This window comes from Scatophagus argus, chromosome 9, assembly GCF_020382885.2.
Source record: "Scatophagus argus isolate fScaArg1 chromosome 9, fScaArg1.pri, whole genome shotgun sequence".
Classification (NCBI taxonomy): Eukaryota; Metazoa; Chordata; class Actinopteri; family Scatophagidae; genus Scatophagus; species Scatophagus argus.
The window spans coordinates 6,349,490-6,421,263 of record NC_058501.1 but is presented as its reverse complement, the minus strand read 5'-3'; the positions used below and the strand labels follow the sequence as shown (position 1 = coordinate 6,421,263).

General features: G+C 40.0%; 3 protein-coding genes across 5 annotated transcripts in view; 2 read left to right on the top strand and 1 right to left on the bottom strand.

Annotated features, from left to right (window-relative positions):
- Positions 1–5,978, bottom strand: part of ebag9 (estrogen receptor binding site associated antigen 9) — a 6,596-nt gene extending 618 nt beyond the window's left edge. The window contains exons 1-7 of the mRNA XM_046399641.1: positions 5,646–5,978; positions 5,061–5,155; positions 4,543–4,624; positions 4,193–4,348; positions 2,721–2,831; positions 1,706–1,797; positions 1–1,237 (exon numbers count right to left, since the gene is read on the bottom strand). The exon at positions 1–1,237 is cut by the window's left edge and continues 618 nt beyond it. Coding sequence (XP_046255597.1) covers positions 1,120–1,237; positions 1,706–1,797; positions 2,721–2,831; positions 4,193–4,348; positions 4,543–4,624; positions 5,061–5,143 — 642 coding nt within the window. The 5' untranslated portion in view covers positions 5,144–5,155; positions 5,646–5,978 and the 3' untranslated portion in view covers positions 1–1,119. The remainder of the gene's footprint in view (positions 1,238–1,705; positions 1,798–2,720; positions 2,832–4,192; positions 4,349–4,542; positions 4,625–5,060; positions 5,156–5,645) is intronic.
- A 907-nt stretch (positions 5,979–6,885) lies between these two features.
- ttk (ttk protein kinase) lies at positions 6,886–17,059 on the top strand. Of its 3 annotated transcripts, none has more exons than XM_046400461.1 (25): positions 6,886–6,997; positions 7,618–7,705; positions 7,812–8,034; positions 8,186–8,292; positions 8,402–8,545; positions 8,713–8,788; positions 8,878–8,959; positions 9,057–9,163; positions 9,551–9,629; positions 10,056–10,155; positions 10,278–10,500; positions 10,972–11,078; positions 11,358–11,501; positions 11,998–12,170; positions 12,444–12,589; positions 12,672–12,798; positions 14,336–14,428; positions 14,546–14,703; positions 14,918–15,069; positions 15,182–15,306; positions 15,478–15,552; positions 15,649–15,825; positions 16,404–16,500; positions 16,585–16,670; positions 16,754–17,059. In XM_046400461.1, exons 2-25 carry the CDS (start codon positions 7,618–7,620, stop codon positions 16,820–16,822), a joined length of 2,958 nt encoding a protein of 985 aa, XP_046256417.1. In that variant the 5' UTR covers positions 6,886–6,997; the 3' UTR covers positions 16,823–17,059. The 3 variants fall into 3 exon arrangements, with proteins under 3 accessions (XP_046256417.1, XP_046256416.1, XP_046256415.1); XM_046400460.1 differs by having other exon boundaries at positions 6,887–6,997; positions 8,674–8,788; positions 9,057–9,154; XM_046400459.1 differs by having other exon boundaries at positions 6,888–6,997; positions 8,674–8,788.
- Positions 17,060–18,561: 1,502 nt separating this feature from the next.
- Positions 18,562–67,441, top strand: bckdhb (branched chain keto acid dehydrogenase E1 subunit beta). The gene is made up of 11 exons (XM_046399359.1): positions 18,562–18,797; positions 19,917–19,994; positions 20,507–20,575; positions 23,301–23,434; positions 26,018–26,173; positions 28,275–28,383; positions 31,765–31,862; positions 33,544–33,654; positions 53,899–53,985; positions 64,723–64,874; positions 66,994–67,441. The coding sequence occupies exons 1-10, from the start codon at positions 18,602–18,604 to the stop codon at positions 64,861–64,863; spliced, it is 1,179 nt and encodes a 392-aa protein (XP_046255315.1). The 5' UTR covers positions 18,562–18,601; the 3' UTR covers positions 64,864–64,874; positions 66,994–67,441.
- Positions 67,442–71,774: the final 4,333 nt, after the last annotated feature.

Genomic DNA, 71,774 nt, shown 5'->3' with positions numbered 1-71,774 from the left:
GGTTGACTATTGGCACTGGTACAAATATTTTCAACACCGACTGGTAAGTTCATTATAATGATACATGCCAGAATACTCAGTCAAAACCATTAGCCTTAGATTTTCAGATGAGAAAAGGAACCAAAATTTATTTATCCTCTTCTCTGCTGCCAACATAAACAGTCTGAGATTACTATGGTGATGACGATCCATGTTTTATAAAGACAATGAGTGTATCATATATTTAAGAGGAAAGTACCATTCCCTCCCTCAAAAAAAAATTACATAAATGCCATGATCACTGGACATTTTCAAAAGCTGCAGGAGAATGAATGGCAGATCAGTTGCTATGAGATTACCATAGGGACCCACAGCTATCATTTATAGTTAGGATAGAGTCTAGTCTATGGTCATTTACCCATCCATTGAAAGCCTTCTGCCTCCATTTTAATTTAGATTTCCAGTGTGGTAAGGGCTGCACAGCACAGGGAGATCATGTGAAATATCAAGTAACATTCATTAGTAAATTTAAAAAAATTCAGACAATGAAAATCATAAATATAAAAACACAAGAACCAAGCAAACCGAGAGATGTCACTGGTATACAGCGATGCTTAAAATTACTTACACTCCTTTGTCCTTCGAGGTTATGAACATGACAAAGAAAAGGAATGGCACCCCCTATTTCAGTTTTAAAAGGTAGCGCAGGTACCTGTTTATTTACAAATGTTCCTGGGAAAAAAACAAATCAGAACATTTTTTTAAACTACCTGACAGATTTAATCAGATTCTAAATGGCGCCTTCTAACGCTGCATCTAACGATAAACCTAAGATGAACTGGATCGTAGAAATACAGCTCAGCCTTGAAGACCAAAATGACCTTGCCACATGAACAGCAAGTACACCAGGTGCGTTATCTGCTCAAGAATGATGCATTTTTACACTGCTGCAGCTGGAAAACAGACTAAAATGGCTGCTGGTGGAAATAGGGTGGAGTGAGAGGACAGTTTGCTAACAGATAAGTAATGCAGGGTGATAATCCTGGTTGGCCTGATGATTTTAAAGACAGAGGAACAAATGATTTAGTGTCTTTGCCCCAGCCCTATCCCTTTGGCTCAAAATTGAGCATTCCTAAAATGTTACGAGAGCTTGACAGCAATCTTCTGCTCCTTCTTCATCATCCTTTGAGCCTCTTTCTCCATCTTCTTCCTTTGCTGCTCCATGGAGCGCTTTTCTCTTTCAGCCATCTTCTGCTGTCTGTTAAACAAAGCCAAGACAAACACAGGATGGCAAGCAATGTCAGTACAGCACACATCAATGGAAGCTGGGACAGCAGGGAGTGAGGAAAACAAAACCTTGCTCCTGTGTGTCGAAATAACACCCACACTGACATCTGCTGGCCATTATGTGAACTGACACAACGACCACAGAAAAAAGAACGTGAGCTGTCAGTATCATTTTTTTCTTTTCGTAATTAGGTAGGTGGCCAAGAGGCTTATTTTAAGTGTTCTTTATATCTTCATTTCAACAAAACCTACCTTCCCATAAGACTGATAGTAATATTGTCTACCAATTGATTTAAGTAGTAAAAAGGCAACCTTAAGCTAAACTGTTTTATAAACAGCCTGGTGCATTATTAATAGTGAAGTAAAAAATCTGGATAAACTGGTATTATAGCACATCTACTTATTGTACACAGGGACAGATCTATTCTTGAAATGTTACCTGAGGACCTCCTCCGCCTCCCAGGCAGCATCAGACTCGTCCTCCCAGGCATTGGTGTCCTCCTGCCAGTTATCCATTTCTCCTAGTTCAGCCTGGACAAAACAAAAAACCAAGACAGTTACTTTGGACGTTTCCTTTAGCGATAACAGAAACGGTATGGAAGACGCCAAATATTTCATACTGTTGCATTCCTACTTTCCAAATCAGTGGCCAGTTTATTTTCTAGTTGATTGCTCCTGAAGAGCAATGGTTGCAATCTAACCTGCATGCATCACAGAGGAGGAGTTAGTGAATGACCTTTGACAGCAAAGCTGTATGTCTAAACACATCTGACACAAGCTAGTATCTCATGAAAACTGAAGGATTTTGTTACATCTCTGCTCCATTAATGTGTATATTAATCACTTTTAAATGATTAATATTATATTAGAATTTTATTTGGCTCAGTAGGATGAATAAAAAGTTGTCGTTTGCTCACTTTATCATTTGACAATATGACTGATAATATCAGTGTGTTCTTACATTCAAGTCTTTAAGTTCAAGTTCTTCAAGTTTTTTAAAATTCAATTTAATGTCAATTCAATTCAGTTTATTTATATAGCGCCAATTCACAACAAAAGTCATCTCATGACACTTTCCAATTAGAGCAGGTCTAGACCAAACTCTTCAATTAAACTGTAATACAAAGAACCCAACATTCCTCCTTGAGCAAGCACTTGGCAACAGTGGAGAGGAAAAACTTCCTTTTAGAAGGCAGAAACCCCAGAGCAGAACTTAAACATTTTCTCCTTCAATCTGGACACACACTTTCAGGGTCCAGTTTCTATTTGTTTTTTTACATACATGTTTACATGTTTATTATGTGATGCGATTGTACAAAATGCATGACCACGTATTTGGACTGAGCTACATTTTATTTTATACTACCCTGTATTAGAAACTCTGCTTTGTCCTAAACCTCTCAAAACACAAAAATCTGTACAAAAGTGTGTTCCTCACACAACCTGCAACTTACTGAGGGTGGACTGAAGGCCATCATATCCTGTGAGGCTGCCAGTCTGCTGGAGAAACCTGCTGAGCCATCAGGCACCAAGTAGTTCAAAGGCTCCCTTTTCTTCAACAAGATCTGCAAACCAGAGAAACATTGGCTGAAACTTCAACTGAAGCACTGTGATGCATTATGATTCCACTATAGACACAGATTTACAAATTTTTATATTAAATTTTCACTACATTCAAGGAATTTACCCTGCAATTCCACATATCATTAACTACTAAGATTATTTTGTATACTAAGACTATTTTGTACATTAATCCAAGAGGAAATAGACATGACACTGCAGTTTGGCAGCTATACTAAAGCTTTAACAGCTTTACGTAGCCAACAGCTAAGAGCAGCGGCTCCCAACAGTATCTGAGGGGTTCTGTCTTTGTGCTTTCTTAATTCTACAAAACACATACTGATGAGCTTGGAAGCGAACAAGAAATAATGTGTAAATTAGAGTCTGTGTTTTCAAGATCAGGTGGACAGAACTCACCTGAAACAAAGGCTAACCCCACAAATAACATAAAAATCAATAGACTTAAGAAATAAATCATTACAGGTTTGTCACATTTTAAACAACAAATGCCACAATTCAGTTGATCACAAGATGCGTCATGAGCTGGCTGATATGATTATTTTCGGGACCGATACCGATCAGTGATCACAGCCCATTTGGATCTGTAACACTTTTGCAGTAAAAATTTATTTCCCAGTGTCTAAATTTAAACTATCCATTGAAATGTAACTAGGAACAATGTACTCAAGAACTGTAATTAAGTGCTGCGCTTTAGTAAAATTTTCAGGTATGTTCAATATTTAAATTTTCTGCTTCTTCACACTTCCATTCTACTACATTTGGGAGGCAAATATTAGACTGTTTACTCCACTACATTTATTTGATAACTTTCGGCTTTATTTACTTTGCAAATTCATATCAATCAGTGTTGACATTAAAGCAGTCAGTGCTATGGACAGGATACTGAGTGAGACCACAGAGTGGTGACTACAGACAGGGGGAGGGTGGTGCATCACAGCCAAAGTAGCGCATTCTAAAATAAATTTATGTTATGTTGTCTGCAATCAGAAAATAATAAAAAAAAGAAGGCCGATACTATTGAATATTGGATCGGTCAATCTGCAGTCAAGTTTACCACCTTGGCATAGAATTTTCTAAGAGAAAACCTGCATTGTTAGAAAGCTTATAATTTCCAATCATTGTGTTAAGGAAAACACATCAAGCAGTAGTGTCCATAAAAAAAACAGCAAAGAACCAAACTTGCTAAAATGTCAGAGAATCCCTTTAATTAAATATCTTACCATTTCTAATCTGCGATGTAAAGCCAGAGATACAAATGACAAATGTCACCAACAAACATTAAGTAGGTCATTCATTTTGTATTGGCTTGGTAACACTGGACCAGCTGCACTGTCTATGGACATACCTTTTGTGTTTTCCTGATGGTAGGAGCCATGTCTTTAAAGTAGTCAGGTTCTTCATCTACATCGTTGGCTGAAGGGGAAACATTTCCGTTGCCACCTTCAATCTTAATACTTGTAGGAGCCTCTTCATCCCAAGAGCTCCATTCTTCAACCTCTGGCTGTGTAGACAGGGCAACAAAATGTTTAAAGTCAATTTTAAATGCGTGAAATCCAAAGCAGATGTTTATTTATCTGTAGAAGCAAATACAGGCACGTTTAGTCCACTGATTACATCTGTTGTTTTACTTTTCAAGTACTGAACACTTGGATCTGAACTTCTTGGGCAGGTGTTGTTTACTGACGCAATACTAACCTGTTTTGGTACTGATGATGAAAAATCCACTGTTGTCGGAAGAGTTATTTGATCACCACTGAGCTTGCGGCCCCTACCACTCCTGCACAGGAATACAATAAAATAAGTTAAAAGGGACTAATTTAATGTTGTTAATAGCAGCAACTGATTGTCATGAAACACAAGATCTCTTCAGTGAGGAGAGACTGATTTGCTGCCAATTTAGCGTCACAGACACTCACACCTTACAACATGGATTGAGACCCCTTCTGAATCACTGTACTGTAGTGGTAAATCAGCATGCATGTGATCCTTCAAGCAATGACGTGCTTTGCCTTACAACAACATGTATCATGGGTGGCAGTGAGAAAGTAAAAGCTACTACAAACTCATTAATAAAACATCTGTTTAGTCGTGGATTAGATGTGTGCAACAAAGGTAACCTTTTCAATGTATTCATGTTTACCTATAAGCAAAGCTCTTGATGAAAGAGCAAAGTATGTATCAGGGGTAGTGAACATTGCTTTTTTTATACTCACCTGCATATTAACCTTTTCAAGAAAGAAAGTAAGCTGGCTAAACATGTGCAGATCTTGAACAGACGGAACTGAGTGATGGCCATGATGAAACTGAGCTGTTGGGGCAAAAACAACATTTTAGTGTTTAAATTTACAATGGCACACGTGTGTCTTGTTTTGCTCCATAGTATCAGCAAGTCTCCACTACATCAATATTTACGCAAGGTAACATAAAACTGAGAATAGTTGCTGGTGTTTATGAACGTTACGTATAAACAACAGGTCATTTTATCATAATCTGCATAGCCGTGACACTGGTCACCTAAATGCCACGTTACCCCACTTTTGAGTTAACATTTTGCATTTTAAATAGACTGTGTGCAAATTTTAATAACTTACGCAATGAACTTAGTTAAACACCATTAAACGCAATATCAATATTGTTTTGTTTGATAACGTTACGCAATTTTCACAAAAGAACAAAAAGATCGAAGAAGGCTGCATGTAAAATAGTTCTACCAACATTAACGTTAAATTAAAGCAACTAAATTATGTCTTCATATTAGATTATTGGACGTTTTAGCTGTCATACAAATAGGTACTCACCTTACAATATGTCAATACAGCGTATGTGAAGCAGCTGCTTTATTTCTGGGAGGCAGAAGAGACAAATTCATTTATTTGCTAACCGCTGCTTGCTAGCTTAGCCCACAGGAAAACATGACATTTATGAATCCTTTAATTGTCTTCGCAAGCCGGCACATTGGCAGTGACAAATTACATCGCTGTCATGTCAAAACCATGCATTTAACAGCCGTTCACTCCAGTGTTGTTTCATGGCAAAACTCCTAAATTGTGTCGTCTCTCATCTCAGTCCCGTGGCTGCCATCTTTGAGCTGGGAGGAACAGGAACAGGGAAGTACAGCGTGGTCCTGCTGCATTAAAAGACTGTCGGAAATTGAGGGAGCAATACTATTTATAATTTTCCTGTAGAGCAACTCAAGATTGTAGTCTAAGTCGTTTCCAAGCCATACATTGTATTTTCAGGTGTATTTATATATATATTGTCGTGTGATGTAACTCACACAAAACATGCAAGTGCATCAAAACAACAGAGGAACACATCTCAGCATTGGTCCCTCTTTTTTGGCAGACTGTTATACTAAGATCACTAAAATGATTCGAATTCATATATTGTTGAACTGTTTGTAATGCTTATGGCACTGTAATGGGTTGACAAGATGAGATCAACCATGATATACATATGTAGTGACTTGGGATCAGGATCTGCTTAGGTCAAGGTAGGTAAGATGCAGGAGAACTAACAGGAATGATTATGTGATTATTATTATTGTTATTATGTCTCATGAAAAAGAGACAGTAGAGAATATTCTAGCAATAAGGCAGAAAACATACAGAAAGACAAGTGATGAACATACTTTGGGAAAACAGGGTAGATGGTGACCAGTTTGAAAGTGCATTAAGAGATTGGCAACAGTGTGAAAGGATGCCTTTTGTTTAGTGAGAACTACTGGATTTACTATGCAACACTCAAGAAAACTTCCACACTTGGAGCTTTTACAGAAAGGAAATGCTGGAGAAAAAGTGCAAGGTCTGTTGAGAAAAGGCTTTCAGGCCCACTCAGAGTCTAGAATCAGTAAGCTAATTTTATTCGTGAATGGGATAAGGGCTGTGGAAGAACCTTTCTTTCTTTTTTTAATCTAGAACGTGTGACAAGACAATTACGCTTTATTTTTAATCCAGTAGATGGCGATAATGCAGAATTTTTTTTAATGCAAACCTGAAGTAAAAAAAAAATAGACGAAGAATATACGTCATCACCACAAGCTGTCCAATCAACCAGCGACTTGGACGGAAGTGGCATATTTGAAAACTGGCAGTTGAAGTGGAGCTTTTCCCTGCCCCATAGAAAAGGAATTCTTGACAGCGTAAACACGGTGAGTTGACTTTGAATAGGAATATTGTGTTTTAATGTTATCGAAGATGCACGAATATATGTTTAACTTCTTGTAAGTTTATGCGATCTATAGGGGAACCAGTTTGCAAACTCTGTTTTCGTTAATACCGTTAACAACATGTCAGCTAACGTTACTCAGCTAACTGAGCTAACTCAAACTGTAAACACGAAAGAGTACGATCAGTTGTTTTTGAATGGATGAACCGTGTCCTGTAGTCTGTCTTTAATACGCCACTGAAACTATTTGTTGCCTTATAGCAAGTATAGATATCAAGTATCTCTAATGAAGTTAAATCAGTAACGTTGCTTTCGCTCACAGCATGAAGAAATGATCCACAGCTGATAGCCTATTACAATTTAACATTTGAGATTGTCTTAACATTACTCTGTTTACCACATCCTTGCTGTTATGCTAAATCTTACTTAAAACGTCACTGGCTCAAGTCATGTGTGTTAATAATGCGCATAGGCACACTGAATAGGGAATCATTAAATGGTCTTTCCTTTTTAACGGATTGTAGTGGGTCGGAGTGTGTTCATTCAGTAGTACTTGCGTAATCTTATCTGGACTAATGTGATGTTTCTACTCCTCAATTTCAGATGGAGGAAGAGGAGCATACAGACAGAAAGCAACAGCTTGCAATGCTTTATCAAAAACTAAACAAAATCAAAAAGTATCTTAATGAAGGTAATGACATGCTCAGTAGTTCTCACACTGTAACATCCATCTATATATATTAGTGTCATAGGTCCACGTGTCATAAAGTCATTACGATACCTTGCATTTGTTACAGATGACACGGACAATATTAACCAGGTTATCAGCTCCAATTCACCAGAATCATGCCTCTCATATTTGATGGACCTGGAGAAGAAGGGGGACCCTCACATGGATCATAAACACCTCACCAGACTTATTGACTTTTATACCAGAGTGTTCTCCAATATGCCACTGGGGAAACACTGCGAGAATGAGAGCTATGCTAGGATGTTGGTCAGATTTGCAGAGCTAAAAGTGTGAGTAGCCAAATGTGTATTCTGTGTTCATCAGTAAATAAGGTAGACTGGACTAAAAAAACAACAAAACAAAACATAAAATGTGTATTATATAAAAAATATATGTGCTTTTAAAATAAATGATATATTTTTCCCGTTTTTCTTTTATTAGCATTCAGGATGTCAATGAGGCAGAAGCCAATTTCAATGTGGCAAGATCTCACTGCCAGAGATTTGCCTTTGTTCACATTGCACAGGCACAGTTTGAACATTCTCAAGGTAGAGATATGAAGTTTTTGTCAGTCTTGTACTTAACATATTCAACATAAACATATTCTTATGATATGTTATCTGGGGTACTTCAGTATCTGCTATATTATCTTAACAGGCAACACAAAGAGAGGCATTTATATATTACAGAATGCTATTGAACTGGGTGCCAAACCAAGGGAACTGCTGGAGGCGGCCTTACAAAGCATGCAGACGGGGAAAACACAACTAATTTGTTCAGAGGATAAGGAAAATGTTCCATGTAAGTATTGATTTATGCTTTATCCCTTGATATTACAGAGTTGTAAAAAAAATTACTTGTATATTATCATATGATATAAGTAATGCCTCACTGTCTAATTTCTGACATTTTGCTGTGTTTTCTGCCAGCATTGTTGAACAGTAATCTGCACGATTCTGTCAAAAAAGGCTCGGCATTCCAAAAAGTAAGCCGAATATCAGACGGGACAGGTGACTTGCAGCTCTCCAGTATTTTTAGTTCAGGGTAAGAATAAAACGACGGCTTTTAGCAGTTAATGAGGCCTCTGTTTGATGGAATGTTAAGTTATGTTCGTGTTGATCTGTTGCCCACAGGACAGAGCCATTCAGTGGATCATCAGAAGACCAGCTGCCAGGCTGGAGGTCTGGATCTCACCGCAAGAGAGCAGTTGGCATTGTGAGAGAGTTTAATCCTTTTTGTTTTTTTTTACAATTCACTTGAGAGTGTTTTTTTTTATTTTTTCAAAACTGTGTTCTGACCTTTCGTATTCCAGCCAGGGAGAGTTCCCATAGTACCTTTCTCTATCCCTGAAAAGGATGGTGATGACTTTGAGGGGCCCTCAAAGAGAAGTGATGCATCAAGCCACAACAGTTTGTCCAGGTACTTTTCTATATATGCAAACATTTATTTCTAGAAGGCTTGTTCTCATGATGTCATCCTGCTGAGAAAAGCCAAGGTCCCTTGGGTGGACAGCAGGTCCTGTGTGTCACTTAAGAAAACAGTCATGGAGACCATACAAATGTTTGAGTTAAATCAAACAATTTTACACAGATTTTGTTAATAATACGTTTTCTTGACATCTTTTGAAATACTGCTTTTGTTTTGTGATGCAAACTGCTGAGAGACTACAGGGCACCCTGGGAATTGGCACCAGTGTAATGTGAGACGTTTTCTGATTTGTTAAAGCCGTGTTAGCTTCGCATGTAAATGCTTGAATGTGTGCTAACTGATTTCAAGTGTTGTTGATACTTAATTTGTTTTTCTAAGGCAAACATCTGGTTCAAATGTGAACCCAGGATTTGGGCTTTCATCCATGAAGAAAAATGCTGTTGATACAGAACTTCAGGTGAGTATAAACAAGCCACAGTAGTTAAGGTCTAGCAATGTCAGAATCAACAGTCAGTAATTTTGATTATTAGTAGTTCGTTAGGCAGAGGTGAAGGGCTTGGGTTAAATGGATAATTCAGACCAAAATCAAAAATACATGTTCTTCCTTTTACCTGTGATGCAGTTTATCCATCTAGATTGTTTTGGTGTGAGTTGCCATGTTTTGGACTTCAGCTGTAGAAATGTCAGCCTTCTCTCTCTGATACAGTGGAAGTAGATTGCACTTTTTTTGTGGTGTTCAAAGTGCCAAAGACACATTTGAGAAACTCTACAGTAGTATCTCATGATAGTGAAATGTGTAAAATACACATTTTTGATTTTGGGTCAAACTATCCCTTTAAAGAAGGAAGTGTAATATCCTCCAGTTATATCTCTGTGTTCTCAGCCACAAGCTCTCAGCCCAGAGAATTGCCCTTGGGAGGACCAGGCAGCTGTGGACTCCACCACCACAGTCCTGCACACAAGGGACACCTCAAGAATGGAAGGTACTTTACAAGCAGACAACATGCTGCATTGAGTATCCTGCAGTTTGTTCAGTAGTCAAAACTTTTTAGGGCTGTGTGAACTGTAATTACCATTTTGTTGACATTAAGTTTCTTCCTGGCAGATGTCACGTACAACTTCGACCAGGTCGTCAATACAAATTCCCCTGAGTCTTGCTGGACGTATCTCATGAACCTGGAAAAACGAGGCAACCCTCATACAGACATCAACCTCCTTAACAAGCTCAAGGACTGTTATTCGAAAGTCTTCTCCAGGTTGCCAATCAGGCAGTTCAGCAAAAATGCCAGCTATGCCAGAATACTGGTCAGATATGCAGAACTCAGAGGGTGAGTGTGGATGAAAACTCTGAATCTGTATTATAGTCTTGGACTTTGTGGTGTGTGTTGGGGGGTTGTTTAACTGTGGGTGTAGTTAGCATTGGGTAGTGCAGTAAGAAAAGATTGTGATAATATCCACAGCATTATCTTTATCAAAGTGCAATCATATTTACTGAAAAAATTATATTGTAAGCATTTGTAAGTCAAATGATTTTTTTGGTGTTTAACTCCTAGCTTATCCTACACTTATTAATTATATAGTCAATATATTATTTATGTATTGAAGGCCTCTATTTCTTAACATCCAGACATGACAGTGAACCCTAATATGTCACTGGCTAATATTATCACACTGCCGTAATGGACGGGAAACAAAAGTATCTGTGTGAATATATATATTCTCAATAAGCTTGGAATTTTAACATCAAAGCTTTATCAGATGACTTTTGAGTTTAACCTGGTTATGTTTTTCTTGTGAAGGATTGAAGATCCAGATGAAGCCCAAGACCACTTTATAGTTGCAAGGTCCAACTGTAAAGGCTTTGCCTTTGTCCACATTGCACATGCCCAGTTTGAAGTTTCACAAGGTAGTATTGCTTTGTCTGATATATGGAATAGACTAACACATACCAAATGCACACATTTTCTACCTTCTAAGTGCATATTTCATAGAATACATGTGGGTCTGTTTTGGGGTCTTAAGAATTCTAAAATGAATAGCAGGTGGTCGTTACAGATGTGTCACTGTTCTAATACTTTTACAACCTCTAACTTTGTGTAGTCAGCGAAGTGAATACTTGTTTAGCCAGGATGTCTCTAAAATATAGTGAAATTCAAATATTTTTTTTTCCTCTTTTCCTTTTAAGGTAATGTGATGAAAGCAACTTCAATTCTACACAAAGCCCAGGCATTAAATTCCAGGCCAGCAGAGCTCCTCGAGATGGCCATACGTAACCTGAAGGCTGGGGAGAAACGGCTTGTCTCCACCAGGGAGGAGGAGCACCACACAGGTACAGATTCACTGAGGCGCCTTTCACTGTTAGGGCCCCGACACGCCGAGCCAAGGGTTGGACATCGGCGAGTGTGAGCGCAGTCGTTAAATGGCTGTGGCATTTTGGCCAATTGAGCATGTTGAATCTGTGGTGGAGCCCATTGGTGAGAGAAATCACTCTGATTGGCTGCTCGTCTAAGCAAATCAGAGCACAAAAAGAGAAACAAAGGTAGCAAATGCCCGAGAAGGATCTCGTCAATTTCATCTTCACATAAATATTATCACAACCACGTCAATATGAAGTGAAGCAGTTTAAGGCCAGTTGACCAGTTTTCCGGTTTCTCATTTTTGTAAGTTGAATGCAGACTAGTGTCACTTCCCGGTATGGAGAGTTATTTTCTCACAAGCAGACCCATAATGCAGGTATTATTAGGTCTTCATCGGCTGTAGCCTTTGCAGTGTGTACAATGAAACCTTAGTGAAATTTTGTCCACTTTCTGTTGTTTTTCTTGTAGATTTGCAAACAGGTTTTCCACCAAGTGCATCCACTTATGCAGGAAACCAGGAACTTCACCTCCCTGCTCGGGTCCCTGTGAGCCGATCAGTGGAACAGCCTAAAGCTGCCAGCAAGGAGCTCATATCAGAGTGGAAGATGCCAACTTTTGTCAACCGGCATGTTTCTCCAGAGGTCTGGTGACAGCATTTACACACTTTTATATTCTGTGTAATGCATTTAGACTTACTATTTCAAATGTTTCTTAAAAAATAATTACAAACCTTAAATTAATTGTTGTTGTCACTATGCGGGAGGGCATATCTGCAGGTATGACAACATAGTTTCCTGATGTAATGTTGTTTCTTTTAGTTTATCGCTACCTTTCAATTATCAAATCAAATTCTGTTTTAGTCTCAAAACATTAAACTCATGCTGATCAAATATTCCATTTTTCTTTCGTCCTAGGATAAACGTACCACTCCCCCTGACCCCAGACCTGTTCCTCGTGTGCTGGAGTCACTCCCCACTCCATCCCTCCAACTTCCGTCCAGACTGAACCCACAAACAGTCTGCCAGACACCAAACAACTGCAGAAACCCCTCTGCCAACAGGTATTATCTTGGATTGAGAAACTGTCTTGTTTATACCATGATAAAACCTGCTCACTCATACCTCCACCTTTCTTCCCCTAAGCTTTGTTACTCCTGTTGTAAAGAGAGGCCCTGAAGTGTCTTCCTCTGCAGTGACCTCACACAGATTAGGACCAATTCAGCAACCCTTCACACCACTAAACCAAGCACCATGTCCCCAAACTCCACAGGTACTGCACATTCATGCCCTACTTTTTTTCTGACACGTTATCTGACACACTATTTTCTTACTTAGTTTCTGAGGACTTACACTATATTGCCAAAGGTATTCACTCACCCATCCAAATAATTGAATTCAGGTGTTTCAATCACTTCCATACTTCCATGGCCACGGGAGTATAACATCAAGCACCTAGGCATGCAGACTGCTTCTACAATCATTTGTGAAAGAATGGGTCACTCTCAGGAGCTCAGTGAATTTCAGTGTGGTACTGTGATAGAATGCCACCCGTGCAACAAGTCCAGTTGTGAAATTTCCTCACTACTAAATATTCCAAAGTCAACTGTAAGTGGTATTATAACAAAGTGGAAGCGATTGGGAAAGACAGCAACTCATCCACATAAAATGACAGAGCAGGGTCAGTGGATGCTGAGATGCAGAGGTCGCCAACTTTCTGCAGTCAATCGCTACAAACCTCCAAACTTCATGTGACCTTCAGATTAGGTCAAGAACAGTGTGTAGAGGGTTTCATGGAATGGGTTTCTGTGGCCGAGCAGCTGCATCCAAGCCATACATCACTAAGTGCAACGCAAAGCGTGGGATGCAGTGGTGTAAAGCACGCCACCACTGGACTCTAGAGCAGCGGAGACACATTCTCTGGAGTGACAAATCACGCTTCTCCATCTGACAATCTGTTGGACGAGTCTGGGTTTGACGGTTGCCAGAAGAACATTACTTGTCTGACTGCATTGTGCCAAGTGTGAAGTGTGGTGGAGAGGGAATTATGGTGTGGAGTTGCTGTTCAGGAGCTGAGCTTGGCCCCTTAGTTCCAGTGAAAGGAACTCTGAATGCTTCAGCACACCAAAAGATTTTGGACAATTCCATGCTCCCAACTTTATGGAAACAGTTTGAGGATGACCCGCTTCCTGTTCCAACATGACTGCGCACCAATGCACAAAGCAAGGTCCATAAAGACGTGGATGAGCGAGTTTGGTGTGGAAGAACCTGACTGTCCTGCACAGAGTCCTGACCTCAACCTGATAGAACACCTTTGGGATGAATTAGAGCTAAGACTGCGAGCCAGGCCTTCTTGTTCAACATCAGTGTCTGACCTCACAAATGCACTTCTGGAAGAATGGTCAACAATTCCCATAAACACACTTCTAAACCTTGTGGAAAGCCTTTCCAGAAGAGTTGAAGCTGGGATGGAATGGATGTCACCTAGGTGCGTATGCGTGTAAAGGCAGATAAGGATATACTTTTGGCAATATAGTGTATAACGTGTCCATAAACAAGTTTTTCCACAACATCAAACACCTGACATAACTGGTTTGGCAGCAGTAACTTAAGTGTGTCAGGTACAGTCAGTAAGTGACATAATACATTTGAAGGCTTCTTTGTGTGGTCCTTTTTACTGTATAACAGAAGATAACAACTTTTAATCACCATATAAAGAAATCATCCTTTTGCAACCAACAGATTCTGATGTAAAAGAATTGAGATGTAATATGTGTCTAGACTAAACTTTAATGTGAATCTCATTTTAGGCTTCCTTCACTGCTTTGTCAAATGAATCCATTACCATAAAGGGCAAGCAGTTCTTCATACTTAAGATGATTGGACGTGGTGGATCCAGCAAGGTAATACATTAGGAGAAAATCCTTAGCATACATGTCTCAGCAGTCACACACTGTGCTTTTGTTGTTGTTTACATTGATAATTCATGGCTGTTTTTTTTGTTTGTTCATTTTTTTCAGGTCTACCAGGTCCTTGATCACAAAAAGCAGCTTTTTGCTGTGAAATACGTCGACCTTGAGGAGGCTGACGCTCAGACAATAGAAAGTTACAAAAATGAGATTGAACATTTGAACCATTTGCAGCAGTACAGCGACCAAATTATCAAGCTCTATGATTAGTAAGTACATGGCTCCAGAAATCAATATTTCAGTACAATCCACAGGAACCTTAAGTGGTTTTTGTCTTCTTTTTTTTTTTAGTTAAGGTGTTGCAGCATTAAAGTCACATTTGCATACGAAAGGAAGTATATTAGACCATATAACAGAGCTGGAGGTCTACTTGTAATTATGATTTCTGTTAGAAATGCCGTGATGTTGTATTTGTGTTTGCAGTGAAATAACCAACAGCTACATCTACATGCTGATGGAGTGTGGGAACTTGGATTTGAACACTTGGTTGCGAAACCGCAAATCTGTGAATCCCCTGGAGAGGAAATTCTACTGGAAGAACATGCTGGAGGCCGTCCAGACCATCCACAAACATGGTTCTCTTTCTCTAAAACTCTCAATCCCGTTCCATCACCGATTCTCTGTTTGCTAAATGTCACACTAAAATGATCCCAATTTTTGATCATTCCAAATATGTCTTCTGTGCAGGAATTGTCCACAGTGACTTGAAGCCAGCAAATTTTGTCATAGTGAACGCTTCTCTGAAGTTGATTGACTTTGGCATCGCAAACAGAATCCAGCCGGATGTAACAAGTATTATGAAGGATTCACAAGTACGATTTATGATATGTCTAATCTACACCAGCTGCAGATGCTCACTGGGTCTTTGTGGTTCATTTTCATGGATATGCACCATCCAAAATAGATTTTCTTACATTTTGTTAAATATGTGAAATTCTGTGGAAAGCAAAGACCATAAACCATGATTTGTTTGACATACACAGGTTGGAACCTTGAATTACATGCCCCCTGAAGCTATCAAAGACACTTCATCCCAGCCTGGAAAAGCGCGTTCAAAGGTTCTCCTGTTATGTTGATCAAACTTTGGAAACAATCATTTCTAACTGGTGTAAAATCTGATTAAAACTGACTTTTTTTTCCTCCATTCTTTAAAGATCAGCCCCAAAGGTGATGTGTGGTCCCTTGGATGTATCCTGTACTGCTTGACTTATGGGAAAACTCCATTCCAAAGCATCACCAATCAGATTGCCAAGCTGCACGCCATCATCGATCCTTCCCATAAGATTGAATTTCCTGACATCTCGGAGAAGGATTTGCTGGATGTGTTAAAGGTGAGAGGCTGCTCAAGGTCAGCTTTTGTATTAAAGCTGGCATGTTAATTGACCTCTTAAAATTCTACAGGAGACACTTTGTTGGGCTTGAACTTGAGTGACCATACAATTGTATACAGTTCAGCATGAAGTGCCCATAAAATGCCTGTATTTGTACCATATTCCATACAATGAATTGGATGTTTTGTTTTGTTTTTTTTTATTTCTTCTTTTCACCAGTAGAGAAGATCAAAGTGAAAAGAAATCTCTACAATCACTCCATAATAAGTACCAAAATATAGCATTACATATATAACATTAGAGTCTTGAGTTGATCAGTGTCAAAACAATCCCCACTGCACATAGACATCAGTCTTTCAGTGTTAAAAAAAAAAAAACTATAAAAAAATAAAATACTGGTGTAGAAAAATACTTATTTATTTACAGATCGAGGAATGTAGTTGCAACAATTTTAGCACAAGAATTTAAACATACATAAGTAAAACACTGATGCAAGTTAAGCTACAAGTCTATAGACTTAAAATCTTAGAAGTGATACAAAATACAAATGTGCTGTTCTTGTTGTCTGATGGTTCCAGAGGTGCCTGGTACGAAACCCAAGAGAGAGAATTTCTATCGCAGAGCTGCTGGAGCATCCATACCTGCAGCTGAAGCCACAAGCGTCCCCTGAACCAGGTACACAAACACACACAAACTCATCACAGTGTGTGTGCTTGGAAGACATGCGACACTGACCTGACCTCAATTCACCTGTTTCAGAACGTCCATGCAACAGTGATCTGAAGAAGATCCTAACAGACCTGGCAGCCCTCCAGTCTCCAAACAGCATCATCCGAGCTGCCAATGTACGATTTACTTTATAGAATTTTGTTCTCCAGCAATAAGGTTCTTTAAATCAATGTTAACTCTTCCTTTGTGCTTTTCACAGAATCTGGCAAAAATGTGCAGCAGCGGCAGGAAACTGGATGTTGCAGAATGTGCAAAGTCATCCACTTAGCTATCCTGGAAAATGTGATGTGGATACTTTTTCTTTTCTATTTTTTTTTTTTAAACCCTGCTTCAGTTCAGTTTTGTTTAAACCACTTCAGTGCAGTAACAATATTTTTCTGTAGATGTAGAACAAACAAATCTATGTATGTTTGTTTCCTTGAAACAATCTCATTTTTGCTTATATCTGATAATAAATGAAAGTATGCAGTACAGCACTGTCAAATAAACAATACTGTATCCTTAAGAACTGTGGGTTCATCTGTGTCAGCTGATACAAAGGATAAGGAACTGACAAGGTGTGTCCTTTTAGCACATCTTTGAGTGAAGGGCTTGATGTTACTCAGAATACCAAAAATGGTACAGTGTGACACATTGTGGTTTTTGTTTGCTTGGTAGTTTTCAAGCTTTTTCAGTTGTCAATAAATAAATGCCTGTGTATCTTTTCTTAAAAAATCCTCTGCATGGGGAAACAATTTGAGTTAATTGATATACATTAATCTCTGATGACAGCCTCTAGTGACAGTAATATGAATGGAGATAACATTAATAACATGCTGAAATTCTCCCAGTATGCAGATAACTTAAACAGCTGAAGAAAGACAATGCTGCTTGTGTTGGAATTTGCTGCATATAAGCACATTGATGGAAGCAGAACTGAATGAGATTATCTTTTCTTTTTGACAATGCTGGATAACATGTTGCCGTAACCTCTTTACCACGGTCATCCATTGAATCAGTAGAGAGGTAATGTGTCAAATCAAATATAACAGACTTTTGATGACATTAACACTAGAAAGCTACATTGCACCGGTCTCTGAAGTTCTTCTTTCTGGTGTGCATATGCAGCTAAATGCAATGCTGGGAACGACTTGGTAGAGAACATAGATCGCCTAAGCTTGTGTGAAAGGTTTTGCCTTTTTATGTTGCTGATCTTCCATGTTGAGAAATCAAGTAACTCTAGAAAATTAAAAGGTTTTAAATCCTTTTGGCATACCCAAATGGGCAAGGGTCAACCTAAGAAGATCCACAGTACAAAGAAGGCAGTCTATTCAGCTAGATAAAAATGTAACATTACAGTGACTTTTGAGCTGACTGAGGCTGAAGGGGGTAAAAGAGAAAAACTGATTTGTGGAAAGCCGAGGCAATCTTCTACCTATGAACCCAAAACTGAAACTGCAGCTAATGAACGTCGTGAGTTTGGCCACTTAAATTCCTGTGCCTTCCCTACCAAGCACACCACCCTCCCTTTTGACCAATCACAGCCTGTATATTCTCATTGAAGTTAGAGAGCAAAATAAAAGAGTTCTCACTCTGATACTATTACCGAGTGCCATAGAGAGCTGACGTTCGTTTCCCTTCTTTCTACAAGACGGTCAATCTACAAAGGTCTTTTGCGATAAGATAAATTGGTATCTGCTGTAACAGTGCTTAAAATGTTAGTACGATGACATATTAGATTACATATTACAATACATTATAATACATTTATATTTTTGCTGGATACAAAGAAAATAGTTGTTTAATCTTAATCGCTTTATCAATACACTACTTAATTTTAAGTAAAGGTAGACTACCGACAGAAAACTCTATTAGACTGTCACATGTCAGGTTTAAGAAACACAGATGAAAGAAGTCAGATAACACCGATATGTAACCGAGTGGGATTTTAGATAGCTACCAGAATATGATCCAGTTTCTCTCCATTGAGTGAAGCTGTCTGTTCTTTAATAGACGATCTTCACGCTGTGATTCCTCTTGCCCTTCCTGGTCAGCCATAACAACAGCGATGGCGGCTGCAGCACGGTTCTTCATCCGAGGAGCAACCTCGAAACTTTCTATCTCCAGTATTGGCACCAGGGCTCAGAGCTCGTTCGGAGCCAATCTGCTGAAATTGTCGCCAGGCTGCAGCTCCCGTACAAAAACACAACGAAGACATGCAGCGCACTTTACCTTCCAGCCTGACCCTGTCCAGACGCAGTATGGTGAGTGTCTGGCTAGCCGGCTAACGTTAGCTGCATTAACAGGAACCATTTGTCTGGCACTGGAGTTTGTAAGTTTGCTGTTAAAAAGACGTGGTGACTTACCGACATTGAGAAAATGTTTATATTCATGCGAATTATTTCTATTTAGTTGTTTTATGTCAGTCATTGTAAGCTAACGTTATTGCACAGTCATCACAACATTTAAGGATCTCTTCTATATAGATAGACACTTTATTGATCCCGAGGGAAATTAAATTCTAGACATTTTAGGACAAAATGTTACCATAGTTTATCATTTACGTAGTTGAAATTTGTTTAATTCTCCTTTCTTGAAAAATCCACAATTGTTAGGCATAAGATGTCTCCTATTTCAATGAAAAGTTAATTTGCACGTTGTGTGCATTGGCGGATTCGAGTTTCTGCATCTTATTTAGTGTAATTGTGTCTCAAAGTGTTGCTGGGATATTCACGTGTTAAACTGAGACAGGTAACACACAGATTGGACAGGCTGGGCCTTCATCCTGTATCATCAGGAGCTACGTAGGGTAGCCAGTGTCAGCGCTTTAATGCTTCTGCTGATGATGATCTTTGGTGCAATGAAGAGCTCGTGAAGATATTGTGATTCTGGGCTTCCTAATGTGAGACCACTCTTACACGCTTTGCGATGTGCTTAATAAACTGGCAGAATCGCTACACATCTGTTGCCATGATTATGGAATGATATGCTAAAATACATGCATGCCTTTCACAGGTTAATAAAACAGTTGCTTTATGAACAGATTTTGGATATGTTGGTAATTTAAAATCATCCTAACATCACCCATCTTTATTAGAAACTCCTTTTGTTGGTCCATTTGCTTTCACGACACATACTGATCACACCAGAGCCTGTTTGGAAGCAGGAAAGACAAACCAGTATTGAGAAACTACTGGCATCATTTGCTCCTTTTGTGTGACAAAGAAGTGTTTGTCCCATTGACTGAAGGCAGCGAATCGCTCCCAAGTTTCCTTAAAGTGGTTTCAACCCTGTAGTAACTGGTATGGTCACAGTTCCATGAATTGTTGCTTGTGTCCGGTCCTTCTTAATTTTTATTTATTTGTTATCCTCAAACATTTTAGGTCCCACCCAGAAGATGAACTTGTTCCAGTCTATTACAAGTGCCTTGGACAACACTCTCGCCAGTGATCCAACAGCAGGTGGGATGCCAGAACAGGAAATTTAATTTTGTATATGTGGAAAGTTTATGGTTTTATCTGTCATCATGTATTTTTTGAAAGAACACACTGGCTTTTAAATCATTTTCATAGCCATGGAGTAAGGCTGATTATGCCAGATGTTGGACTGTAATAGGTCTGCTTTAGCTTTGGTTGACTGTATGATGTAGAAATGGGAATCTTGCGTTAGTTCCATGTGTTGTTTTTTGGTTTTGTGATACTACATTTTGACAGATTTACAAGACGTAAACAACAAAGTGACTGTAGCCAGTTGGGATGATGTCATTTAAAGAAATTTTCAAATTTTAATTGATACCCTTGTAGTAAAGTGTCCTCGGTGTTACTCAAAATAATTTCCAGCTATTTCATGGGTAGAAATCCTGCTTGAGCAGTCCGTTCAGAGAGCAGAACTTTTAAAGTTTTTGAAACTTTAAACACAATCTTAAAAAAAACATGCAATTTTATCACTGCCCGTTTTGTGTCTTTATCTGCAGTCATTTTTGGGGAAGATGTTGCCTTTGGTGGAGTATTCCGATGTACAGTGGGACTGAGAGACAAATATGGTAAGATGTTCGATTCCTTTTTGCCCCATGCAAAAGCCTCTAATGCTGACTTTGGTGATTAAAAAAAAGAAAAAAAAGAAAAAGGCAACCAATCCTTCTGTCTGCTTTACCTGATTGCGCCACTGGATGGCAGCAGAGGACTGAAGAATCTCACCACCTCCTCTCTCACAAGGTCATGTTACTGTTCACTGTTCACCTAGAGGACCAGAAGGATCTGATTGCACTTACGTGTCCATTGTAGCAGGGTATAGTGCACTCGCGTGTAGAAAAGCCTCTGCTGTTCCTTTAATGATGAGCAGGAATGTCTGATGTGATGAAGGCCTGTAGTTCTCTTTGGCATGTTTTGTTTCTGAGAATTTTTCAGATGGCTGTTGTTAAAATAGTATTTCAGAGCCACTGAATTAGTTTGCATCAGCTTTGTTAGGTACTCCTTTATATGCCTCAGATGTGTGTGCAGTTGGAGTCTTTAAAGGGTAAATCGGCTGATGGCAGAAACTGATGCTGTGGTATTTTGCAGATTCATTTTCCAGCAGACATTTTGACTTGTCATAGTAGGAACGGTGTAGATGTTGCATCAGTGATGGTTCTGTTCTATTTAAGTTTCTCAGTAAGTCTTGACATTTTAACGGTGATAATACCAGGACCCTGAAAGTGAAGCATCTAAATGGAATGCCACCATCATTCATTTGTATTCTTTACACCTGTGCTTTTCATACTGTAACATGTCAAAATGCCTTCCATGGCAAAGACTTACTGGGATGTAGTTTCTTCTGCAACTTGCTTTGAAGTTTAACCCACAGAGAGCACTACATCTGCAGTTTTATTACCTTAATAATTTATATTTATATTCGGTATTAGTCAGTGAGGATATTTCCTTCAGATGAAGCAGGCAGCTCCAGTTTGATTCTGTAGCCAACAGCCAGACAATAAACATAAATCTGTATGGGGACAGAAATAACCAAAGACATGACAATGTCGTTAAGCTGTTTGCTGTATAGAGTAGACGATGGGTCAGCCAAAATCTTTTGATATCATGACAGAAAGAAAAAACAAAATACAATTTGACACACAAAAAGGTAAACTTTTTCTTTTTGGTACGCATTGCCAGTATTGTGGTGTCTTAAACAAGTCAGTAGTTGGAATCGGTTAACCACTATGTAACATTTTGATGAAAATGGTTTTTGTTTTTCCAGTACGTCTAGGAACAACCAGCTCTATTTTTTCTTCCCAAAAAACATTAAGCTGCCCTCTGTGTCCATGGCTAATTTTCTGGTCCTCTAAAACTGGTTGACTAAACACGGTACAGAAAATGTGCCATGACAGTATTTAATTATTTTTTTTGTTGTTCATCATGGCATAAAGTAGCATAAAATAATTACATGTTGTACACTGCCTCTCATTTTGAGGTCATGCTCAGTTTAATTTGTAGATTTGTTTTTTTTTTTTTTTTTCATGGAGCTTCAAGTCCATCCTACAGTAGCTGGCTTTGCCTTTTGTCTTCATTGACGTCAGAAGTGTTGACCTTTGGAGAGGGATCATTATTTTCCATCTCATCCTTGTGTACAATGACGAGCTCAAAGCTGTTTTTATCCCTTTCACTACTGACGGGGATGATACACACCTCTGCCACCCACCGCCATTACACAGAACAGAGGTTAATGCAGGGCTGCCACTATATGAATGGCTTTTTCCCAGCTGGGTGCGTTCACCTCAGTGATCCAGCCCTCCCGCTGCTGGCTACTGGCTACTTCAAATGGCTTTTTGTCTGAAAACAACAGCATATTATGACTCTGTGCTCTGATTAGCTCTCCCTGAGTGCTTGTAGTCTTTTTCACGCTCGGTGTCAGATAGCCCCACTGACTGTAAAAGTTGCCACCTGTTGAAATATGTAATCTAGACTCGTGTGAACAAACATCAATTCAGTGATGCATTTGAAAGTAACATGTTATATTGTTGTAACATCACATGGTTGCATTTTTTGTTGTTATTTCACTACTGTTCAGTGAACACACACACACACACACACACACACACACACACACACACACTGGTCCGTTGTCGCACATGTAACTTTCACATGAAGCTGCATATTTGAGGTTGGGCGGCTGAGTGGCCAGACACTAAATCTTGATCACTTAATTGTTCATTCTCCCAAAGGTTTTAGGCACTGGTTGAGCTTTGTGAATGCAGAGCAGGGCACATAAGGGCAGAGTTTCCCTGTTGAGAAGTACACTTCACAGCAAAACAGAAAAAGACTGGACTGGCAAATACACAAAGATGAGAGCAAAAATAACACCCTCGACCCAAATTTAGAGTCCCTCACTTGCAGCTTTTTTCCAGATTATAGGGTGGAGAGAGGGAAATAGTTTTTTTTTCTTCTGTTTTTACTCCGTGGGGGTTTTGTGTGTATCACAGGCTTAGTTAACTACAGCTGAGCGGCAGTCATCAGCTTGTCGCTTCATTTATTTTAGGACTGCATGGCATTTTAAGAGAGCGTGTTATCTGCACTCTCATCACTCAAATGTGCAGCGTGGGTCTTGTTATCAGAACAGCTCTGCTATCCTTAGACACTGTCTACAATTCAGGTCCCAAATAAATTATTAATCATTGATCCCTGCCTGCATAGTGGCTGCCACACCTCTGTGTGGACTTTTCTTTCTGTGAAATGTGACAAACGTTTCTTCCCTCACCCAGCAACCTCTGGTCTGTTCTACTTTGTCCCCAGGTAAAGACAGAGTCTTCAACACTCCCCTTTGTGAGCAGGGGATTGTGGGATTTGGCATTGGTGTAGCTGTTGCTGGTGCTACAGCCATTGCTGAGATCCAGTTTGCTGACTACATCTTTCCTGCTTTTGACCAGGTAAGAAGGTCTCCAACCAATGAATACCATCGTTGTTGCTTAATTTGCAGATTATTTTCTTGATCAAATGTTTGGTGCATGAAATGCGGTCAGAAATGCCCTCTGTAATTTCTCAGAGCCCAGCCCGAGGTCTTCAGATGGCTTGTTTTCTGCGATCAGCAGTAAAAATTCAAAGCCATATAGTTTATTTTCATGTATAAGACAGAAAATTCAAATTCTTACATTTAGAGGGCATTTTTCTTGAAAAACTTGATTTCCTTAATTTCGATCACCTCACTAATTCGGTCTCTAATCATTACAACTCTGTGTCAATGCCACACTGTCACAGACCCACAAAAATGATTGCTATTGTAGATACAGAAAGTCCCTAAATATATTTACACACTGGGAAATCAAAATGTAATTTTCAGGCATCATATGTTTGTTTTAATGTTGATGTTGTCCTGGAGGTTCTCCTCTCTTTGAAGTGGTCCACATTCACTGGCACTCTGTAGGTGTTTGGTGAAAGACACAGGGGTTGGAATGAGGGAAAGTACGCTGACGCAACTCCTGAAACCTGGCTTCTTCATCAAAAATCCTTCTTCTCAGAGTCATAACTCATGGAAAAGCGAGATGCACAGACATCTTACAGTTAATGCCAGAATCAGCACAGCTCACTCCTTGCAGTGATAGCAATTTTTCTGATATCTCCATGATAGCTCATGGAAGAAATAACCCCCAGTAGTTTATGCATCATAATCAATCATCAAAACTTAGGCAGAATAGAATAGAATAGTCTTTATTAACGTTGTACATGTACAATGAAATTGGAATGCAATCCTTAAAGTACATATGTAAATACAACTATATAAAATAGAAAAATAATAAACCTATAAATACTCTAAAGAGATCATAAAAACTATAAAATAAATAATTGAGGCTAATAAAGAAAGTGAAACACATAAAACCACACACACATACATTCCACATTCTGCTGTCATTGTCTCTAATATTGCACACAATTTGTATTGCAAAACAAGATATTACTGCATCTGTTCACAAACAGTTCTTAGGAGCATTTATGGGTCCTTGACGATGTTATGGGCCCTCGATGAGGCAGCGGGAGCTGTCGAGGTCGTCCAGGGAGGGTAGAAGGCAGCCGATGATCTTCTGGGCGGTGGTCATGACCCTCTGGAGACATTTCCTCTCTGTTGCTGTGCAGCTAGCAAACCACACACACATGCAGTATGTCAGTATGCTCGCTATGGAGCAGTGGTGGAAGGACACAAGCAATGTCTGAGCTTCTGAGGTGGTTATTCCTGAGGATCCTCATGAAGCAGAGTAGTATTCTCCGCTGTGCCTTCTTAACCACCACTGTAGTTTTAGCTCTCCAGGTCTTCCTCTATCTGGACCCCCAGAAACCAGAAGTCAGAAACCCTCTCCACACAGTCCTTGCTGATGTATGAGGGTGAAATGTCCGTTTTATTTCCTCCCGTCGTCGGTAACCAGCTCCTTGGTCTTGGTGGTGCTTAGGACCAGGTTGTTGTCCATGTGCCATACCGACAGCCGCTCCACCTCATCCCAGTATGTAGACTCATCCCCCGCAGAGATGAGCCCCACTGACGCCATGCCCACGTTGTACATCCTGGCACATCACCCAAAGCATGATGAGAACACAACACAATACATGTAATATCAGCAGTAAGGATAAGAATATTCTATCCACATGGTTTTTACATAGAGCACCACTCACATGCTAAATGATGGCATGTCTAAGTGGCCTGTTGTTTCGTATTCTACAGTCGTGCTCGGAAAATTCTGTTAAACAAAAGCAGCCCTTTCCGTGTTTTCCCCTGCGAGTCTTTCTTGTGGAAGATTAATGTGCCATTAACAGGCTGAGCGGGACAGTGGACGGCGCTGCTGTTTGACCATGCATACATGTTGACACGAATGTCATTCTTTGTATTTTCGCCCTCCACAAGATGAATGTGAGTCCCTGCTATGTCAAGGCAGCATAAAACTGAATATGTGATAATGGAGTGAGTTTTCTTGGAGACTTGAGATGCATAGCAGAACAGCAGTAGATTAAATCTTGTGTTGGGCCTTGAATGAGCTTCATTTCTCTCCTTCTGTGCTCTCACTTAAAATCTTGCAGTCCAAACTGACCTGAGAGAGACATAAAAGCAGAATTAACAGCCCCCTGAGTTTGAGGGAGGAAAACTTGGGATACCTTTTTGGAGGACACCCCATATTAGAAACTATAGAAGCAGCTAAAAGAAACCAGACACTTGAGGTGATTTTGCTTGTTAAAATAAAATAAGGTTTTTAAGGGCTTTAAGGGGAATAGCAGAGAGAATGGGCTCAGCACATGAAGCCTAGACCCAGTGTCCACTGGTGTGGTCTTTATTCATAAAAACAAAAGAGCGTGCCTTATCTCTTAAGATGCTTTTTGTTAAATAAATCAACGATTTATTAAACCAGCATACACTTGGAAGAACCTCCTTTTGCTGTTGCAACAGGCCAGGTGGCCTATCATGAGAGATTTATATTCTTCTGTCAACTGATGTGATTGGATTAATCTGAATCATGTTTGTTTCTGTCCAGATAGTCAATGAAGCAGCCAAGTACCGCTACCGCTCTGGCAACTTGTTCGACTGCGGCAGCCTCACCATTCGGGCTCCATGGGGCTGCGTTGGCCATGGATCACTTTACCACTCACAAAGCCCAGAAGCCTTCTTTGCCCACTGCCCAGGGCTCAAGGTAAGCCGTGTAGTTTATTGCAGAAGCTGACACATTTTTGTTTCCCTTTTTTCTGTTTGTGCAGTTTTGTTTCGTATTTGTGTTATCCCCAAATATACTGTGTAGCTAGCCAGTGTTAGTAACTATACTAAGAGCGTGAGAAGACTGTGCTCCACTCAGTGCTCAGTTCAGTTTGTCTTTTGCTAAACGATAGTCTGTTTGTCCCAAACCCATTTTCTGTAGCCTTGTGGGTGAGCCCTGCAGTTGGCTATGACATTTTAGGAGCTCATATACAAACTACCTACTGTTTTTATCTGATGATCAACTCTTCTGGCTTGTCTTTACAGAGCCCTTCAATCGAATATTTGTAACAGTATCGGTAGCCGATCAATTGAAGCATCCTTACTTTACGGTTCCATTGTTTCAAAAGCAAAACCAAGGCCATTTAAAGATAAGAAGATAACATTATCAGTATAGCCTGCTTAAACCATAATGAAGAAGGAAACCACAGGTTGGATAAATATAAATTTTAGTCAGTTGGACTGGAGTGCCACTGGAGGAGATGAGATGGTGGGGTGGTGACAAGGCAGTTGGTTAGAGAGAAACCAAAGACTAAAGCAGCTATCTAGTCTGGTCTCACATACAGAAATAACGCTGTTGAACTGTGTGAACACACAACACAACATTTGTTGCTGACTGACAATATTATTGCTCCTCTCTACCCCAGCAGAACATCCTTGTGTGTGTGTGTGTGTTTGTGTGCGTGCTTGCTTGCGTGTGTGTGTGTGTATGTGCGCGCGCTTTGCTGTGGTTCAAAGAGAGGTGAGATATTTGAGCTGTAGAACTATACTTTCCTGAGGCAGATAGTAAACCAGGTTTCACTTCAATTTCTTAGTACTCTCAACCTGACCATCCCATCAGATGCTGGCTGTGTGACAGGGTGTTATTAAAACCTTTAAAAAATACAAAAACAATTTGGTAACACTCACTGCTATTTAGTGTCATATACAGCTTTATGCAAATTTCTTTTTTCATGCTTCTCCTTCTTCAACTCCTTCTTCATTGTGGACAGACAACTTTGACGACAATCAGTCACACTTATTTTGATTCCATTCACAAATAGAAGCACAAATAGAAGTTCTACTCCCAGCTCAACCAGCTAAATGTACTTCAGATAAGCTGGAGGAACCCTCTTTCTCCTGTTCAGTAGCCTCTCCATTCAGTGTGCTTATACCCATAAAAGCTAAAGGGCATTCGAATAGGACAAAGAGAAACGGATCACTCGGGAGATTAATGTCTTTGTTGTGCACCAGTTCAGTCACAACTGGAGGTAATGGCTCTCCAGTCATATAAATTTAGTAGTATATAAACTGTATGCTCAGTGCTAAATGCAGCTTGCAGGTGTGTTCAGGTAAGGTAAAAAGATAAGAGAGAGTCTGTGAACAGGGAATGTGGAGGGAAATGATTCTCTCAGATAGTGTCAGCCAGAGGGAATTAATACAGTGTGCCCAAAGTAAATATATCTATGTTAAGATTTCACATCTGGCCCTGGTTTTCTTGTTTTTTTTTCTTTGCACTGAGCATATGTATAATCATAGTCATCAAAGTTTCTCATAGCCACTGTAAGGTTTACAGATACACTTTCTCAACTGTGAGTAACCGTCGCTGTGAGCCATAAGCATGTTGTCTCCTTGCAAAGGTCAGTCTGACGAATTGTTAATCTTTGTTTAAACTATCAGCACTGTTAGCTGCATCTCTGAGGATCAGTCCCAACACACAACCTGACAAGCTTGATTCAGCTTTGGCCCAATTCTGGCCTGAATACCATGAAGACATCTGACACAATTAAAAGGCCGCAGAGAAGAAGAAAGAGCCATATCACAGCAGTACAATTAAGCAGTTGATATGAAGTTTATAAACACATAAATATTTCTGTGTCCTAGTCCTAACAGTCAGGTGAGCTGTCTGTTTGCTTTCTTCCTCTGTAGCTGTTTTGCACTATACCGTTTGAAAAAGATAATAGTTAAGATTGAGAATTGGGTATTTCTTAATAGTAATGGTGAAAGTCCCAACATCTTACTATCATTACTGGGGCTTATGAAGTGTGTTGTGTGTTTCTCAGGTCGTAATACCTCGTGGTCCTGTGCAGGCCAAGGGACTGCTCCTCTCCTGCATCGCAGACAGGAACCCCTGCATATTCTTTGAGCCCAAGATCCTGTACAGAGCAGCAGGTAAGTTGGATTCTATGTAAACCTAAATCTGAAGTCCACATATAATGGGCACAGTTTGTTCATTCGTCCCCCTTGATGTAGAGCTTCCTCCAGCATCATGCCTCGCTGGCCTTCTTCGGTTGTCTTCATTGAAAGCAAATGTTCTCCCTTTTAAGGTGTGAGGCAAGTAAAACAATATGCTTTACTGCAAACAGTGTGAGATCAACAGCGCCACAAGTGTGAAGCAGACCGTCTAAATGGGCTGTGAAGTGTTGACAGTGCTGAGCTGAATCCCCCCCCTTCCCTCCCCTCACTGTGTGGAGGGATCATCAGTGTTCAATGAAGCTTGTTTAAACTGAAGGCCAGCGTGGCTGTGGGCAGGCTGCATTGCAAAAAGGTGTCCAGCAAAGTCGAAATAAACTCTTAACAGTCGTAGGGAGCTGTTACAAAACAGCGCTCCCTTGGCTGCAAGATAATGGTGTGATAGTGTGATTAAAACAGCGTTGGAGGTTTGAAGATGATTTTTGAGCTCATTATAGTAATGAAAGACAGACCTTGAACAGCTTGGTACTACCATCCTCTAAGCAAAGCCCCTCATTTTCACAAGTTTTGTGAGTTTCTTTGATAAGAGCCAGATGAGATTATAAAATGTTACAGCCAGCTATTGAGATTGATTCACTTGTGGGTGCTAGCTTAGTGTTATTTGTCCAAAACATTCCTGATGTTTTGCCTGAGCCATGCCAACATAATGCAGCGGCTGGAGGCATTATGTTTACAGGGTTTCTGTCTGTGCGCCTGTCTGTCGGCTCCATTCCCATGAATGCGATACTTCAGGCACATCTTCAGGGAATTTATTAAAACATCCACTTTGACTCATCAACTGATTAGGTTTTGGTGGTCAAAAGCCACTGTAACCTCACAAACCATTAGGTCAACATGAACTGTTAAACTAGTTATGACAAAATTTCATACAAATAGGATGAAATGAAGTGACTTTTTTATTATTCATAAAGGACTAAGTTCAGTTTCTCTGCTATAATTTTCTGTAAAAACTCTTTATTCGACACCGTAACTTAGGAACAGAAGGGCACACTGTGACCATATTTCACATTTGGTCAGTTACTGAATTGATGACACTGCTGTCTACCTTGAACCTGTGTGGACTGTGTGGATCTGTGGTGTTGGATGGAAGAAGTCTGTGAAGCATCCATGTTTTAGAATTTGTAGCCTCTTTGCAGCAACATCCACATCTGAAGTACTGTAGTCCACAACAAGCTCATTGTTTGTGATAATATTGAGGACAAGCAGTAAAATGCAGTGACCAGAAATTTCTGCTGTGCTTATTTTATACACTGTGTTGCTTTGCATGCACCTTTGATAAACCAAATCTATCCGTCAGCAACATCCCACCTCCCCTGAATAAACTGCTACTGCTTGTTTTGGTTAGGTCAGTTAGGTCTCCAACCTGATGTTAGTGAAAGTGTTGGAGTTTCCTGTAATGTGCTATTCACCACCGCCACCTTGATTACCTCACAGCTCTGGTGGGCCTGTGATCTATCAAAGCTGTGTAGGATTCAGTTGCTGTGTAAAGCACTGACTGACGTTGGATTGGTCCAGTGATGATCGTATGTTGGAAGATGTATAGCGCTGTGTCTGAGCAAGTCACAGAACGTGAAAATGTAATACAAGAATGATGTTTCAGATTGTTGTGGTTCATCAGAGCAGCCAAGAGCAGGTGTTAGAGTTCTTGGCTGCGTTTTTGTTTGGACTGCTGATCAGTTGATATGAATCTTGGTTTATTGTCCCCTTAGGGAGTGATGAGATAGTACAGTCTCAGTATCAGTAACATGCTGCATGTTTGAGAGGTCTTCTGTACCATGTTATTTCTTGCAGTGTTTCTAGATGGACAAAAGCCAAGATATGTCAAAATATTGGCCTGTCAGTCAGGTCCACTTGGATGTTGCGACATGTTTGCCAGATGATGTGCTCACTGACCAGCTGGTTTTGTGAAGCTTAAAGGAATATGTCACTAAAGTATTTACATGAACACATAGCAAACTTTTTGTCTCTGCTTAGTGTAGGTTTTTTTTGTTTGTTTGTTTGTTTTTTATGTTTTGAAAGCTGTGTAGCAAATTACTCAGTGTTTCAGTACTTCTTTTGATATCTGAAAGGGGTAGAGCTCTCGTGCTAGGACCACATGCCTCGGATGATCCCTGCCTGGATTATGAAGTCATGTTTTTAATTGCAGCTGCCCCTCTCTGGATAAAAACCACACATTTATCTCATCGAGGCCATACTGTTTTGTGAGGCCTGAAATTCCACTTATTAAACCATAACCTAGTTTTCATAATTCAGTTTTAATGTTATGCAAAGTGCTATTATTCCACTCAAATGTCCTATTTTCTGTCTCGTCTGGAAGCAGAAACCAGGAGTTGTATATGATTCACCCAAGCCCTTCATGTTGTTTTAACATAGTGAGTCGTCAGAATGGGCAAGTTTTCTTTTTGGCTTGAAAGGATTATGGAAGTCATTCAAGGTTTCCAGAAAAGTCTCAAACCCAGCGTCTCCCCAGTGTATAATTACTGTACCTAATTGTAATTTGACTTTATTCGTCGCCATGCAGGAATGCTTTTAGCATCTTTGTTCCCCCCAGAATCCACTCACACTTTGTACTCTGTGTCCTTTGCAGCCAAAGCTGTAATGTTGGATGAGGGTCAAAGATGGTTAAAATGCTACATTTAGTGATTATATGTTGTGTCTGGGCAGTATAAATATTGCTAATAAGCAGCGTGTTTAGAAGTGATGGCTTGAGTTTATGGTACGTTTTTGCATTGTAATGATTTCCATAACCATACTTCAGCTTTCCAAGACATTATTAGCTATTATTCAAACCATATACTTACATGCACTTTATCTTGGAACTTGGTTCAAAGAGAGGCCGGCCTCCCTTTTTGGACCGATGTTTCGTTTATGTGGTCCGCTTTCTGATTGATATCCCATCCCACCAATGTTTTGTTGTTGTCGAAATTGATCAGGGTTATGGGCTCATAGTTGGCAAAAGTTGTTATTAGGTCATGCATTAGACTGTGCTGATAAAAGCACACTCTGTCTCTGGTGAGAGATGAGGTTCTGGAAAAAGCATGAAGAAGCATTTGAAATGGGCCAGATAAAATGTTCTGGAGCTGTAATTTGTGATCTTTGACGGCCTCTTCATTTCACCAGTTTGTCATCTACTCTATCATTTCGAGGTCCGGTCAGTTTGGTATCTGAATATTTCACGTGAAACCACAGGGTTCCGAACGGGTTCTCGTTTATTTTGTGTGTGAGCTTGCATATAATGTGTTTGCGTGAAAGCACTGAGGGAATATTAATCTCTTATTGAATATGTGTGTGTTTCCTCAGTCGAGCAGGTTCCTGAGGAGGCCTACACCATCCCACTCTCGCAGGCCGAGATTCTACAGGAAGGAAGTGATGTCACCCTAGTTGCCTGGGGGACGCAGGTAGGCCATCCTGTGCATCACTGACAGACTCTCCGTGGGTGACCCAAACGGCTGTCATCTATCTTTGGGTCATTTTCCATGGCCACAGGGGGGATAAAAGGAACCCAGTGTCATCTCCATGAAATGATGTTTAAAGCCACAGACGTGAGCAATGGATTAAGTTTAAGTCTAACACAAGTCCCCTCTGTCACAGCAGGGTCTCTCAGTCTGTGGCTGTATCTGAACAGACATCAGTCTTTACACTACACATCTGCTGCACACTTTCCATTGTTGGCCTTCTTTTCAGCTGAGAGATTTTATTTTCTGCAGCTTGGTATCATGGTGCCCGTAACTCACCAGGACTCATCCCTGACGTCGATTGTACCCAGCCACTTTAACAGGCTTATCTGGGCCGAAATGTACCTGCAGCATGGGAGGGGGGTCTGAGGGCATTGAAGGAAAACTGCATCAAAGCCTGTATTATTGTTGAACAGAAAAGAATGAGGATCCCGTAAAGCAGTGGAAAGCGTGACTCTCCTTTTTTGACCTGCCGCTCTTCTTTCCCACCTCATTACTTCCCTCGTCTGTCAGGCTTGTGCAGATAAATGAGGAAGACGACTGACACAGAGTGGAGTGAAAGGATGAGCGCTGATCACCTCAACAGAGAAATGCCCCCCCCAGCAGTCTCTTTGTTAATGTTTTCTTCTTCAGAAAGTTCCACTTTATCTACTAAAAATAGTGCAATGGCAGCATCTTCCCATAATAAATACTCAAAGTTATTGAGTTATTTGTAAACTTATGGCCAGTATCTTTCAGTCTGGCTTGACTGTTGACAATGTTTCTGCTTGTGATGGTTCAGATTTATCACAGCAGTTCTACTTCAAAGATGCCAACAATTCCTGCCAGTAAACATGGACTGAGTGAACTCTAGTACTTTATTATACAAATAATGAATTAATAGGAATAACTTGCTCACCATGTTTTGAAACTTAAGTAGCTGTTTTTAACTTTGTTTATTAGGCATGTATCTGTGAGAGGCTGTGTGTCCCTCAGCAGAAAGTATAATAAAATTTATGCTGTTTTATAGTTATTACCTTACTGTTTTTTTTTTTACCCCCTACAAACCAGCATAGCTCTTAAAGAGAAGCTAATGTGCACATCAAGTTGTAAAATGTCAGTTGAACAGTGAGGTTTTTTTTGTTTTTTTGTTTTTTTTACATTTCAGGTTTTGTGTGTAATGCACAGTATAAGTAATTCTCATAAATCACACTGCGGGGCCAAAGGAATATGCATGAAAACCAAATCTAAAACAAATGTGTTTTTTTTTTTTTTTTTTTTATTCCATTCTGTACTATATTATGTACTGTTGGCAGTTTATGTTACGTAACTGCAATACTTACATCATTTTTAAGTGTAATGCATTGCCAATATTGTGCAATGGACTTTTGGAGCAAGTTGATAGTTATTTGTCATGTCATTGATGTATTTACATGATTCAGTATTGTACAGCTACATATTTATTTGTTTGTAACTTGGGCGTTTTGTAACGGCTTTAAATTTGTAGCATGAAAATGTGCTTATTTAGTGTCAGTCACTTTTTTTAGTGTAATCATATTATGGCTGAAAGACAAATCATGCACAGCAAGTGTAGGAATGAGTTAATGTTGCAGCAGGTGTGAAATCTTTTTCTTTTTCCACTTAGGTCCATGTGATGCGGGAGGTGGCCAGCATGGCTCAAGAGAAGCTGGGAGTGTCCTGCGAGGTCATTGATCTGCAGACCATCCTGCCCTGGGATATTGAAACTGTTTGTAAGGTAATGGCGATGCACCCATACAGCCACAAACACAGCAGTCTGAGAAAGACTGAATCTCCAAACTGTGAGCAGTATTAAGTAAAAGAAAGTTCTCGCACTCATTCTAGGTCTATACTATAAGAACTATATCTTTATTTTTGTGGCATTTCATTCCAGTGGGTGTAAATAAATGTACTGTTTATATCTCTGTATTCTTCTTTGGTCACAGACTTTGTGTCCATGTTCTGCCTTTCCATGTGATTAGGCTTTCATAGATCATTTTGCTCTTCATATGGCATAAATGATGATTCCGTTGAAGAGCTGTTGCACATGGGAATCATCCTCCTTCTGTAGATGTGTTTATTGTGGTGCAGAGGAAATGTTTCTCTCTACTGTGTGGCTGTCTTTGGTGTTTGATAAACAGGATTCCTTCCACAGCTGGTAAGACTTGACTACTAGTTTATCTTGCTTCAGCCTTATGCAGGCTGTGGTACCAACAAAAACAAAATGCTTTATATGAGTGCTGCTTTCCATCTTTATTTATTTTGAAATGGGAGAAGGAGGACAATGCAAGACAGTTTGGGGGAAAGCGGCGTTGAAAGATTCTTTCCTGGTCACTACTGGGTGAGTGTCAGTAGTCCAAACCACCCGAAGTCCAGCAGGAGAGACTCTGGTGTTTTGAAAAGCTCCTTGGAAATGAAAACCTAGGTGTGTGTTAAGGCAGACCTCAAGGTGCTTTACAATGCACATACTTCTCTCCTCTTTTATTCTATCTTTTTCAGGGGCCCAAGACTATAGCACATGCTTGTCTTCTTGTGTCAACAGCACTGCTTTTTGCAGTTGAATCACCAAGCTGCATTTTAATTTTACATATTTATTACACAATTTTTCATGCTTTCCTGGTGAAACATAGGACTCTGTTAGTGAGCACCACACTGCTGCTGCTTGCTGCCAAGCAAATCTTATAACCAGCAGTTCAGGCACAGGATGATATTGCGGTAGGAGGGTAGTAATTTAATAGGGAGTCAATTGGAACTGATGGCAAGGACTGTAGTATTCTGCTGGCACTGAAGGACTTGCAGCTCCAAGTGAGCAGTAGTCAGTTACAGATTGATTGTTAAAAGAGTGGACTTCTCAAATGAGTGTTTTTTTTTTTTTTGTTTTTTTTTTTGAAGTAATGCCCCATTAAAACAATTGCCATGAAATTGACTAGAGCGTTTATGTGCTGCTAGTGAGCCTAATGCCAGGCCTGCCACCTCGAGCTTGTCAACAACATCTCTCCTTGTCATTTCCTCCAACCAAATGCCCTCTTAAATGTCTGTGAAAACTCAAAAACGAATTTCCTCACAACTCCCAAACGCACACACACACACACACACACACACACACACAGATCCTTTACGCTCTTTCAGGCTTTCATATTTGGCAGTTAAGGCACTGTTGCATTACTCTGATAAACTGCTATCCCTGGAGTGTTTTTGTTTCTCCCTGATTTTTCTGGTGTGTTCTCCTGGCTGAGCACAGAAAGAGCCTTTTAATCAAGCTATTATCAAATCTCAGTGAAGGCGCCAAATTAATTCCAGGCTAAGTCATGATTCTTATCACCCAGTCTGATCCGTAATACATTAAGAGCTTTTATTTTATCATTTAATTAATCTGGAGGGCATAGGCAAATATCCAGATGTGCATTAGTCATAGTGAAAACAAATATGAGTGCTGCTGAGCTTACATAAGACTTGTCACTGTAAATGACAGGTGGTGGAATGAGCAATGGTTTGATGCACAAATCATCAGTACAGTGTCTTGTCCTGTTCCTTTGATGCGGAAATGGTGCTGAAGGCTTAATGCTGAAATAACCTCTGTTGTCCAGAGGTAGACGTGTCATTGATTATTTGCATAAATCACAAAAAGGTCTTTGCTTCCAGCTTCTCAAATGTGAGTTTTCTCTCTTTATTTTTTTTCTCCCTCGATTGTGTGGTTGTCTTTGGTGCTTGATAAACAGGATTCCTTGCACAGCTGTTTTATGTCATTGTAAATTAAGTTTGTTTTTTTTTTCATTTTGGACTGTTGTTTATGATGAAAGTTGAACGTGTCACCTTAGGCTCCAGTAATACACTAATGCATCGAAATGGACACACCCACACAATGCGCTCACAGTGACATGTGACATGTTTTTACCTTTGCCTCTGTGGACGGTCCTTCGAAGCTGTGGAGATATGGAAATTCTTATTTGGGCTTAAATGCTTTGTGCAAAACATTGTTTGAATCTCCCCAAATGAAACTTTCCTCTTACAATTCACAGGTCAACAAACTATACCCTAAAAGTTAATGCTGACTTTTTTGCAACATTGAAGAGAATGGACACAAATGCACAAATGAACAGTGTAGTGTTTACGCCTGTGTGTCCATTCTCTTCATGTCCTCAGTAACCCCGTACAGTGGTGCCCTAATTACTGGGTGCTGCACAGCTGCTCTGGGCTGGCATGGCGTCTAGATGGTTCTGTGGCCGCAGCAGAGTTTCGTCACACAGTAACCCACCCATGCACAACTAATTCAAGTGGAATATATATGTACAGCACCACTTTAGAGCTGCACATAATGATTATTATTCTCTCATGGAGCACCTTGGTAGCCAGATGTTTACTGTTTATAAGGTAAGACTTTATTGATCTCCGAGGGGAAATTTAGTTGTTACAGCAGCCAACATTTAGCAGGACAAGACAGTGCAAAAGTACAAGAAATTATAAAAACTAGAAAATATTATAAAAAGTACAAGGCTATATTGAAAAGTACAACATATATATTATTGTGTCGGTGATACAGACATATATACAGGTTTAATAAGCATGATGAAAATCACGAAAGATTAAACCAATTTAACATTTCCAGTGGGAGTACTGCATTGTATACACTTAGTGCAGAGCATAAAGCATAAATGCCAAAAACAATGTTTAGGGATATAAAACTGTGAAAAGCAAGTCCTCCCCAAAGTAAAAACAAGTGAACATCAAGGATGTTGATTCTCACTGATCGACCAACATATTACTCTGGTTATTACATCTAAAGACATTAAATGTAACTATTGTTTCATGCTATGAATCACATGCTCATATCGGATCTCGTCAGTTTCTTGGAAGCAGCGCTTATCATTTTTCAGAAATGCTAACCTAATTTTTCAGGCTCATGTTTTTTGAGCTCTTCACCATCAGTGCCAACAGTAAGCCTAACAGCTGGGACACACAGACTGCGTGAGCAGCACGTGATGTGTGCATCACTGAACTGCTGTGGTATGTGTGTTTTTGTGCCTCCACACAAACAGCTTTGCTGCTGCAATGTTGCTAGTGCCAGCATTATCTTTATGATTAGCATGTGTCTGGCATATGTGAAACGTGTCTGTGACATATTCTATGGGTAGATTCTATGCAAATCATTTTCACTGTAATCGTGTATTTTTATGGTGCCATCACCCTAAAACTGCTCATGATCCATAGATACCATGTTACTGAAATGAATAATCAGTTAACAACTTTGTTGACAAATATTTTCTTTCAGTTGACTGTTCTCAACATGTCAGCATGTCTCATTTTATTTTTTATGTGCTTTTGGACAGTGTAGTGCATTGTAATTTAACATGGGCTTTGTCTTTTCTCCTAACTGCTGATACCAGACAGTAATAACAAGTGATTAGCAAGAGCCCAGATATTTTCTTCATTGCATACAATGTTAATCCTGTATAGTCATGAGGCATGGTGTGGTGTAACAACCTTACATTAGTTAACATGTTTTTTTGCCTAGTAAATAGATGGTTGAGGGCTGGTGAAGCCTTTTTGTAAAGGTTGTTATCCTCTGATGAAAGGAGTTTTGGGAACAGTGCTATTCTTAGCTTTAGACAGGGAGTATCTAAGACACTGTGTCAACTTCTTAATTCAAAAGATTGTACACCTGGTGTCCAGCTTTTCCGGCATATACACATCTCAGTAAAGCTGGCCTTTTGTACCGCTTACTAACTGGCCGTCTGATGCGGTGAGTGTGCAGACAGTGAGATAGGCCGCAGACGCACATCCGGCTGCTGGCAGCCAATTAAAATTTCCTGTGACTCACATTTACCTCGCATATCTTTCAGTCAAGGATGTGTGCACATGTGTGTGTATGTGTTATGTGGTGAGCTGATTTATATGTAGCCGACGTGTTGTTTTTTAGCATCAATCTATAAAATAAATGAAGAATAATGTGCCTTTCAGCATGAGAGATCATTAAGGCAGCACTCTGGAGGAACATGCCATCTTTGTGTTTCCTGAGGGATCCATGCTGGCAGCCATCAGCTATACTTGGATCTAAATATATTCAACCCTTCCGTTGACAAAGGGAATCATGGGCAGAAATTGCGTAGACATAGAGAAAAAATGACTGACTTATTCTGTCCTGCTGTCTAGAGTGGTCCAGTAAATGTAATAGTTGTTCTTTAAGGGATAAACAAAATGGCTGGTTTACCTCTGCCAGACCAATGGCTCAGATGATATGCTGTGGAAAGTCTCTCTGTCGCGCTTGGTCAGAGTACATGTGGAGATGTAGTTGTGTAAAGATGTTCATGTTAAGACCACATACTGCATTTTCATACGTCCTGCCAATCCTGCAGCTTTTGCAACAAGTACTAGCTGTAAAAGTCGCTGAAGGTCACCATGTGTGGTGCAGAACCCAAAACACTTGCCTAAACGTGCTTTGGAGATGCTTTGCTGTTATGGAGGTCTGGTCTGCATGGCTTTGGTTTCTGGTGTCCTCCACATTTTTATGTACGAGCTTAGTTTGATGATAGGTCAACAGGGCATTCATTAAATAAGTTGAATTTTAAGAGCCTCTGCTGCATCACAGTATAAATTTTTTTCTATGTTCAAGCAGAATTTTGACTTTTCAAATAAAGTCTGATCAGGTCTGATCCCCTTGATCCATGTTTTATAAAGCTGAAAACAAACTATAAACACTGCATTTGTGCATTTCTGTACCAACCATGAGCTGAAAGCATTTTCTTCCTTCTTTTTCTGATTGATGTATTCCGAGAGGCAACTTTACAACACTTTTACTACTACTTTTACTAAAAGGTTACTGCACAAGAAGTAGTTGACCAAGATGCTGTCATTTCAAGGAGTGGTAATATCTTCGAGGGAAAATGCTGTCTTTATAGTCTCTGTTGTGTTGGTGTCTCTTGGTTACGCATGGAGCACAAAACTCAAAACTCTCCCTTTTATGTCTGCCTGAAAAAGTGTCTCTCTCAGCGTTATTGGACTCATCTCAGATTTTTGTTCATGTCAACCACAGGCGGTAAGTTCGTCAGGGCATGTCATCTTAACAAGCCTGTGCTAGCTTTTGAGTTTGCAAGTCCCCATCTGTTCCTATAAAAGTCATACATCCATCCAAAATCTGTCTTTCAAGCATTAAGCACTCACTCCCTGTAGGCCTGAGAGGTGGAAGTTAAAACATTGCAGTTTTCTTTTGTACCTTCTCCCTTGAATTTATGTGTAGTGTCCAGCATAATTCACATCTCCGCTGTCCAGCTCTTAGCTTAATGGGTGGCCTTGTTTACCCGGCATACGCCTATCTGGTAAGGTGAAGGCAGTCGGGAAGACCCACTGTGTGACCTTTGTGGATTTGCGAGTGTGAAAGCATCATATTATTCACAATGAATTCACAATAGGTTAATATAATGAATTAGCTAGACTAAAAAGAAATTTAAGAGGCAATGACAAACTTAATCGTTTAATCAATGGCTGCTTGGCCTCTGAGTTGCGGCATTTGTTAAACCTGTCAGAATTATGACAGTTGTGTAAAATTATGGCAAAGTGATAGTCATTACATTCTTGGTGTTACCACATATGAATATTGGGGAGCAGTGCTGATTCTGATGCTGTCCCTGGTGTTTCCAGTAACTGTTTTATCCAGCTCATTGTCTTCTTTTAAATGTGTGTGAACTTCCTCCCTCAATAGATGTGTCTTTTGGCCTACACTGCAGCTGAAGTCCCTGTGACTGAAGCGCTGCTTGGATTTCAGCCCTCATAGTGAAGCAACCACTTTGGATGAACCTGTTCAACCCTAAAAAACACACGCAGGAGGAGTCTCTTAAGGACTCTCAGCACCAGTCTCTCACATCTTAGAACATGTAAATACATATCTGTCCGAGTCGCATACAACCATGGTCCCATCCCGGGGACGCTGTAAACACAAATTTAAAAAAAACAAAGAGAATGCAGTGAGAACAAATATATCCATTAATATCCAAACCGATAAACTTTGTTGTTTTTGGTTAATTTTGTCATTCTGTATTTGATGACTGCAGCACATTCCAGTAAGCAGGGCTATGTTTGCCACTGAGTTCCACCCTCTTTTCTTTTAACAACACCAAAGGAGCGTTTGTGAATTGAGGACACTGATTGCTGAAGTGTTGAAAGTGAAATTGACACACACCCACATACCATTACAGATACTGACTTTTGAATTTTGCACTGGTAACAATCTGAATGGTTCTTTTTCTTTATAGCATGAAGGACACAATGTCCACAAACCCATCAGAGTCGGACCACAGCACACTTTTCCACTTTGCATTAGTCCATGTCAGATGAGCACAGGCCCAAAGAATTCGTCTGCGTTTTTGGAAGCTGTCGCTATACGGCTTTGTGTAGTAGTCTTGACTTGCATTTGTAGATGCAGCGATGAACTGTGTTTGTTGACCAAAGTGTTCCGCAGCCCATGTAGTAATATATTTTATATTATCAGGTCGGTTTTTAATGCAGTACCACCTGACTGATTGAAGTTCATGGGGATTTAGTGTTGGATTCCAGCCAGATTCTCTGAATTTTGTGATAATTTTATGGAGTGTAGATGGTGAAATCCCTAAATTCTTTATGACTGTGCTTTGAAAAACCTCTAACTGTTGGACTATTTGCCTGTTTGCGTGGTCTGTTAGAATATTTGGCTGCTTGTGAACTTTCGAGGATGACCCTTTCATACCCAGTCATGATACTTTCACCTGTTACCGTTGAACCTGTTTACCTGTGGAATGTGCCAAACATTTTGTTGAGTATACAATATATGTGTATGTAAGGATTAGCGAATGATCAAGTTCTGTTTTATGTATGTCTTACACAGTGTTTCAATGTTTTTGGATTCAGAGTTATACAAAAGGCAGACTTTAGTGGATGGTTGTTGGAAGAGGTGGAGAAGGGAGGCGCTTAAAGAGGAATGTGCAGCAGCATCTGTTCTGATTCTTGAAAGCAATGCAGGTTGCAATGTCTGCATGTTCTGAGTGCTCTGACGTCTGTTGACTCACTGTACAGATAAGACCTCCTTATCACCACTCTGCTTGCCCCCTCTCTCTCACTTAATGGTTTCAAGCTGTAATGTGTGCCCCGAGCCAAAGACAGCAGGTAAATTCAGCGTATGGAAGCAGACGGTCGTCAGGCAGGACACGGTACGCTCAGATATGTTTGTTTGTCCTACACTGAGGTGGAAAAAGAGACGAAAGCAAATGGACTGAGGGAGCCACCAGTGTTTTCTGCTCAATGTCAAACTGAACATGTTGTTCTAGTCCTGGCAGCTGTTTTTAATACCACCTACCATAATTATATGGGCTGAATGAACTGTCATTTGAAGATGCCATGAAGAGACTTTCAGCAGAGTAGTGCACAATTAACTGATGGAAAATCTTCTAAAATTACTACCACACATTGATATGGAACAAAATCATTAAAAAAATGATACTGATGATAATGATGATAAAATTTGATTGTCTGTATTTATGCAAAACTGATCCTGGCTTCTTCAGTTGGTTAAAAAAAAATTGACAATGAATAAAAACAGACTGAACAACAATTTCCTTGCTTTAAACCCTTTAACCATAACTTAAATATTTATGACTAATAAAGTAGTCTAGCTGTTGCTTTCACTGGGGAAAACCGAACAAGTAATATCAGTGTACTGAGTTTTACCCCCAACCAAACTCTTTTCAAGCTCCTCTGAACATGTTTTGGAAAATTTGATCTAAGATGGAAATGTTCGAGTGTCAGAATTATTGCGGTTAAGTAAGCTTTCAATGTGCTGATCAGCTTTTCTTATGGCAAGAATTTTTTTTTTTTTTAAAGGTTTTCCCAATTTTGACATCTGGCAGTAGTGTTTTTAATAACTCCATAATAAAAATCAAGAGTTCTGCTCCGTTCACAAGAGAGCTTGAGCTCAGTTACAGAGCAAATGCTGATGATGATGTCAGCTGATTAATGATTCCACAACTTGAAGCTTTTATTCTTCTGTCAGGTGGTCAGTGGAAAAAAAAAAAGATTTCTTTTACATTTTGATTATGCAGAAGCCAGAGGAAAGTGACAAATTTATATTTTATAAGGACTGGACTCTTTCCCTGTCCCACCACTTAAGAAGTTTGCTTTGATATCTACCAGTCATAGCAGCCTCATTATCCTTTTGTTTCTGCTACAATCACATTGACTTATGGAAATGTATGGAGTCCATCCAGTGAAGCCAGGTTTCTGAACGGCCACATGGAAATTTGTTGTCTGCTGGCAAATGCTGGTTCTGTTACTTGATCCTATTTTTGCCTGTTGCATGTGAACATGGCACAGCAGCTTTTATTTAACTTGTCACTGCAATGATGCTCGATGTTGAAACTTTGAAACGACTGGACCCCACCAATAGAGAGGCATCTTTCCTCTACAGTGTCCAAACCTGGCAACACCACTTCTCATTCTTGTTCCAGCAGCAGTTTTTATGTGTTCTTTGTTTCTGTTAAAGCCAACTGATGAACATACAGTAGAAATGACAACCTCTCCTTTGTGCTTATTTCCCAACTGTGAAGTTGAACCTTGAGCTTGTCATTAAGATAATAATGTAGAACAGCAAATCACAGCTACCAACAGGTGGCCTCCAGGCCCTGGACCTGCCTGTTTCCGCTGTGTTTAGGACCACTGCTATTATCAAGAAGAGCTTGTTTCCACTGTTCCAGTGTTATTCAAATAAGAGCAAGGCTACAGGAAAAAATTAGCTGCCAAGCCATCTGGATAGTAGTAATGGCACATACCGTAGGCTGGGTTGGTAAATGAGCCACAGTGAAATTGTAACCATATGAGTTTTTGATACCTTATAAATTGTGTTGCAATTTTTTTTTAGTGCAATTATTGATGGGTATAAATAAAATGATGATGGATGATCCCTAACATTAACACAATAAAAATATACAAATGACAGAATAAATTGCTTAAATGTCAATCTATTAACAAAAATGAGGAAGAACTATGAAACATTTGTTTGGTCTCCAATCACTTTGAAAAACAAATATGTATTACGCATTAAGGACAGAGTTGAAAACAGACCAAAATCAGTGGTTGTGTAAGACTCATTCCAGGCATGTTGGCTGTCACAAAGATACATTATCTTTACTCCTCTCATAGGGTAACTATGTCAGTAAGCTGTGTCTGTGGAAATATCAACTCACTGTCTGTTTTCCTTACTACGTCCATGCTCTTTCTGCTCTGGGCTGATGATAGTGGCACCTTAAGTTACATCGAAAATAGTCATTGCTCTCTTTCTCTCTGTCTCATTAAGCCAACAAGGAAAATCGGCTCGAACAACCTCTGTACATATGATCAAATACAAGGTGCGCTGAGCTCCTGTAGCTTTCATCTGATCTCTGATCAGTTTAACGCTAAATGATGTGTGTGGTTGAGAGAGCTGTGAGGACAGTCAAACTTTTGTCTGGCCCATAGTTCATAGAAATGACTCATTCGTTTATCTGTGCAAGGCCACAGATAGTTGTTAGCTAAAACTACCTAAAATGTTGTATCTAAATTACTAAAATTAAGCCATTCTTCTGGTGTTTTTGTCTGAACAGCTTCAGGTGCATTACCACCTCCTTTTGGGCTGGAGCCTCGACCCTGGTTTGCGTATGGCCAGGAAGACAAAGACTGATTGCAATCAGATTTGTCACCTGGCCAGTAGTGATGCAAATATAAATGTTGAAGATTTAAAGAATGTTTTAAATCTCATCTGGATTTTGTCCAGATGCAAAATACTGTACTGTACTCAACACCGCAGCAAATACGTACATCAAAGTAGGATACATACAAAATTAGTTTTATCTTTTCTATTTACTTTGTATTCACTTTGTGTATAATTGTGTAATTTAAAGCTAAGAGACAGAGAGGAGATGAGGAAAAAGAGCAAGTGGTGTCATAAAGTTAAAAACTAACTATCCGCAGACATGCTCATGTACGTGACTCATTTCCCAACACCCACTGGTGAGTGGCCATAGAGTCTTGGCATCTAGCAATTGTTCTAGTTATCTATTAACATGTGAAATGTTTGAAAATTCCACATAGAGAATATTATTAGTCGGTAAAAAGATGAGAAGGACGAAGCAAGGAAGAGATTGAGAGATCCCAGGAATAACATATCAGATGCTGAGTGTTTCAAACAGCGGATTCAGAACCTTTCAACTGGCTGTACGTTCAGTTTTCTCAGGAATATTGATGTCATGTTGTTGTGAGGGTACATATCATTTTGATTCAGGTTGTGGATTTTGCCCTTGCTTTTGTGAGATCTGACCAGATCTAACACCCAGCAGGCTGGTGAGCAGACTCTGACTATTTCTGAATCTGTGGTCTGGACCTGGGCCAGGGGATGGGGCAGACGCCTGCTAGCGATTAGCGCACAGACGGGCCGGGCTCATGCCTGTGTTTCCCTTTCAGTTGAGGGGTCTCAGCCAGCATCTGCTCACTGGCCTGCCACAACAGTCCTAATATTTTTGGCCCACTGTCACGCATACACACACAGACTCACACACACACATACACACATTGGAAACAATCAAAGTAGAAGAAAATGGCACAGGAAGAAAGTGGCTAGAGGTTTGGGCCCCACTCCACACATTCTTATTATTGTAGCCTACGTCTGTAATTACAATGTTAACACTGCGTTGTGTGGACAGAACTAACTGGAATTTGTGGACAGAAAGAAAACGTGGGGCAAGAGAGAGCTGGGCAAAGATAGGAGTCATGAGAGGGGGTGGTCATACGTGCCTTTTAGCTGATGTTTGTGGGTCATAACTCTGCCATGTGTGGTGCTGCAGCAGTGTTGGGTGGTTTTATCAGTGGAAAATTACTCATAGTTGATTTTCGGTCACCCCTCTTTCTTTCTCCTGATGTTACTGGTGAAAAGTATGTCGTAATGCATCACTGTGAATAGAGTAGTCCTTGACCAACACTTTGGTGTGAAGAATTTGAGTAATTAATCTAGATTAGGAGTGTGAATTGATGAAGGCTATTTATGGTTTACCAGACATTTTGAAGATATAGTAATCTCCCTTCAGTATCCCCCCACAACCCCCACTTTACCGTCTGCTACTGACTTCTTCTTTCTTCCCCCTGGCAGTAGCTCATGCTCACATTCCACAGCTAGGCACTGGAGATTTCTCAAATTCTTCATTGTGTCACACAGTGGAGAAGTATGGCCAAATCCACACATTACCCATTAAAAAATTATATAGGCTCATAGCTATGATAGACTGAGAAGCAGGGCTCATTGGGAATATTAGCCATGGTTTTTCTGCCATTTTGAGAGATAGAGGCTCGCCACTGTTAACCAGGAATCAGTGTACTGTCTCCATACATATCAAACAGATGAAATTAATTACTAGAGACTGTTGAAAATGGGTGCTAAAAGTGAAAATGAGGCATCACGCTTTTCTGTTCCATCCCTCTCGTGCAGTGATTGTTGGCTAAACACCATTTTGTTACCCTATGATTATGAGGATGGTGGTGGTAGTGACAATTGTTGTAATGAAACGAGCTCTCTCAAAGCAAAAGGCACTTCAGATTGGACCGCTTGTTGCTTTTTTGGGTCAGGTTATCAGTTTTCCACTGGAGAGGACAGTTTAGTTAAGGAGCCTTGGCCAGAGGTGCGGGCAGGCTGAGATCATTGAGGTCAGCCTGAAGGCCGATAGCAGGACTGAGTGGAAAAGGCAGCGTGTCTGAAGTCACAAGGGCAAAGAGACATCCAAGACGTCAGGACGCTCAGATGCGACACACCACCAGATAGTTTGTGGCCCAGAGATTCTCTCAGTCTTTTGAAAGTCCATTACAAATCATACAGTTACTGACATAAGCCGAAACCTAACCAGAAACTAATAAAAGATTGTCATAAATCTTAAGTAGAGGTTTTTATGATTTTCTTTTCATAACACCTCTTAAGATATAATAGAAAACATATTTACTAATGTGTTTTTTCTGGCAATACTTTGAAATTCCCTTTCAATCATGATTGTGATTTGTTAACATGTATTTTCGTTTATTTTTTAGACTTTCCTTTTATTATTTCTGAACATTCTCATGTCTGTTGTGCTGAAGTTGTTGAGGTTTAAGTTTTCTTAAAGTTAAATATGTTAAGTCAAGTCTAGAAAATGTATGTACTGTACATACATTCAAAAGGGGAAACGGTTTTTGGACTTGTTATTGTTTGATACCTATGGCTTCTGACTGAAAAATGTTTGTTAAATATGTCATGGTAAATTATGTTTACTTGTGATGGTCATGTTGACTTATACAGTTGCTCTTTATGAAAGTGACAATAGGTTTGGGTCATAGATGATTTTTTTTTTCCCCCCCTCATTTTGCACAATATTGATGGGAGCCAGATGCAGTCGTCTCCCTGCTCCTGTAGGAATGTACTGAGACACGTTAAACAAGTTTCCTATTATAGTTTTTTTTAGAGTTTTGAGAAGTGCTGCAGCGAGGGGAGTGTGTTAAGTATTCTTCTTCATTGCTTCCTCCCATTGCATTGTGTCTTGTGGTGACTTTTAAGGTGGTTTAATGAAATTGTGGTTCTGTCTTGTGATGCTCCTACCATTAAGGCCTGCTCTTTGTATAGTGTTTGCTTTTGATCACTGTCTTTATTTCCATAAAACTTCAAGACAATGGAATGTCTTATCCCACACTGTTATGATTACTATATGTGGGCAGGAGACATTTGCTGTTTTGTTGTTGTATTGATGGGGCACAATGTAATTGTGGAAATTGTCTTTGTTTGGGAGTCTTCCAAATGCGCAGGCTGCAAAATCAATGCAGTGTATGACTTAAAAATTATACACTATGAAGCTGATTGTCATCATAGAGTAATTTTATACACCAGTTCTTCCACAGCACAGCCAAATGCTACTGTACAACTTTTTACATTTCCCTTTTATTATTACAGAAAGACACAAATTTTAAACACAAAAAGATGTTTTTCACAAAACCTAACCACACAACACAGTTTAAGTGATTAACTGAAAATAAATTGCAGTGTAAACTTCACAGGTCAAATGTTTAACAGTAATTTTGATGATTGACTTTTTATTTTTCAAAATTTAAGAAAATAGTAAAAAAAAAAGTGCCTGACTGGCATTCATTTTTTAAAAAAAGTTCAGTAATCCCTCAATTGACTAATCATTTAGCCTGGAGACAAACGGAAAGTCAAAGAGTACCAGAATATGTTACTCAGTTAAATGTAAAAGGCAAAAGGTACTTGTAGCCTTGTTACAGAATGCCAGTGTATACCACACCACACCACTGAGCCCTGATGTCCATGCGAACAATAAGTTCCTTGTCTTGAGACAGCACTTTATAGCCTGTGGGTACAACCAATTATCATTTATGAACAACTGCCTTGCTTAGTGCAGCCTTACTAGAGCAAACCATAAAAGATGGCAAAGCTCAGACATATTAATAAATAGCCAAACACTACTTATATCAGAAATTAGAAATAGAACAACAGAATAAAGCATCACAAACGCAGTCAACACACATATATAGACAATATCAACTCCACAGTGACTGTAATTATTCTAAATCAGGCTGAAACTGAGCGTGCGTACTCACAGCACCTCTCGCACTCCTGACATGCCAGTGAACTTATATACACTTCGAACATGAACCTTTTCTGTGGTGACATGCAGAGTGCCTGCTCTCTTGACAAGTCCGAGTACACAAACGACTTTCTATCTACTACTATAGTACTAAGTACTATAACCTCACTTTATGTAGGTTATCCTGCTGAATATAAATCCTCCTAACGAGAAATAGTTAAGATGTTGTATCCTCAGAAACCACCCCTTTTTTATATTATATACCATTTTATAGGATCTTGTGAAAGTCATTGATTGATTTTTACAAGCATGCTGTCTGGTCATACATGCTGCAGTCTGTGGGATGCTCACAAAGAGCTGTCATCATGTTGGAGTGTGTCTGTTTGTACACACTGATGTACAGTCAGTGACACAATGTGGTTCAGGGCAGAAAGGTAGTGTGTGTGTGTGTGTGTGTGTCAGGGAGTAATTGAGATGAATTGGTTTTAATGGGTCTTTATGGGATGTTTGGAGTTATTTCTGTCTCAGGTCTCCTCTGGCGTCCTGGCTCCTCTGGAGGATGGCTTGGCCCTCTGCCCAGTACCGAGGCTCTTCTACACTTTCTCCTCTGCTCTTTCATTCGTGTGCTCTTTCACTCTCTCTCACTCTCACTTTCCCTCTCTCTGTCGTGAGAGAGAGCAAGCAAGTAAGCATATGGCAGCAAAAGAGTGGATGTTTGTGTTTCCTCCCGCCCCGCTTCCCTTTCAGCACTGTGATTTAACAAGGCCTCCGGTTTGCCGAGCACTCACCCCTCTCTGCTAATCGCGGAGTTCCACTTTAAAGGGCCCAGCAAGTAGTCGAGCCTCATCCCGACTCTCATTTGTCACGGAGATCACATGGTGGCGCATGAGTTAGGACCCTGCGGTGGCCGCACAATTACAGGGTTAGCAGAAGGGAGCGAAGCCAGTGGATCCAGCAGCAGGGATGACTCCTCGGTGGCGGCACAGAACTAAACTTTCTCTTCCTGTCGCATTTTGATGGACGGCTTGAGGGAAGAGGAGGAACACTGTATTGGAAGGCTGGGAGTGACTTGCAGTGTAGCAATGTGTATGTGTGTGTGCATACAGTACAAGCACAGCAGATTTTGTCATCACCCCTATTTTTAAATTATTCTCAACCAATTTAGTGGCATAAAAATACAAATCCAACAAATAAGTGTTGGCGACTTCTTCTGGAAAGACTTGCATGTGTTTTGAAAACTTTGAAAGCACATTATGTGATCCTGCAGCAGTCAAACCACAGCCCAGTTTAGCTCCAAGTATGGACTGTTTTTATTCACTTCTCATCCCCATAGTCTGCACACTGTCCTTTTAGAATGAGTTAGTGCTCTGTGATAACTATATAGCCATGTGTGTCTGCCCTCGTGGGTGTGTAGTTGCAGACAGTATGCACACATGCTTATGTGGCTCTGTGATGTGCGTGCATAGGCCTTTGTAGGGCCCCCATTGCTTATGTGTGAGAGTATGTGTGCCATGGGTGAGTGACAGCTCTGACCTTAGCCTCTGAGGTCATGCCAGGTCATTCGCCAGCCTCTATGTGGCGAGGCTCCGTAGTTGGGGGAGCACTGGGTCTGAGAGCATTGGCTTCATGAAAACAGAGTAGGATAAATGGATGGTTTGAGGGATGGATCAATGGAGGGAGAGAAAAACTGGTGATGAGACAAACCACAACACAGAGGAATGATGGAGTCAGGAAGGAAGAAGCCTGACAGAGGAAGAGACAGATTGTGCCAGGGACAGCGTGAGCGCAGGAGGGTAAGCTCCATGCTGCTCATTAGGTTTGGGTGTGTATGGGAATGGCAGTAAACATGACATTTCCCCTGCAGCCAGCGGAATGACTCCGCCATATAATGACAGCCCTGCATCACAATGAGTAGTAAAGTTTCAGCCACCAGAGCTGTCGCCCAGCCCAACTGCCACCAGCCACCACCAACCAAGAGCCCTCGTTTTGACTTGGGGCCCAGGCCAGGACAGGGAGGAGGATCAGTCAGACCAGCAACTTACAGAAATGAGATCCTGGCTTGATAAATAAAGAACAGCAATTGAGGTTTATTATTCAGTGTATCTACTCAGATTTATGTTGGCAAACATAAACTGGTGTCACTGAAGTGATGCCACAGTGTCCTAGCTGGAACTTCATTCGAGCATAGTTCGGGGTGTGTATCCTTGTTTTGTCATGTAATTATTGTCTGGGAAAATGTTAGTAGTAAATGACAAGTTGACTGATTTATGGCTCGACTTCCTTGGAGATTGTTGGCCTTTCTCAGAAGATAGACAGTGTTAGGAAACATTCAGAATTGATGTTTGACTTAGTCCAAGAATATTGTGCAATGCAGGAGAAGAACTGTTCAATAAATCAAGAATTAAACAAACCATAGAATTAACATATTTTAACTACATAAACACTGCTTCCTATTTGCTGAAAGTGCACAATACAGAGTTTAGATTTGCTCTCATATTTTATCTGTTTCCATATTCTGGTATTATCAGATATGTTTATTTGTCATGACTCATTAACCCACAACTGTTGCTTTAAAGTGCAAACTGATTTTGATTTTAGTTAGTCTTTGAAAGAGCTCTGCCTCACAAGCAGACAGCTTTTTCAAACTGAACCCACATTCAACCTCACACTCAGTTCCAGCCTTGTTCCTTAACTCCCTCTCTCTGCTTTTTACCGCAGTGTCTTTTTAGATTGCCTATCCTTTTCCACTGCATATACCTTAATATTGGTGCTCTTTCCATTGAAACAGCTCCTTCTCACTGCTGTTATTTAGGTAAGAGCAGGCTCTTTCATCCACAAGACATCAGCCATTCAGTAATAAAATCATCAGACAGGAGTTCATGATCCATAACAAAAAAACGCACCTGTGAGCACGTCCCCTTGAGATTGTTTTCAAAGATTCATGAGATATTTAACTGGTCTGTCCTCACTCAGGACATATAATTTCTCTCCTTGGATGCATCTAACTGATCATCTTCTAACAGCTACTGATGTACTTCCTGTGGCTCCACCGCTGTCTTAAAAGTAATGGCTTCGCCCCCGTTCTAAGTCCCAGTTTTACCAACATGAAAGGTGGCTGTCATGGGCAGATAAGATGACTGGATGACTTCTGAGAAAAGGGTCAAACCGCACAATGAGACTGGATGGTTCTGTCTCCTGAAACCCTATCCAACAACCGGAAGCAACTGGGTTAAAGGCTACAGCCACAATTACTATGTAGAAGTTAAAGTAATGTCACAGCCTCCCGTCAGAAAAGTAAAAACGACTCAGTGAGTGGGCTTTTTTGGCTCTAGAAACTTTGTAATTGAACCTCAGGGAGTGAGGTGAGTCAAATCATTTGGACAGTTGAGGTGCAAGGCTTACTGTTAGGAGGTTGCAGTCTGACTCCAAAGCCATTGCTTCTGTACCAGGGTCACTCCATACCAACTTACCAAGGACATCCCAGTTCATGTCATTGATTTTCTCGAATAAATAACGTCAGAACTTGTATTAAATTGACAGAACCTTGCAAAATTCTAACCCTCTACTCAAAATACTTTTTAATTATTAGGTTTTGAAGCCATCAATTTCACTGTCAATTTCAGCGGCACGCTCTGTAGTACTGTAGTACTGAAATAGTGGAGCTCAATCAATAGAGAGATGGGCCATCTTGCTTTTTGTGTTGATAGAAAGAGGGATGTTTTTACCCCATGCTTTTTTATATGCGTTGTCCAAAGTGCTTTAGGCTCTGTGGGTTTTTGATGCACCAGCATCCCTTCTGTGTTATTAGGGACAATATAGTGTTGGATGATGTCAGAATCAATCTACAAGTCACTAGTCTACAATACATGGATGGATACAATGTGGTCATGTCAGTGATTTTGAGAAAATCCATGGCATTAACTGGGAAAAGTTCAGAACCTTTGGTGAGTTGGCATGGAATGAACCATAGATTGAATACCTTTATAGACCTACGTAAAACTGCTTGTGTTTCTTTTATAAAATTGGACTTTTTTCAGTCGGTACAGCAAGATTTTTTTAAACTGCTTTTACTTTTCCCCTGTGACTAAAATGCAGTGATTTCAACTCATCAACTGCATTACCTACTATGTTAAGGCACCCGGTGCTAACTTGCTGTCCCAGACGTTACTGCGTTTTGCCATATTAAAATTTTCCTATTATACACTGGCACGCAGTCCTGCTTCTGGAATCGCCTACTGTAATAATTTGTGCCAGCTAGTAGACCCTTTGCCAATGACTGTCACTTGTATTTAGGCAACAGGGCTGTGTCATAACACTATTAACTGGGTCACAAGATTTCCCCAAGCCTGAAATTCTGTCCCACAACACTGTAAAAACAGTGGCAGGCTCCTATTGTGTCAAAAGCATCTGAAGAATGCACTCTTGATGTAGTCAGTGTATTATGATGGACCTATCTGCAGAGAGATGACAGGGATATCAGGGCGATGATGGTGTTACAGTGCAAACTGGAAGTTATGTCAAATCCAGTGAGTGTGAGTGTGAGTGAGAGAGAGAGTGAGATGAGGAATGAGTTCAGCATCAGGGCGAGGCAGAAGATTTAGCAGTGCCGCACCTGTTTGAATCATGACGCAATGGCAAACCTCACAGCATGATGTCATATCAAGAGATCGCCCTACTGTCAACCCCTCGCTTGATTCCTCCTCATTGTGCTAACTGTTGTTATTGTCTTCTAGTGTTGTTATTAACTTCCACATTCCTTAGCATGGTGTCAGATAATCAGTAATTTTTGCACACTGAACTCATGTACTTCAGCTGGTTAAAAGTGGCTAAATATGTGTCCTTTGTAAACATGAGCATTGAGTTTTGCTTTTCAACACTAAAACTTTTTGAAAGTCTACATTGCAATTTCTTATCTCAACACACAGTTCAAGATCTTCCAGTGTGATTCCCCCCATCACTACCACCATGCACACACTTACACACACACACACACACACACACACACACACACACACACTGTACCGTAATAGCTTTACAGTGTGCCACAGATATTTTATGCTTCAGAGCCAAACCTAGGACCTCAGCAATGTAAGCACTTGCCTGTTTAGCATTAGCATGAAGCTTCAGAGTGCCTGTTTGTTTGACACTACGTGGGTCTATGGGAGGGAGAGAATGTCAGGCCTAATTTACAGCACCATATGGACATATGATGATTATTTGCAGTGGGTCATTTATTTACTGTGGCTGTTTGTGTCTTTGAGGTATAGGCATATAAATGTATACAAATGGAAAGGTTTGTGTGTAGTGCGGATTTTTCAGTGGAAAATCAACTCGCATATTGGTAACTAAATCTCTAAATCTTGTTGAAAGTTTTCTCAACAATATGTGCGTTGCTTTTAGTAATGATCCTGAGTTGAGTTTCCAAGATGTGTACCCAATTTATTGCTGGAAATAAACAGAAATATAACAACTGGGTATAGAGCGCAAAGGTTTGCTGAAGTTGCAGAGAACAGACATAGCTTTGGTCTGGACCAGTGGCAAGTGGATGAGATTATAGTATAGTATTGGTTTTATGCTGTGGTAGATAACGGGTGGAGCAGAGGCATCCTTCTGCAGTAATGTCAGGTTACAGAAAACCCAAATTCAGATGCCTGGGAGTTCGAGACCTCTAATGTCCATGATTGTCCTGTTGGCCCTGTGTACCAGCCTAAATCAGCCCTCCAGCTCATACTATTGTGTCATATCCATTTTATACACGTGCACACAGCAACATAACCAGACACACTTGCAGCCTGAGGGTAGTAAGCAGATATAGTATACCACAGCAGGCAGCATGTGAACCACTCTCTTTATTTGGTAACACTTGTCTCCCAGCCCACGTGCAGCCTCAACATGGCACCTCCAGCAGTTAAGCTTTCACCTCTACAGCGCACACAGTGTGAGTGCATCCATAATGCACGCAAACTCACACAGAACCTTTTATGTTTAAGCATACATGCAGCAGCAAGCAGTGAAAGCTTTTAGCATGCTGCTCCCTTTTGCTTTTACCATTAGCCCACCTGTTTTCCTGATACTGTCTGGGTGGGTTCTACTTCAGACTGCTTTGAACTGTACATACAGGAATATAATGAGATGTTCAAGTGCAAATGTTATGTGTGTAAGTATTCTAAAATCAGTGTATTTGTTTTATCAGTATTTGGTTTCACAGAGGATCACCTGCTTCGCTGTGTTAACATTGTTGAGCCTGAACTTTGATGTTAGTTATCCAGATAATGCTAACATTAGACACATTTAGAGGCACTGCTGGTTTGAAATCATGAAACAAGTGAATGCTGACTCTTCTGTAATCTTCTGTATGTGTTGTTGTTTTTCAGTCAGTGGTGAAAACTGGGCGTTTGCTCATCAGCCATGAGGCACCAGTAACCGGAGGCTTTGCTGGTGAAATCAGCTCTACAGTACAGGTAAGCGTGTGCCATGTGTGTATGAAAATGTACTGTATTTCATTAGCTTTTATTATTGTTCTGTAGCTCCCAGGGGATGGAGGGTGATCTTCAAAGGTATTAGTCTTAATAGGTTGCAATGGTTTTGTCAATAAAAGCCTTACTGTGTAATAAAGCTAAAACAGCTTTTCACTGAATGCCTCAGGGTAGTGGTTTTAAAACTGTGAGGTAGGAGAGTTGAAGACAGGCACCAATGTACCTATGTACATGGATAATATGTGAGGTGAAGGGGACAGGTGCATTGCAGCCACCAGTGCAAGACCCAAAGACTCTTCATTTACATTCATAAAAGCAGCAAATCCTTACAAATGTTCGATATTTTTGCTTGAAAAATGAAATAAAATGAAACAGTTTATCAATCAACCCATCGATTAATCACCTCATTTTTGCAGGTCTAATTATTGAAATTTGGCCTACTGATTTGGCTGCTCAGCAAGATGATGAAGATGATCTTGCTTTATAATTTGATGTGTTGCTCACAAATGAGTCCAAACATCTCACTTTGGTAATTACAATAAGACCTCAGCACAGTGAGACTTTTGTATGTTGAGCTGGTACACACAAAACAATACATATAAACACTTAAGGGGCAGTCATGGATCAGCGGTTAGGGTGTCGGACCCGTAACCGGTGGATCGCTGGTTCGATTCCCCGTCCCGGTGTCCATGCTGAGGTACCCTTGAGCAAGGTACCTAACCCCCACTGCTCCCCGGGCGCTGCACGCGGTCGCCCACTGCCCCGGGTTTGCTGTGTGTGTGTGCACGTCACTTGGGTGGGTTAAATGCAGAGAACAAATTTCGTTGGAGTGAGTTCCCTCCAATGACAAGATATGTCACTTTCCTTTCTTTCCTTTCACTTAATACATGGGTGATGGTGTTGAATGTTTTTGTATATTTAAGGTTTATATCAAGTGTAATGTAATTTTTTTTGTTTGCTTTTTTGTTTTATGTGCTATTTACTTACTGCATAAAAGTACTGTGGGAACTGTTTACAATATTTATTTTACATTTGTTCAGTGTTGAAAGCCTGTAGACATCATGACCAAAAAAATCTTTTTAAATTGCGTAAAGATTTTTTTTCAGAAATGCTGTCCCAGAACAAACAGCACCACTGGCATGCAATGGTGAGATTTCTGAGTAACCCAGCTTACTCTGAAAAGTAAGAGACTTTTCTAAAAGACTCTAAAGAAAAGGGAATTAAAACAAAGCAACAACAGCCAATGGTTCAAATAATTAATGAATAGAAGAGAAGTAATTAGTTTCTGCTGTCAGGCAGCGTCATTCTCAGCAGTAGCTGCCCAGAAGGTTTGTGTTAGTCATATGAGATTATTGATACAGTGGATCTAACTAGTCAGGAAAGGTTCTTGAAATATAAAGTACTGCTTGTTGTTGGCATTACATAAAGGTGTCTTCCCCTTCCATTCAGTGTGATTGCATCAATTTTTTTCATGGTGAGATAATTATCTTCAGCATGTGGGGTGATTTCTCTCCGTGAGGCTGTTAGCAATGAGTACCACTCTGCTGTCAGAGAGGAATTTGTGCCTCAACAATGACAGCTCTCGCCTTTATACCCACCTCCTCTTAAGTCAAAGGCCTAATTGTATGCGTGACACCATACATGTTATCTGGAGCTCTTTCCTTGGAACTGTGCATGAACTTAGAGCTGAAGCAGTAAAACCAATCGATTCTGTTCTCATTTACTGTCAGTCAGATGTTGCTCTCCCTCCGTCAGCAAGAGCTTAAATAGCCAGTGAGTCATCCCCCTCATTTCCATGTTTCCATGTTTTAACATTGTGTATGGGTGATGTAAGTTGTTCACTGATTGGATTGATCTGCATTCTTTACATGGTCTCATGCAATTTTGAGTACATTAGCTGGAAAGAAAACTATAGACTTTAAGATGCAGCTTGATCTGTGTTACACCATTACAATAAAATCACTGGCCACTTTATTAGGTACACCTTGCTATTACCTCTTTTTTCCCCTCAGAACTGTCTTAATTCTTCATAACATAGATTCACCAAGATGCTGGAAACATTCCAAGATTTTGGTCCATATTGATGTGATAGCATCACACAATTGCTGCTGATTTGCTGGCTTCACATCCATGATGTGAATCTCCTCTTCCACCATATCAGAACGGCACTCTATTGAATTGGGATCTAGTGACTGTTTAGGCCATTAGAGTACAGTGACCTCATTTTCATGTTCACAAAACCGGTTTGAGATGATTTGAGCTTAATTCTTAATTCTTAATTCTCCTGAAAGTAGCCATCAGAAGATGCGATTGATTATGGCATTCTTTGTATGCCATTCCAGCCTGCGTCTTACACCCTGTTGTTCTATGTTGGAATGTCTCACGGGCATCTTTGCACAGCCTGCACCTGGGAGCCTGTCTTTTGTGGTAGACCCCAGCCTCTATTGATTTTGTATTGAGTGCCTGTTGTTGTGCTGCCATGATTAGCGCTTCTTTGCTGTCCATCAGTCCAGCCTTTTCCAGCCATTGGTAGGAATTGATATCAGCTATGTCTGTCTTTTCAGTGATACATGTTGTACAAGGCCTTGTCTCTCCATGATGGTTTGTCATCCTCCTCTTCATCATCATAATCATTGCCACGTTTCTGCTGCCTGAGGTATTCACTTAGCAGTACATCTCTGGGGGCCATCTTGCTCATGTATTCCTCTCTCTTTGTTGTTTCATCCTGGAGAGTGGTTCTGACACTCCTTCGTTTTGCTTAGTGTACCGTCTCAGGATGCTGTACTTAGTCTCGCCAATTTATTGTACGAGCGGGTTATCTGATGACAGTAAGGGCGTATGTATTGATGGCCCAGACCTTTTTCTTCCCGTTCAGCTGACTTCTCAGGACCTGCATCACTCTGTGTAGGTATTTGTACTTATATGTAAGATATGAGATGGGAAGGGAGGGAAGGGAAAAGTGATATCCTTGTTTTGACTTCCTCACAAATTAAAGCATGATGGCCAACAGTAACCTTTAATAGACAGTAAACCAGTGCATTTCAGTGATGCGTTTACTTTTTGATGTATCTTGCTGGAGTGGGTTGTGAGAACAGACTCAAATTTAAGTTCAGCCATCTTTTGGCAAACGTGCAAATGTTTGGTATATAACAAGTATATGAATAGAGAAGTAAATTACGCTTGAGTGATCTGAGGGGATTTTGTTTTTTCCTTTTGCTGTGAATTGGAGTCATAATCCATTATCAATCTAAAGCCGCCCGTGTTCGCAAAGAACCGCTCTATATCAAGCATTTAAAAACATCAGTCAAAACTACAGGGGGCGAGTGGTTGATTTTGGGTGGAGCGTTGTTTTAACTCTTTCCAGATAGCAGAGTTGGGTCGCAACCTCAGTGACTCACCCTAAAATAACTGGGATGTGGTGTAGGCTGCTCTTTAGAGCTGCACACAGAAAAAAAAATCATCATTTTTTCGCCCAAGAGACTAACATGGATAGGGTTTTCTCTCACAGCTCTTGAGGATGCCATTTTTGAATTAAAATATCTGCTGAATCGTCTCATCTCGATACGGACAAAATCGCAAATTACAATATGTTAAAGTTTTTGTGTTTGTTTGTTTTGTTTTTTACTTTGTCAACAACCATTTTAATGAGGTAAAAAAATATGTACAAAACCAGTATGAACAGCAGCCTCATACCATAGAGATTAATGACTTGATTAATCTGCTGAGGATTTTTTTAATTGATCATTTGGGCAATAAAACGTCAGAAAATAGTAAAAAATGTGGAAGGTGATGGTCGCTTACTCTGACCAGCCTTATCATTTGTTGATGCAGTTTGATGCTAAGTCATGAGTGCCTAGTTTGATGCAGCTTATGTTGCTAACACAGAAAACAAACAAAAACACAATGCCCTTTGTAATTTGATCACGCATTCCTGCTTAGCTTTGATGGGAATAAATGCTAATAAAGGCACAGCTTTTATCAGGGAAATTCTGAGTCACAAGTCCTCAACAACTACAATAACATCCTGGGTTTCAGGAAACTGGAATCAGACTACTACAGATCAACAGCAGTGTGGATGTTAAAGGTCCTAGTTTGTACCACACCTCCTTGTTTACTGAAATGGCCTTCTAACCCTGCCAGCCTCAAAATCAAGGGACAAGAACATAAACTGGTTGTCAGTATAGCCTGTATAGTCTACACAACAGGAGCGCTTTAGTCCATTATTTATGGAGAGAGTGGCTTTCTACCTATCCACTTCAGGCCCTTCCATAAAGATCCATTTATGGATTTGATTTTCTCCTCTGTATAAAAAGCAGAGCTGAGTTTGGTGGGGCTTGGCAAGTTTCCTTTATCAAGCTTTGGCTTCAGCCCCAGTGATTTAACAATGTGTCATTAGCTGGCCCTGTTTCGAGTGTTTGGCTGATGACTGGATAGGACAGAGTAAGGCACAATGAGATGTGGCTGAAGACAATGTTTTCATGGACCTCAGGGATGCACAGAGAGAAATGGTAACTCACCCTCCTTCCCTTAACTCTCAAAGCCACAACAGACTTAATTAGAGTTGATTCTGATTCCAAAAAAGCACATAGTTTAGCTGATTATTTTTTCCCGTTCTTTATCAAAATAATTAAACGCTGTATAACTGTGTCTACTGTCATTCAAGAATTTCTGGCTGCTGAGAAGAATAAGGAAAAATGCAGATAATATGCCAAATGTACAGTACAGTACCAAAGAAGGTAGTTTTATAGCCAGGGTTATTTCAACTAATTTATCCTCGATACAACCACAAACTCACGTTACATTGTTTCATATAGCATTGCCACTCAGGGGGTCTCAGATGGGGTCTTGTATTGACTGGTTCCCGTTCCACTGGTTGTGCTTTTCATTATTTGTGTGTAATTTAAGCCAACATTCAGCCCAACACATCCCACTGAGTTACGGTACTGTTCTGGGACAATGTTCAAAGACTCCATACTCCACTCTGGCCCAGTTAGTGTTAGCTGAAGATTGATTTGAAGGCTTGTACATTTTCTGTCATAAATGCCTTCTGAATCAGAATCAGATTAGCTGTTGCCTGTTAGACTTGTCTGAATGAGAAGCAGAGTAGACCCAAGGCCTGGGGCATTGGGCCCAACTGTGAAAGTCTCTGTTGGGAATACATTAAACTGCCTTCAAAGGGCAGTGTTTATGCAAGATGTCTCCTCGGCTTCTTTAAAAGACTGGAAAGTTGGATAAAGGTGCCACCATGTTAGGTATATGGGGTTGTGGAGCTTATATAACGGTGGTCTGTTGCTGCTCATTCCCATCAGTTGCTCAATAGCCTAAAGCCTGATTTACTCGTTAGCCATTTCTAACCGTCATATAACTGCAGGGTGTTGTACAGGGTCATTTCTCAACTTCTGAAATTAAATCACTAATCTAAGACATTCTGTCTGTTGAGTTCAGTGTCAGTTCACTGATTGAATATATTTACTTTACTGTATTGGTAACTACCGTGTATAAAAACATTAATCTCAAAATGAGAGAAGATGAGTCAACCCAGATTTAGCTGTTAGCTAATTTCCATCTGCAGTTCCAGAGCAGGTACACACAAAAACAGCCAGTAAACACTAAAACAAGTCACTACATTCATCACCATTATATAGTTTCTGTCCCTGTACCTGGACTCCACTTTCTGCAGCAATAGCCTTCATCCACATCTGAGCGTGAAAAAAGACAGAAAATCTAACCACACTAGCAGCCTGACTTGGACTCACCACATATTGAATTGTTGAGAAATGGAGACTCAGCTTTATTAGTTAAAGTTCTAAATGTTTATAACTTTGAAGTCAAAATTTTATGTATCTTTTTTTTTTTTTTTTAGCTCCAGGCATTCACTGTATTTACATTCAGTAATTACCTCAAATTCCCAAAACGTTGGCACACGGAATGAAACATTAACAGAATATGATTATATATTAGAATATGATTTTCTAATCCTTTTTTCCATTAACAAATTGAATTGAATTGAACAAATTAAAGATGCTACAAAGACAATGTATTTAATATTTTACCTTATCTGCTTTATTGACTTTTGTAAATATATGCTTATTCTGAATTTGATGCCACCACAGGTAAACAGGTCCATTGATAAAACACGGTAGTACCGTGATTGGCTATGAAGGAGGCAGGTAGAAGGCTGGTCGCTAACAAATGCCTGAAAAACAAAATTCACATGATAAGTTAACTTTTATTTACATTTATACTTTTGCTGTAAAACAGGTTAAATTAGAGCTAAAGGCTTGTCTCAAATGTCTCAAGAAATGGCATTACTAATGATCTAGCTCTGCAAATGTAGATCATTATAGCATGTGAAACTGAATATATTTAATATTGTTACCCCATCTTTTTTGCCTTGGCTTTTATTTTATTATTTTATTTTAATGTGTTCATATAGATGACCCTCCCTCCCCTCTGGCTGAGACCTGGCCATTACCCACTCCAGATTTTATTTAAAAATTGAAAATCCCTCTGTGTTTACAGTATGATCTGAAGACTTTCACTATTCATTACAAAAATAAAGTAGGTTTTATAACAATGCAGACTGAGTTTGCAAGGGTTAGCTCTTCAGTGTTGGGACTCAGCTGTGCATTGTCAGACTTGGCTCAGACTTTGTCAGCCCTTCCTCATTACTGTGTCTTAGCCGTGCTTTGAGCTTAATGCAAACATTAAATGCATACACTTGGCATAATAACATTTTGCCTTTTATCATGTCGGTTAGGAAAAATTAGATGACTTCTAATATAAGCTCAATAAAGGCTCTAAGTGAAGAATATTAGTTGATCCTTATTTAGAGGAAGCTTAGGAACATGCTGAAGAATTAAAAGAAGTTTCAGCATCATCTTTCTTAGCTGATATAGCAAGTGATATTGGCCCTTTCCTGCCTCCATCTGACTGCAGCTCCTAATCTGTGGATGCTTCTGACAAAATCTGATTTTTGTGTGGCGGGACAAACAGTATCATCACTGCAACTCTGAACTCCCCGCTGTGAAGTATATTTTGAATCTTGTGCCACTACAGGATGCAAGTATTTTGGCACTGCCATTTTGACATATTTTTATTTTGACATTTAAACATATTACATATAATGATGTACTTCCTTAAAGATAAACACTGATTTGAATGAAATCTGAGTTGTGTGGCCATGATTCGTCCAGCTGTGGTAGCAGGCAGGCAGACTACTGTACTTTTCGCCCACTTCCAGTAAATGTATTTAGAGGAGATTACAGATGTGATCCAGACAAAAGAGCAAACTCCCTGGTACTGTCTGACTGGTTGTCTGTAGTCTTGCAGAGAATAGATCTTGAGGTTGTAATGTCGGTGGACAAGGATAATCACATTGTCACTTTCATCAATACACTGAGATGACAAGATACTGTGTAGAGTTATTTGGGGTCATTGGTAGTTTCTTTCCTCTTTGTTCTCCTGAAGAAATGTTTACCATTACATAGTGGAAGAGGTTCACTCACTGAGTTTTTGAGTCAAAACTACACAGAAGTAAATTAATGGAAAAGCTGTAATCTTGTGTTGATTTAGACCTGACAAGAAAATCTTATCAGTGTAATGTGTGGGCTTTCCACCTGCCTGTCAGTTTCACGAGGATGACATCCACATCCAGCATTGCTCCAGGCACAATCTATTCAAGTACACTCCTTCTAACTTCAACATTCCTAAGTTCATATGTTTCCAGTAGATCAGACTGAACTTTGCCCAAGAAAACCCCAGTACATCTGTAAAGCCTAGGTGCCAGTTATGACATTCATTAATGATGTTTAAATGATCTTTAAAACAAGCCTGAACTGTTTTCGTGTTCTCATGTAGAATTAGAGTTTTTAAAAAAAAAATTTTGGTAACTATTCCTTGATCAGAACCAAAGACGGGGTCGTCATAGTGTAACATGCTGGAGGCCATGTGAGCAGAAAGACAGAACATTCCTGCAGTCTCCAGCATACTGTAGCAGCAGCCAAAGCTTTACCTTTTCAATTTTACTTTTTTTTTTTTTTCTCGACTCATATATGCTTTAATATACAACTGACTTTGAATGCACTGCATAGACCCTAGGGCCATGGGCATTTGTCAGCACATAAATACAATCTGCATAAGAAAAGTTAAAGGTAAAAAAAATTGAAAAGTGCCAGGATAAGGCTTCACATCACCATCACAGGGCCTGTTGTCAGGATCTGCCATAGCCTGTTGGAGAGAATCAGGTCTCAAGCTGTCTGAACTCCACAAGCATGGAGGAAACAGAGCAGTGAAGAGGAAAGGAGGGTTTGTTGAGCTACTTTTCTTCATTCAGTGTACGTTCATTTAAGCTAATCACAGTTAATTAGCGAGGTGGAGCATACTGCAAGTGCAGCGGTGCAGGAGTCCAGCTGAAAGGCAGATAGCGGTGGCAGCAGCAGAGAGCACTGCACAGCAGATCAGGTAGAGCTCCCATTGGCTTCATTCTTACTGGCACCAGAGTTAGAGACCTCATGATAAATTGATCTGGCCTTTCTTCACTGGCCGGCCTTTCTTCACTGACCAACCTTTCTTCACTGACTTTTTGTGTCAAAGAATTGATTTGAAGAACTTGACTCCTCTCCCCTGGTGTTTATTGCTGCCGTTATATTCTTCCATTTGACAGCTCTGTTCGCTCAGTCCCTGTGGCTCAGTAGTGTTCGTAGTCATGTTGCTAATTGCACCTAGGAATAATCTGCACGTGTATATCCATCAGTGTCACTGAATGCCTCAGCTTGCATGTAAAGCACTGATTTTAGCTGTGGACTCTTGGAAGCATTTGACTCTTTCACTCTAACCTATCAACATCAACTGAGACAGGAAGGAGTAAGGTTTAACACAAAGAACACAGGCCTGTGAAACAACATAGCTCACAGTATCGCAATGTTTTGATGTTTTTGTCAATACACAGCCGTGAGTGGAGACTATAGGGATAGGCGGCTATGTCTATGTATTTAGAATGCAATATCATTGAAGTCCCCATGGTCAGGTTGCCCAGTACTCTTGTCCATATAGTCTATCACTTGGTCTGCTGCTAGCGGTAGAGAGTGCGGAGTGTAATGAGAAGGTTTAAGTCAATCAATGATTACTTGATGATTAGACATCAGATATGTTTATATAACTTTAAAATACTCATATGTTTGATCCCAAAGTAGTCCTTCATTAATTAGCAAATACTGTACATTTGAATTGTTTAATTGTTGCTTGTTTCAGTCGTTATCAGTCTTACCATCTAAATTAAATCTGATGCAAATTCAATTTACTGTTTTTCTGGTTAAAAAATATGCTTGGCTGTTGGATGTTTTTTCATCTACCAATCCTCTAGGTCAGTAATTTAAAAAAAAATAAATAACTTGAGACACTGCCTGTCACCCACTCGGGAAGACTCTCACTGTAACATTTCAACTCCACAGGCACAAAGAGCAGCAAGCTTCTGCTGCAGACTGTCTTTCTCTTGTTGTGTTGCATTTTTACAGGCTGTAAAAGCACCAAAGCACAAAGGGCTCCTCATCAAGTCTGACATTCCCCTGGACTCCAGAACTGCCAGAGGTTTTATAAGAAACAAAAAACATAGTGTGAAACATACAATTCCTTCCCTGCCAAATGCCAAAATGCTCCATGACAGCAAGTTGGTGGCATGGTTATATATGATTACATGGATGTGATGCTGTCTGTGTCACAGGGGACAGGTCAAAACTACTCTATGTCACTGCTGGAGACAGTCTGTGCATGCACAAACAGGCGATACACAAAGAGGATGCTGTGCAACTTCCTCAGAGTCAGCAAGTATGCTTTTGTTTTGGTTGCGTGAGTTGCTTGCAGGTCAGTTTAATCTGAATGAGGGTACTTCAGGTCTGTTTCTGCAAATCTGTGCACACGCGTCCAAGTGTGTTCATTTAACTCATCAGGGGGTTTGTCCCATTTGGAGTGTTTTGGCCAACTTGATTCTGCTTTGTCTCCGTGGGGAGAGGTCAGAAGCCAACATAGAGACACGAGTAATGGTTTGTTGTGTACTGAAATTGCCTGAACTCTGGCTTGCTATGAGGCGCCTGAACAGGCTGGTCGCATTTAAATCAGATGTGGCAGTAAAAATGTAATTACGGTGAGCTGTCAAATTGTTTGAGCTGTTCTAACAGAAATGATTCATACTTGTTTTTTGTGATCACTTACCATATATCTATAGGAGGTTAATTCGATGCATGTTCTGACTGAACATACTGGGAACATGCAGCAGCCTATATGAAGCCAACAGTATTTTTACCAAAAAGTCAGTCACTGAAGGATCAAAGCTGTTGCAATTTGAACAGCCGTGGCCTAGAGGTTGGAGAAGCGGCTTGTGATCGGAGGGTCACCGGTTCGATTCCCCAAGGAAAAATTTGGGTGTGGTGGAGTGATTAATGTGAAAAAATGCTCCTCCCCCCCTTCATTAGCTGGCTGATGTGCCTTTGAGCAAGGTAGTTTGCTGGGTGTTGCATGTGTGTTCAACTAAGGATGGGTTAAATGCAGAAGACGAATTGAGTATGTGTATGTAAAAATATATATACTGCTAATAAAAAAATAAAGTTGATTCTAACATGTTAGCTTGGCTTCCCTGCCTGAATGACTGATGACACTGATCAGTACTGACAGCATCGGCCCATAATGAATATTTGTTCTCATCTGTATTTTTCTTTTTCCTTACAGGAGGAGTGCTTCCTTAACTTGGAGGCTCCCATCACTAGGGTCTGTGGTTACGACACCCCCTTCCCTCACATCTTTGAACCTTTCTACATCCCAGACAAGTGGAAGTGCTTTGAAGCAATCAAGAGGATGATCAACTACTGAACCCCTGTCAGGTAGGAAAGATCTGACAGCTTTCTTTGTAGGAAACTGGCAAAGAGACTTGAGCTAATTTTCAAACAGTGCATATTAAGGCCTGTCAACAGTTACCCTATAATCTGCGTTATTTATTATAGTTGCACTTATGATGACTATAAAAACTGTGACCTGCCACCAGGAACAAACCACCATCATTATAAAAAGAATTTAATTTTACTTTATCTGGTTAATGTAAGCCTCCATCAGACACACCAGTACACACCCCAGGGCCATGTTCAGACATAATGTATACCTGAAATGCAGCTTTAACTGAGTGGGATTTTATTTCCCAGCTCATGTCAGATTTCATCTGTAGAAAGATGCAAACTGGGAAACAGAGAAAATGCAACTTTGCCATATAGTTTTATATACAGGTTAAAAACATGTGGAAACTTTAAAACATAATGCTTTTTTCAAATTTGATTTGTGGTTAGGGAGTGCTGTCACTACAGTGGACAACTTAGTAACATTCACTTTCTGTTTAGCCACCTGCAGTGAATGCTCTAACAGTGATTTAAGTTTCTGGGAGCCATACAGCATGGTGTTCAGAAGCCAACACTGAGGGCCTAAGTGCAACATTAACGGATTTATGCAAGATGGAAAAAATCTAATACAGTTCTAAAGCTAGGGGGGAAAAACAGAAGAACACAAAACAAAATGGATCAACATTGTTCCTGTGCTGAAGAGTTCATTTTTAAACTACCATTAATGTCATACTTAAGTTCATCTCAGCTGCAAACATTGGAAGTGTTAGTGTTTTAGCAGGGCTGTTTAAACCTATTAATCTGACATACTTTTACAGATTTCTTTTGCACAGTAAATAAACTTTGCTCAGCTAACTATTATGAAGCTTTCTCAGGTGTGACTTTAGTGTTTGAGGAGAATGAGGAAAGCCTGAGATCACAGAGCTGAAACAAGCAGCTGATCAAGTGGTCAGTTTATGGAGAGAAAATTAACCAGCAATTTAGGCTTACTGTGTCCTCTATAGTGGTAAACTGTTGAAAGAACAAAAAGTAAGATCACTGTTTTCAATATAAGACAAATGATTCAATCAAATGGAAATGGTTGGTGGTTGGTTGGTTGCAGCCCTGTGTCAGTTCTCAGTGACCTTACAATTTTTTTCCGTATCACTCAGCTCAGTAAGGCCTTCAGTGTGCTGAGGGATGTGTTTGTGTTTACATATGAGGACATGCTTCACTAACGCCAAAGCCTCCGAATGTGAAGCCTGAATGTTCAGAGGATACTGAAGCATCTGTTTTGGGTGCATTCACACCCGCATCAAGAGCTGCCGACTTGTAATCAGACCACCCAAGACTGAGTTTTGTGCCAAGTGTCAGGGCCTACATGTTATGGATATGCCCCATTTAGTAGTATAACCTCACGCTGCTGCCTCATGTTATTGTCTTTCATTGCTTGCAGAAGTGTTCAGTAATCACTTGAAATGATCAGTCAGACAGATTCTCTTGCAATCCTTTTTTTCCAATTATCAAGTCAAAACTTTTTATATTATTTATTTATTTTGCATACACAGAGCAACAGGTGTAATGTTTTCAGTTCTGGAGAGAACATGTGCAGTTGCATTCTGAATTAGCGGTAGTTGCCTCACAGATGTTTTTGGGAGGCCAGTGAATAGTCTATTATGGTCGTCTAGTCTTCTTGTTATAAATGCTTGGATTCATTTATCAGAGTCTGAGAGAAAATTTTAAAATGTTTTTAGATGGTAGAAGGCTGATCTTGTGAGATGATTGATACAGCTCTTAAAATTTTGATCGCAATCTATGATTACACCCAGATTTTTGGCTTTAATTTTCCTCTCCGAAGGCAGAGAACTGAACTGAACTGCAGTTTTCTGTCTCTGAGCCTTTGCATCAAAGATGAGTATTGTCAGTGTCATTTTGAGTTATAGCCACTGAAATGTTGGCCTTGATTAATGAGGTGGAAGAAACCATTAATAAAATATTTAATTGAATCCAACACACCACCTCTCATCCTCACTGCTCACCATCTCCCTCCAGCTCTACTTTCTTCCTCATCTGTCATCAGCTGTGGGTTGCCAAGATATTCCCGTTAACTTATTGAACCTTTCTCCTCTTCCAGAGCCAACTTCTTGTTGCCCTGAACTCCATACTCGCTCCTTTTCCTCTTCATTCATCCAATCAGTGGAGTGTAGCCAGGAAAAGACACTTTGTTGACCATCCAATCAGGAAGCAGCAACCAGATGTCCCTCTGTGTCCTCCAGCTAAAAGACTGTTACAGTACCTCTGGATGAGGGAACGTCATTCTATTGCAAGGCAAAAATGACTTCATCCACTCTATAAGGTGAAACTCAACAAAATGCATAATTTCATTTCTTCTTAAATAAGAGTTGGATACTGCAGAGGTTTTTTTGGTTGAATTTGTGACTATCTGCTTTTCTGTGCTGTTACTTTTGATTGAATGTGTTTAACTGTGCTCTAATCTTTATTCAGTTTGGCATGAACTGGTCCCGGTTGTACTAATATAATGGATCTTTGGTTTTTAAGGAAAATAAACTAATCAGAACTGATGAGCATTCAGTTTGGTGATTTGTATCGCTTCAAATTTGTTGGGACTTTACAGTGTCATTTTAGCAGAAAAAGCTAACAAGCTAGCTGCCCTCCAGGCAGGCACTGGTCATGGGGTTAAGAGAAATGGAGATCAGTCAGGTAATGACAGCAAATTTGATAAATTGTCTGATGAAGTCTGGGAATTTGACATAGTCAAGATATATCTTGACAACTGTCAAATACGTTATTACACTAGCAATTGATTCTTCAGCAAGCTGCACGGTCTGTTCACCCTGTAGGAAAAAAAAATAACTTTTTCAGTTACAGAAGCACTTTGATTTAAAGATGTAAAATTGTAAAACTGCGGAAAAGTAATAGAATTTTACATCATGGCCACTGTGCGAACTTTTGTCCTGCTGTGAAGTTTTAAGACCTTTCCATTTTACCATTGCTTCCCTGAGAATATTGTCTTTCCTTGTTAAACTTCTTGTCCACCTTTTGCCATCTGAAATTTTGATACGGAGAGCCATGGAATGAGTCACTGCCATTGTTGGAGCCCTGTGTCCTTTTGCTGGACGTCTCTAAAAATTCTTGAATCACAGGTAAACTATTACCTAAATGACAATGAAAACTGCCTGTCAGGAGTTGGAGTTCTTCCCATGCCTCCATTAGAAGACACTGGCAAGACACAACTGCCTCAGCTGCTCTCCCACTCTGACTGCTTATCTGTGCATGGAAAACACAGTTGTAAATATCTTGAATATAAGTGTAAAACATGCTAATGTCAAGAAGCTGAAGAAGAAACTCTGTACGATGTTGAAACAACTTTATTGATATTTCTAGGTGGATTTTCCCTTAAACTGCTTAGAATTGGCCCATTACTCCATCATAGCCTTGTATAAATCAGTGCTACAGGTAAAGATGGTACAGATGATTAGCATACTATTTTAGTCTAAATTTACATTTGTGCCTGTTCATCACATCTGAATAACATGTTAAGACATTGCACCTCAACCTTGCAGCCATCTCATTTTTATTCTTATTATTGTGGTATTGCATATTTCTTCATGTGCCATTTTTTTTGTTCCATGTCATCAGCTGGTTGTTGTTGATGTAGTTTTAACCACTCTTGGATTGCTTATCCTCATTTTGTACAGTATTGCTGCTTTATTGTCATTTATCAGTGCCACAAGGTCTTTGCCTTTAATTTGCATCTCAAGTGCTGAAGTCAGCCCATCAGAGGAGTTTAGGAGAAAGGTAAGAATCATTTTAAAGTGTGACTAATAAATTATGAAAACAAAAAACTGAATAATGTTTTCTCCACACACACACTGGGCTTTTGAAGAAGGCTTAAATTCAGATCTGGACAACAGAGAGTCCCATGGTTTTCATGAAACACAGCCATCTGGAAAATCTTCTGATAAAATCAAACAGTTCACAGTTTGTGTTATTTGGAAACATTTTTAAACTATAGAGATCAAGATTTGTGCTGCAGGGTGTGCGACTTAAACCCATTTTTTTTTTTGCAGCGACTGCTTTCAGTATCTCACTTTGTAAGCAATTTATGAAAGTGGTGGAATCTGCTTTGTGTGCGTTGTTTTTAAGTTAAGATAGTCCTTATTGCCATTGCATATTATTTTCACCTATACGATTAAATTGAATTTTTTTTTTGGTTGGGAGGGTATCCAAGTTATGCCCTCTGATGTTAAATGAAACCATTTGGCAGCATGCAGTTTGATTTGTGGCTTGTAATAGATAAATACATTTGGAATGGTTGTGATAGAACTGAACTGTACTTGACAGTAACATTGACCAGGCCCTTTCTGCAGTGCATACACAGCGAATTAACATCTGAACTTTCAAAGGGAAATATTTGTAAATTTCTTGGATTGCCTCTAAGCTAGAATTTAGTGGACACATGCCTCTCCGCCAAACGCTGTCTTCCTGTCTTCTCATTGTCGTGAGCAATATGTCGGACTCACCTTGCCACGTGATACTTATTCTAACATTTGGGCTGTTTGTAGCACCGGCAATCAGCTGTTATAGGTGAAATAGAGCAAAGATTTAAATGATTGTTTAAGAAAAAAAACAAACAATTCCACAAGTCAGCAAGTGCGCTAAATGCTTGTTAAGATAGGATTCTCAGCGCTCTCCACCACAAAGCCTGTTCAAAAGGTAAAGATAAAATCACGTCTGTCATTTTGGTCTGAGTGAAAGCAAGGACTTTAACCACGGCGGTGAGGCGGCCCCTCTTTTGGGCGGGGTGGCAAAGATGACCTCTGCTTGCTAGGGAGGCCATAATAGCATCTGTGCTCTGACAGTGTATCATTACACACTATATTTACATGAAACGCAAAAACCAGGGGTGGTAGGTCACAACGTAAAGTTACGGGGGGTGAGGATGCTCTGGTGCATGTCGAACCGTACAACCAGAGATTACTGAAGATTTTAGAACCGCTTGGCCTGTAATGTGGCCTGTTGTGCATTTTAATGGCTGTCGGAGCATGTTTTACAGCATCATTACACATTCATGGGATCGTTAGGATTGTGTATATCCAACATTCTTTGGATATTTTATTTTGATAGTTAATTTTAGTACATACAGCCTGGGATAGTTTGTCCTGAGGTTAAAGTGAAAAATTATGATGATGGTAAAATAAATGATGTGCGGTGGGCGCAAAAATGCGCGTTTCACACAGAATCGGTTCGTTTCGGCTCAGCGTCGCTGAGGGTTGTTTTCCTTTTTCTTATACTGTTGCAATAATTGAATGTGGAACTCATTCCTGAAAAACATGTTCATTTTCACTGATAAGAAAGCCACACCAGGAAAAACAGCAAATGAGCCTGTACACCATATCAGACCCACAGCTTTTGACATTTCAGATTTACATTGTGTTCAGTGTTCAACACACCTGCAGTAACGACTGTTGGAGTGGCTGTCATTTCAAATCAAAACTACCTTTTGTTAGCCCTGCAGAGGAATCCTCCTCAGTAGAAAGCAGCACCATCACTAAATTAAAACAGGTTCCATCACAAGAAATTTGTTCCCAGCTAGAAACTAGTTGTTACTAAATAATTCCCCTGTTTGTCAGATTTAGCTTGTTGTGCAGCTAACTGAACCAACTGACAAATTTCTATTGGCTTGTTAGTTAATATTAAAAGAGATTTGTATGGAATATGGTGGACACATCTTACCCAACATTTGACAAAATGCAGCTTAATACTGACATAAACTGGGAGGGTTTTAAATTATAGTGTAATGTATCATTTCCTCCTGTAACCTTTGGAAGTAACAATAAGTAAGTAAGTAACAGTTTGCTTTTGAATGGATAATCCTACAACCAATTAATTAAGAATTTAGGACTTTACACACAAACAAAGTATTTTATGAATTTATGAACTTTATGAATAGCAGTGACCACACGCACTTGTCACCTGAAGTAGTGGTTCTCTCTGTTTATTAATTTAGTTATTTATTTGTATTTTAACACAGAACTAAAGTCTGGCTCTGCCTATTCCATCAACTAGTACTGTGATTTGTATCCTCCCAGAGAGATTTCTGGTCGGTGTCTGGGTTCTGTTATTACTTCCTTGTAATGGAAAGATATGATGCTAAGCCTTTGTGGGACTTTGAAAAGGCCTTTGAGTTCAGTTGTATCATGGTCAATTATTCACATTGTGTTTTATAGAAGATTATGAATTATTACTGATACAAATCCTACCCTTAAGGGTTGAGCTGAAACCTCCAAGGAGAACATTTTGTAAGTGCATGCTTACCTTCTACTTATGGCCTATAAACAACTGTTCTAATATGATTTGTGTTTTTGCCTTTAAAAACATTGCAGTGTTTGCCAGCTAGAATCACAAGGGACGAATGGAGAACACCGGCTGTTTTTGTTCCATTTATCCAATGCTTCATTACTCCATCAAAGATTTACCTTTAAGCAGTGTTCACGCAGAGCTCACACACCCTTAAAGTATGCACTGTACATTAGTTCACTGATGCCATAAGAATGAGTTCACTGCACAGCATATACTGTTTAAGGGTTCCAAGCTGCGGTCCACTACCTCCTTAAGCTCAAACAGAGCACTCACAGTGCTAAAACGCAAAACACATGTACATCTGCCGATTTGACTGTCAAACCTTACCCTCACACATAAATGAGCTGGATATTTTGAATTTCTCTTCCTTTATGATCAGAATTGGTTTCTTTAAAAAGAAAAAAGACAAAGGTTGGTTTTAATTCTGACTGTTGGGGCTGACAAATGGTTGCTAAGGCGAGAGGGTGGGGGAGAGACAAAAACACTCTTGGTCCAGCAGAGGTAATTTTGCCTGGCTGTCGACTTGACAGG

Coding starts and splice junctions, on each gene's coding strand:
- ttk (XM_046400459.1), top strand. CDS start 7,618: ATGGAGGAAGAGGAGCATACAGACAGAAAGCAACAGCTTGCAATGCTT. Junction 14,704..14,917: donor ATTATCAAGCTCTATGATTA/GTAAGTACATGG, acceptor TTGTGTTTGCAG/TGAAATAACCAACAGCTACA. Junction 15,553..15,648: donor CTGGAAAAGCGCGTTCAAAG/GTTCTCCTGTTA, acceptor CATTCTTTAAAG/ATCAGCCCCAAAGGTGATGT.
- bckdhb (XM_046399359.1), top strand. CDS start 18,602: ATGGCGGCTGCAGCACGGTTCTTCATCCGAGGAGCAACCTCGAAACTT. Junction 20,576..23,300: donor GGGACTGAGAGACAAATATG/GTAAGATGTTCG, acceptor CTTTGTCCCCAG/GTAAAGACAGAGTCTTCAAC. Junction 28,384..31,764: donor GATCCTGTACAGAGCAGCAG/GTAAGTTGGATT, acceptor GTGTTTCCTCAG/TCGAGCAGGTTCCTGAGGAG.